Source organism: Loxodonta africana, chromosome 19 (assembly GCF_030014295.1).
Source record: "Loxodonta africana isolate mLoxAfr1 chromosome 19, mLoxAfr1.hap2, whole genome shotgun sequence".
NCBI lineage: Eukaryota > Metazoa > Chordata > Mammalia > Proboscidea > Elephantidae > Loxodonta > Loxodonta africana.
In genome coordinates this window covers 51,269,706-51,334,816 of record NC_087360.1, presented here as the reverse complement: position 1 = coordinate 51,334,816, position 65,111 = coordinate 51,269,706, and the positions used below count along the sequence as shown (strand labels likewise).

The window sequence follows — 65,111 nt, the reverse complement described above, 5'->3', positions numbered from 1 at the left end:
AACTTTTTCCCAGTGTGTAGGTAGTCTTTTTACTCTTTTGTTGAAGTCTTTGGATGAGCATAAAACCAAAAACAAACACAGTGCCATTGAGTCGATTCCGACTCATAGCAACCCTACAGCACAGAGTAGAACTGCCCCATAGAGTTTCCAAGGAGCGCCTGACGGACTTGAACTGCCGACCCTTTGGTTAGCAGCTGTAGCACTTAACCACTACGCCACCAGGGTTTCCTGGATGAGCATAGGTGTTTGATTTTTAAGGGCTCCCAGTTATCTAGTTTTTTCTTCTACATTCGTTATAATGTTTTGTATACTGTTTATGCCATGTATTAGGGCTCCTAACATTGTCCCTATTTTGTCTTCCATGAACTTTATCATTTCAGATTTATATTTAGGTCTTTGATCCATTTCGAGTTAGTTTTTGTGCATGGTGTGAGGTACGGGTCTTGTTTCATTTGTTTGCAGATGGATATCCAGTTATGCCAGCACCATTTGTTTAAAAGACTGTCTTTTCCCCATTTAACTGTTTTGGGGCCTTTGTCAAATATCAGCTGCTCATAAAAAATATGTGCATGGATTTATGTCTGGATTCTCAATTCTGTTCCATTGGTCCATGTATCTGTTGTTGTACCAGTACCAGGCTGTTTTGACTACTGTGGCAGTATAATAGGTTCTAAAATCAGGTAAAGTAAGGCCTCCCACTTTGTTCTTCTTTTTCAGTAATGCCTTATTTATCCGGGGCCTCGTTCCCTTCCATATGAAATTGGTGATTTGTTTCTCCATCTCATTAAAGAATGTCCTTGGGATTTGGATTGGAATTGCATTAAATGTATAGATCACTTTTGGTAGAATAGACATTTTTATAATGTTAAGTCTTCCCGTCCACGAGCAAGGTATGTTCTTCCACTTATGTGAGTCTCTTTTGGTTTCTTCCAGAAGTGCGCTGTAGTTTTCTTTGTATAAGTCTTTTACACCTCTAGTAAGGTTTATTTCTAACTATTTTATCTTCTTGGGGGCTACTGTAAATGGCATTGATTTGGTGATTTCCTCACCGATGTTCTTCTTGTTGGTGTAGAGGAATCCAACTGATTTTTGTATGTTTATCTTGTATCCCAATACTCTGCTGAACTCTTCTATTAGTTTCAGTAGTTTTCTGGAGGATTCCTTAGGGTTTTCTGTGTATAAGATCATGTCATCTGCAAAAGAAGATACTTGTACTTCTTCCTTCCCAATCTGATGCCCTTTATTTCTTTATCTAGCCTAATTGCTCTGGCTAGGACTTCCAACACAATGTTGAATAAGAGTGGTGATAAAGGGCATCCTTGTCTGGTTCCCAATCTCAGTGGGAATGTTTTCAGGCTCTTTCCATTTAGGGTGATGTTGGCTGTTGGCTTTGTATAAATGCCCTTTATTATGTTGAGAAATTTTCCTCCTATTCCTATTTTGCTGAAAGTTTTTATCATGAATGAGTGTTGAACTTTGTCAAATGCCTTTTCTGCATCAATTGATAAAATCATGTGATTCTTGTCTTTTGTTTTATTTATGTGGTGGATTACATTAATTGTTTTTCTAATGATGAACCATCCCTGCATACCTGGTATGAACCCCACTTGGTCATGGTGAATTATTTTATTTTGTTGAGGATTTTTGCATCTACATTTATGAGGGATGTAGGTCTATAATTTTCTTTTCTTATGGTGTCTTTACCTGGTTTCGGTATCAGGGATATGGTGGCTTCATAGAATGAGTTTGGTAGTATTCCGTCCTTTTCTATGCTCTGAAATACCTTTAGTAGTAGTGGTGTTAACTCTTCTCTGAAAGTTTGGTAGAACTCTGCAGTGAAGCTGTCCAGACCAGGGCTTTTTTTTTGTTGGGAGTTTTTTGATTACCTTTTCAATCTCTTCTTTTGTTATGGGTCTATTTAGTTGTTCTACCTCTGTTTGTGTTGGTTTAGGTAGGTAGTGTGTTTCTCGGAATTCGTCCATTTCTTCTAGGTTTTCAAATTTGTTTGAGTATAGTTTTTCATAGTAATCTGATATGATTCTTTTAATTTCAGTTGGGTCTGTTTTAATATTGCCCATCTCATTTCTTATTTGAGTTATTTGCTTCCTCTCCTGTTTTTCTTTTGTCAGTTTGGCCAGTGGTTTATCAATTTTGTTGATTTTTTCAAAAAACTAGCTTTTGGTCTTGTTAATTCTCTCAATTGTTTTTCTGTTTTCTATTTCATTTAGTTCAGCTCTAATTTTTATTATTGTCTTCCGGTGCCTTTGGGTTTCTTTTGTTGCTCTCTTTCTATTTGTTCAAGTTGTAGGGACAATTCTTGGATTTTGGTCCTTTCTTCTTTTTGGATGTGTGCATTTATTGACATAAATTGGCCTCTGAGCACCGCTTTTGCTGTGTCCCAAAGGTTCTGATAGGAAGTGTTTTCATTCTCATTGGATTATCTGAATTTCTTTATTCCATCCTTAATGTCTTCTATAATCCAGTCTTTTTTGAGCAGGGTATTCAGTTTCCAAGTTTTTGATTTCTTTTCCCTGCTTTTCCTGTTATTGATTTCCACTTTTATGACCTTATGGTCAGAGAAGACGCTTTGTAATATTTCAATGTTTTGGATTCTGCTAAGGCTTGCTGTATGACCTAATATGTGGTCTATTCTAGAGAATGTTCCATGTGCACTAGAAAAGAAAGTATAGTTGGTTGCTGTTGGGTGGAGTGTTCTGTATATGTCTACGATGTCAAGTTGGTTGATTGTGGCATTTAGATCTTCCTTGTCTTCATTGAGCTTCTTTCTGGGTGTCCTGTCCTTCACTGAAAGTGGTGTGATGAAGTCTCCTACCATTATTGTGGAGCTGTCTATCTCACTTTTCAATGCTGATAGAGTTTGTTTTATGTATCTTGCAGCCCTGTCATTGGGTGCATAAATATTTAATATGGTTATATCTTCTTGGTGTATTGTTCCTTTAATCATTATATAGTGTCCTTCCTTATCCTTTCTAATGGATTTAACTTTAAAGTCTATTTTGTCAGAAATTAATATTGCCACTCCTGCTCTTTTTTGATTGTTGTTTGCTTGACACATTTTTTTCCATCCTTTGAGTTTTAGTTTGTGTCTCTAAGTCTAAGGTGTGTCTCTTGTAGGCAGCATATAGATGGATCTTGTTTTTTAATCCATTCTGCCACTCTCTGCTCTTTATTGGTGGGTGCATTTAGTCCATTTACATTCAGGGTAATTACGGATAGGTATGAATTTAGTGCTATCATTTTGATGTCTTTTTTTGTGTGTTGACAGTTTCTTTTTCCCACTTGATTTTATGTGCTGAGTAGATTTTCTTTATATATTGTCCTTTCCTCATATTTGTTGTTGTTGATTTTATTTCTGCTGAGTCTGTATTTTTCCCTTGTATTTTGATGAGTAGGATAGTTTGTCTCCTTTGTGGTTACCTTATTATTTACCCCTATTTTTCTAAATTTAAAAATTTATTTCTTTGTATTGCCATATCTTCCTCTCCATATGGAAGATGTATGATTACATTTCTTAGTCCCTCTTTATTATTTTAATATTGTCTTCTTTTATATTATAACATCGCTGTTACCCTGTGTTGGGCTTTTTTTTTTTTTTTTTTTAATCTTGCTTTGTTTTTTCGGATTTCCCTGTCTGGGTTGACTTCTGTTTGCTCTGCCCAGTGTTCTAGTCTTGGGTTTATACCTGATATTATTGATTTTCTAACCAAAGAACTCCCTTTAGTATCTCTTGTAGTTTTGGTTTGGTTTTTACAAATTCCCTCATTTTGTGTTTATCTGCAAATGTCTTAATTTCACCTTCATATTTAAGAGACAGTTTTGATGGATATATGATTCTTGGCAGGCAATTTTTTTCCTTCAATTTTTAAAATATGTCATCCCATTGCCTTCTTGCCTGCATGGTTTCTGCCAAGTAGTCTGAGCTTATTCTTATTGGCTCTCCTTTGTAAGTGACTTATCTTTTATCCCTTCCTGCTCTTATAATTGTCTCTTTATCTTTGGTTTTGGCAAGCTTATGTCTTGGTGACTTTCTTTTAACATCTACCTTATTTGGAGTTCGATGAGCATCTTGGATAGATATCTTCTCATCTTTCACAGTATCAGGGAAGTTTTCTGCCAACAAATCTTCAACAATTTTCTCTGTATTTTCTGTTATCCCTCCTTGTTCTGGTACTCCAGTCACTCGTAGGTTATTTCTCTTGATAGAGTCCCACATGATTCTTAAGGTTTCTTCATTTTTTTAAATTTTTTATCTGATTTTTCTTCAAATATAGTAGTGCCAAGTGATTTATCTTTGAGTTCAGAAATTCTAGCTTCTACTTGCTCAATTCTGCTCCTCTGACTTTCTGTTGAGTTATCTAATTCTGTAATTTTATTGTTAATCTTCTGAATTTCTGATTGCTATCTGTGTATGGATTTTTGCAGCTTATTAAACTTTTCATTATGTTCTTGAATAATCTTTCTAATTTCTTCAGTTGCTTTATCTGTGTGTTCCTTGGCTTGTTCTGCGTATTGCCTCATTTCCTTCCTGATGTCTTGAAGGATTCTGTATATTAATCATTTGTATTCTGCATCTGGTAATTCCAGGAATGCACTTTCATCTAGAAGATCCCTGGATTCTTTTTTTTTTTTTTGAGAACCTGTTGAGGTGATCATGGTCTGATTCTTTATGTGACTTGATATTGACTGTTGTCTCCAAGCCATCTATAAGTTATTGTATTAGTTTATGCTTGCTTACTGTGTCGTAGCTGCTTGCTTTGTTTTGTTTTGGTATACCCCTATGGGTTGCTTGAGTGAGCTAGCTTGATTATTTTTGCCTTTGGAGCTCTGGTGTCCTGTCCCCAGCTGGCTAGAGCTGTTATCGGGTATATCAGTCTAGGAGTCCATTCAGTTTTCTTGTATGAATGCAGCTCAGGTTTCCAGGTAGCTGATATCAAGTGTGTGGTACAGGCTCTGTCCTACAGTCTCAGAGGGGCAGGGGTGATTGGCCTATATACCGGTATCTGATTGCAGCAGGGGGCCATGCTCTGAACAAGGCAGGGGGCTGAGAACTGACCCCTGAGTGTCTCTGAGGAAAACACATCTCTGTTCCCTAGAGCATGCTGGTGGGTGGGTTCTGCAGAGGGACCACGGGCACCCAGAGTTTTTGGTTGTAAGGACTGGGAGGTACCAGTTATCTTTGGACCCCTGTCGTGGGTGGCTCGGTGACCTGAGTGGAGCCACCAGTCCTTAGGTCCCTGATGTGGGCAGGTGAGGACCTTGTTTAATAGGCAAAGCAATGTCAAACGTCAAACACCCACCTCTCCACTGCACAGCTGAAATGGTTGGAATTTCCCAACAAGGGCCTATTCTCCCGAAATAGGCCCACACAGGTCCATGCAGAAGGGAAAGGTGCTCAAGGTCCACAGACAGTTTATGCCTGCTCAGGAGCTGCTTCTGTCCTGAGCTCCCCCAGTTAATGGAGCTAGCAAATTATTTTTTCCCCCCAATTGCAAATTTTTCCCTTCCCCAAGGCTGGGAGGACGGCTCCAGGTGCTCACCAGGGTCTATATCAGGCCTAGGGACTCAGCCGCTGAAGCTGGCTTGGAGGTGGTGGGGGGGACAGTAAAATATACACAAGTACTTAGCTTTTGCCGAGAGCACCATTCTCCTCAGGTTCCGGAGGTGTGAGTGGGCTGTGAGGCTGGCTGCTTCTCCGTGAGGAAACTGCGGCCAAATGATAGGACCAGCCCGCCGCAGCGGCTGCCGCCACCACCAGTCTGGGAATAGTGCCTGAGGGCTCCCTGAGATTCAGGTCCGGTAACTCCTCTCCACTTCTGAACGGCCTCTTCCTCTCCCTGCCCCTCAGTTAGTTGTCTAAGCTTGCCTTTAATGCTCAGGGCTCCTAGCTTGTCACAAATATACTTGTTTCACTTGTTCTTTCGTGTCTTTGTTGTAAAGAGGGCTCCACGGAAGCGTCTGTCTATTCCACCATCTTGGCTCCGCCTCCCCTTGATTTTTTTTTATTGTACTTTAGATGAAGGTTTATAGAACAAACCCGTTTTGCATTAAACAGTACACACATTGTTTTATGGGATTGGTTAACAACCCAATGACATGTCAACACTCTCGTTTCTCAACTTTGGGTTCTCTATTGCCAGCTTTCCTGTTCCCTCCTGCCTTCTAGTCCTTGTCCCAGAGCTGGTATGCCCGTTTAGTCTCGTTTTGTTTTATGGGCCTGTCCAATCTTTGGCTGAAGGGTGAACCTCAGAAGTAACTTCATTACTGAGCTGAAAGGGTGTCTGGGGGCTGTACTCTCAAAGTTTCTCCAGTCTCTGACAGGCCAGCAAGCCTGGTCTTTCTTTTTGAGTTAGAATTTTGTTCTACATTTTTCTCCAGCTCTGTCCGGGAACCTCTATTGTGATTCCTATCAGAGCAGTCAGTGGTGGTAGCCAGGCACCATCTAGTTGTACTGGACTCAGTCTGGTGGAGGCCACGGTAGTCATGGTCTATTAGTCCTTTGGACTAATCTTTCCCTTATATCTTTAGTTTTCGTCATTCTTCCTTGCTCCCGAAGGGGTGAAACCAATGGAGTATCCTAGATGGCTGCTCACAGGCTTTAAAGACCCCAGACACTACTCACCAAAGCAGAGTGTAGAACATTTTCTTTATAAACTATGTTATGCGAATTGAGCTAGATGTTCCCCAAGACTGTGGTCCCCACAAGTTGCTTGATTTTTAATAGCCAGCTGGCCAGCCAGCAGCTGGAGAGGACGGGAGGTTTAGAGATGCTATCAGTCAGAAGGAAGCCCCCCAGGCCCCACAGGTTTGGTCACCAAAATGGCAAGAACACACAAGTGGGGCTTCCTTGTCAGGACATGGCTGCCATGACCAACACTGTGACCTTAGGGGGATTGCTTCTCTGTCTGTCAGGGCCCTGCCCATTCCCTTACACAGATACATGCCCCCCCTCATACATAGGTTCACTCACTGTGCTCCTAGGGACTCAATGTTTGATCCCCCACTGCCTTTCGCACCGGTGAAACCTGCCTCTCAAATTAGGGAGCCCTAAAAGCTGTGGTGAACAATGCAATTGTCTCCCTGTTATGGGTTGAATTGTGTCCCCCCAAAAGATATGATGAAGTCCTAGCTCCTCGTACCTGTGACTGTGACCTTGGTTAGAAATAGGGTCTCAGGAGATGTCATTAGTTAGGTTAACACGAGGTCATACCAGAGTAGACCAGTTAACCAGCTGCTGTTGAGTCCACTCTGACTCATGGTGACCCCATATGTGTCAGAGTAAAAATGTGCTCCATAGGGTTTCCAAGGGCTGATTTTTTGGAAGTAGTTTGTCAGGTCTTTCTTCCAAGGTGCCTCTGGGTGGACTGGAAATTCCAACCTTTTAGTTAGCAGCTGAACGCAGTAAAATCCCTTCTGAGTGGTGTCTTATAAAAGGAAGGAACACACGTGGAGATAGGGTCACACAGGAGGAGATGTTACATGAAGGTGTATCTAAATGCCACAAAGCACCAAGAAATGCCTGGGCCTACCAGGAGCTAGAGGAGATAAGGAAGGATCTTTCCCTAGAGCGTTCAGGGAGAGGAGGGCCCTGCTCATGCCCTGAATTTGGACTTCTAGTCTCCAGAACTATAAGACAATAAATTTCTGTTCTGAAGCCACCCACTCTGTGGTATTTCATTACAGCAGCACTAGGAAAATAAGACCCTCCCCAACACATGCCCCTTCCCTCGGCCCCTGCCTTAATTTTCCTCTAGGTGGTCACAACCCCACGTAGCCCAAATGCTCTAGACTAACCTTCTAATTGTTCTGTGAGTGATCTGAGGATCACTGCCAGTTACCAAGGCTTTTGGGGGTCCACAGGGTCAAACCATTTTCATAATAAAACTGTAATTTGCCTTTCTGTCTTCATCTTCTGGAGCTGCTGGTCTGGCGGGAGAAGCCAGAGCTACTTCCTCCAGACTGACCTAATGGTGTCTCGGAGAGTTACGTGACCATCGGGCAACTTGGATTCTAGTCCCAGGCTTTCTCTTCACTGTACAAGGAGCTGCATCGGAGAGCACAGGCCCCTCCTAGCTATAAAAATGGCATTGTTCTAAGAACTCCAAATTCTCATAGAATCCACATGACTTGGAGCCATTGAGGCTGGATGAACCCCTGAAACTATTGCCCTGAGATAATCTTTAAGCTTTAAACCAAAAATAATCCCCTGAACTCTTCTTAAAACCAAACAATAGTTTAGCTTAACTAGTAAAGAATGGAAACCCTGGTGGAGTAGTGGTTAAGAGCTACAGCTGCTAACCAAAAGGTTGACAGTTCGAATCCACCAGGTGCTCCCTGGAAACCCTATGGGGCAGTTCTACTCTGTCTTATAGGGTCACTATGAGTTGCAATCGACTCGACGGCAATGGGTTTTAGTAAAGAATATCTGCCTTGAGCATTGTACTCTTTTAAGAACTGTCTATATGGAATCAAATTGACAACAGCAACTCAGAAGATTAAATAGGAACTTTATGGAGCAGTGAGTTTATATTAATGGGGGAGGAACAACTCAGAAAAGTGGTGTGAGAATGGTTGCACAACTTGCAGAATGTAATCAGTGTCACTGAATTGTACATGTAGAAATGGTTGAATTGATATATGTTCTGCTGCGTATATTCTCAACAATATAAAATAAATTATTTTAAAAATGGGGTTTTTCTATTTTCTCTGAATCTTGGTTTTCTTTTTTTATAGATGCAGAAGTAATTATACCTTCCCCACCTCTCTCACAGACCTGTTGAGAAGACCAAAGAAATTAAATGAGAAAACAGTCTAAAGAGGGAAATTGTTCCATAGTTACCAGGTATGGCTAGTAACAGAGGAGTAACCCAAGGAATATCAACACCTGGAACTGAGTTTAGCCAAAGAGGCCCATTTCCAGCTATAAGCCTCCCTTTGTTGCTCCACCATCCAGGAATCCTCAACCTAGTGCCGGGTTGGTCTTTGATCCTGGGTCCTCTCTCTGCTACATGCCTTCAGTGTTGAGAATTGGGATGATTTTTCTGGTAATACACATCCTAGTGGGAGTAAACTGGTATCTCATTTTGGTTTTAATTAACATTTCCTTAAAGATGTTGAACATCTTTTCTTGTGCTTATTGGCCAGTTGTATTCAATAAATGAAGCTGGAAAATTTAGTTATCAATACCAAAAAAAACAAAGTTGGATCTCTAGTTATCACCGTTCATAAAAATCAATTCCAGAGATACTAATTACAAAGTGTCAAAGTCAAAAATTTAAAAAGTACAGAAGACAATATAGGTGATTACCCTTCTGACCTTGGAGTGAGAAAGAATTCCTTAAACTGAACACTGGAAGCCTTAACTAAATAATAATAATAAAATTTACTGAATTAAAATTAGAACTACTGTCTATCAAAATACAATTTAAAGAAAGTGAAAACACAAGCTACAAACTGGGAGAAGATATTTGCAACAAATATACCCAAAAAGGTTTAATATTAATAACTTTATTTTTTGATCTATTAAACAAATATATGAAAACATATGGATCATATAAAGATTTTAAAAGTTTAATAATACACTAGCTACCCTGCAACTTGCTCATTTTACTTAGAAATAAATCGGGGACATCTTTCCAAGGCAATTACATTTAACTGTCATAGATTGAATTGTGTCCCCCGCAAAACATCTGTCAACTTGGCTATGCCATGATTCCCGGTATCGTGTGAGTGTCCACCATTTCCTCATCTGATGGGATTTTCCTATGTGTTGTAAATCCTATCACTATGGTATTAATGAGATGGATTAATGGCAGTTATGTTGATAAGATCTATAAGATTAAGTTGTGTCTTAAGCCAATCTCTCTTTTTGTTTTTATTAACTTTTATTGAGCTTCAAGTGAACATTTACAAATCAAGTCAGACTGTCACATATAAGTTTATATACATCTTACTCCGTACACCCACTTGCTCTCCCCCTAAAGAGTCAGCCCTTCCAGTCTCTCCTTTCGTGACATTTTTGCCAGCTTCCAACTCTCTCTATCCTCCCATCCCCCCTCCAGACAGGAGATGCCAACACAGTCTCAAGTGTCCGCCTGATATAATTAGCTCGCTCTTCATCAGCATCTCTCTCCTACCCACTATCCAGTCCCTTTCATGTCTGATGAGTTGTCTTCGGGGATGGTTCCTGTCCTGTGCCAACAGAAGGTTTGGGATTCCTCTAGTCTCAGTCAGACCATTAAGTATGGTCTTTTTATGAGAATTTGAGGTCTGCATCCCACTGATCTCCTGCTCCCTCGGGGGTTCTCTGTTGTGCTCCCTGTCAGGGCAGTCATCGGTTGTGGCTGGGCACCAACTAGTTTTTCTGGTCTCAGGATGATGTAGGTCTCTGGTTCATGTGGCCTTTTCTGTCTCTTGGGCTCTTAGTTGTCGTGTGACCTTGGTGTTCTTCATTCTCCTTTGCTCCAGGTGGGTTGAGACCAATTGATGCATCTTAGATGGCTGCTTGTTAGCATTTCAGACCCCAGACGCCACATTTCAAAGTGGGATGCAGAATGTTTTCATAATAGAATTATTTTGCCAATTGACTTAGAAGTCCCCTTAAAGCATGGTCCCCAAACCCCCGTCCTTGCTCCGCTAACCTTTGAAGCATTTATTTTATCCTGGAAACTTCTTTGCTTTCGGTCCAGTCCAATTGAGCTGACCTTCCTTGTATTGAGTGTTGTCCTTCCCTTCACCTAAAGCAGTTCTTATCTACTAATTCATCAGTAAAAAACCCTCTCCCTCCCTCCCTCCCTCCCCCTCGTAACCACAAAAGTATGTGTTCTTCTCAATTTATACTATTTCTCAAGATCTTATAATAGTGGTCTTATACAATATTTGTCCTTTTGCCTCTGACTAATTTCGCTCAGCATAATGCCTTCCAGGTTCCTCCATGTTATGAAATGTTTCAGAGATTCGTCACTGTTCTTTATCGATGCGTAGTATTCCATTGTGTGAATATACCACAATTTATTTAACCATTCATCCGTTGATGGACACCTTGGTTGCTTCCAGCTTTTTGCTATTGTAAACAGAGCTGCAATAAACACGGGTGTGCATATATCTGTTTGTGTGAAGGCTCTTGTTTCTCTAGGGTGTATTCCGAGGAGTGGGATTTCTGGGTTGTATGGTAGTTCTATTTCTAACTGTTTAAGATAACGCCAGATAGACTTCCAAAGTGGTTGTACCATTTTACATTCCCACCAGCAGTGTATAAGAGTTCCAATCTCTCCGCAGCCTCTCCAACATTTATTATTTTGTGTTTTTTGGATTAATGCCAGCCTTGTTGGAGTGAGATGGAATCTCATCGTGGTTTTAATTTGCATTTCTCTAATGGCTAATGATCGAGAGCATTTTCTCATGTATCTGTTAGCTGCCTGAATATCTTCTTTAGTGAAGTGTGTGTTCATATCCTTTGCCCACTTCTTGATTGGGTTGTTTGTCTTTTTGTGGTTGAGTTTTGACAGAATCATACAGATTTTAGAGATCAGGCGCTGGTCGGAGATGTCATAGCTGAAAATTCTTTCCCAGTCTGTAGGTGGTCTTTTCACTCTTTTGGTGAAGTCTTTAGATGAGCATAGGTGTTTGATTTTTAGGAGCTCCCAGTTATCTAGTTTCTCTTTGTCATTTTTGGTAATGTTTTGTATTCTGTTTATGCCTTGTATTAGGGATCCTAAGGTTGTCCCTATTTTTTCTTCCATGATCTTTATCGTTTTAGTCTTTATGTTTAGGTCTTTGATCCCCTTGGAGTTAGTTTTTGTGCTTGGTGTGAGGTATGGGTCCTGTTTCATTTTTTTGCAAATGGATATCCAGTTATGCCAGCACCATTTGTTAAAAAGACTATCTTTTCCCCAATTAACTACACTGGGCCTTTGTCAAATATCAGCTGCTCATATATGGGTGGATTTATACCTGGGTTCTCAATTCTGTTCCACTGGTCTATGTGCCTGTTGTTGTACCAATACCAGGCTGTTTTGACTACTGTAGCTGTATAATAGGTTCTGAAATCAGGTAGAGTGAGGCCTCCCACTTTCTTCTTCTTTTTCAGTAATGCTTTGCTTATCCGTGGCTTCTTTAAGCCAATCTCTTTTGAGATATAAAAGAAAGAAGAGAGCAGACAGACATGGGGACCTCATACCACCAAGAAAGCAGTGCCAGGAGCAGAGCGTGTCCTTTGGATCCGAAATTCCTGTGCAGAGAAACTTCTTGTCTAGGGGAAGATTGATGACAATGACCTTCTTCCAGAGCCAACAGAGAAAACGTTCCCCTGGAGCTGATGCCTGAATCTGGACTTCTAGCCTACTTTACTCTTTGTTAAGGCCATCCACTTGTGGTATTTCTGTTATAGCAGCTCTGGATAACTAAGACATTCACTTTTAAAAATAATTACGGAATATTTCTTATGATGGATGTTTTATAATTTATTCAACCATTCCACTCAGAGCATTTAGGTTATTCTCATTTTCTGCAGTCACTAGCAATTCTGTGTAATGAAGTGTTTGAGTGTTTGCCATGGAGACAGATTGCCTGGGTTTGAACCCCAGCTTCACCACTAACTAGCTATGTGCTTTACCAAGTTGCTTGACCTAAATTTCAATTCCTTATCTGATGTCTGAATAGTAATAATTCTTGCTTCGTGGAGTTGTTGTAGGGATTAAATGAGATCGTACATATGAAAAAGAGTTTAGAAGCATGCCTTTAGCACATTGCAAAAGCTCATAAGTGTCGGGTATAATAAACACATTTGTGTTTTTATTTCTATAGAATAGATTTCTAAGAGTGGGATTATCTAGCCAAAGGGTGTGATACTTAATAGATACTTTTTTTTTTATTAGATTGTTTGTCCCAAAGATTGTAACAGTTCATATTCCCACAAGCAAATGGTAAATATGAGAGTACCTACCTCTTTGCCACATCCTCACCAGAATAATATGGTACTAGTTTTTAATTTATGCTAATCTGATAAGTAATCAATAACTAATTAATTAATTAATTAATTAATACATTTATCTTAAATTTCGTGTCCTGTTAAGTGTATTTTCATTTTGGCATTTTGACCAGCTGCATACCAGATTAAATTATCATCATAGAACAATATTGAACCAAAACTCATCCTCACTCTGACTGCCGAATGACTACACCTATGGTGAAAAGTGAGCAAAAATGAACCTTTGGTGAAACACCAGTATCAATGTCTCACTATCTGGATTATGACAACAATATATATCATTATAATAAATAATAAATTCTATACATCATAATAAATAAGATCCCTGGGTATTGCAAATGGTTTGCCCTTGACCACTAACCTACCCAGCAAAGCCACAGAAGAAAGGCCCGGAGATCTGCTTCCGTAAGGATTACAGCCAAGAAGACCCCACAGAGCAGTTCTACCCTGCACACATGTGGTTGCCATGCGTCAGAAATGGCTCAACAGCAACATGTTTTTGATTTTTCATAATAAATGGTCCTATCTTCTTTTTTCTCCGCCATTTGCGCCGCCATATAAATTTTAGAACACCGTGGACCTGGGGATGCCCCTCCGAAGTCAGAAAGAAGCCGAGAAAATGCATGCTTTGGTATTGTACATTTTGGGTGGAATGCCTTGTGAGCTTATGACAGAGAATAAGCCTAAGAAACTTTCTCATAAAATAAGCAAGCAGTAATTTGGTTAACTTAAAAGCCAACTGCTGTCAAGTTGACTGTTACTCAAGGAGACCTGACTTGTGTCGGAGTAGAACTGTGCTCCACGGGGTTTTTGATGGCTGATTTTTCAGAAGAAGGTTGCCAGGACTTTTTCCCAAGGCACCTCTTCTGGATTTGAACCCTCAGACTTTCAGTTAGCAGTTGAGCGTGTTAGCTTTTTGCACTACCCAGGGACTCCTGATTATCTTAGCCTCTACGTAATCATGATTTCTGGAGAGATTGGAGATGTTTTTCTGGAATGGGGAAAGAAGACTATGGTAGGCTTACTCAGGTGTTTCACCAGCTGAAACAGGTGTGCTGGGAGTGAACAGTTACTGGTGGGGGTGGGGTGACCCAAGCAGCCCTGAGGCTTGACGCTACCAGAAGCTGGCTATGTCTTAATTGGAGAACAAGAGGAGACAGGGTAGCACCTGTCACTGAGGTGTTACAATGTGGCAGGCCTTGGAAGTGCAGAAGAGATGGTTTTTGATAGAAAACTGTCAAGTTCCAGGATTAAGGAGCCTCAGAGCTGCAAATGTCTGTTCAGCCATTCAATTATCACATACTGAGTAATGTGGATATTTGTTAAAACTTATATACCAAGTGTAACATAGAAGTGTCAGAAGCCACCTGACTTCAGGAGGGGGGATGAGAAGAACCATCAGCCCAAAGCTGATTCCTATGAGGTGGAGATCAGACAAACCTCCACTCTCCAACCTTTTCACTAATTCTGACACCAGCCATCCCCCGACGGCCCACTGCTTTTCTGCTGGGTTCAATAAATCATTGCAGTGGCCACACAAAACTCATAGACCATACTCATGATTATGTGGTCTTTTAGGGAAGTAACAGGTTACAACTCAAGATCAGGATCAACTTGAAAGTAACAGGAAAATCTCAGCAGACAGGATACAGTTTGTCGACCAGTATAGTTTCCAACCATGACAGCTCTCAGCTTTCTCTCGGTTGTGCCCACAGGCAGGCTTCACTTCTCAGCCTGACTTCTGCCACCAGCCCCCACTCAAGCAAGTGTACAGCTCTATTGCATCAGCCATTAAATGCCAGAGGTACCCCACTCCACCAGCAAGACTTCTGCCCAAAGGTGCTCGGCTCTATCTCTCCATGGGTTTGCGAGACCACTGGAGCCATCTGCTGTCTCTTGCCACTGCTGTCTCATGCTCTCTCTTGCCATCTCCAGTGTTAACAGCTCGCTCTCCTGGGTCTAGGAGGTTCTCAGTGCAGGGTTCCCAAATCCAAAGGACACGTTCTGTTCCAGGTTCTTCTTGATGGTAGTAAGATCGCCCTCAAAGTCTCCGAGGTCAGTCCTTTCATAATCCTATTCCTCCCATCAAGACCAAGAACTGACCAATCCCTTCAATAGGCCACAGGCACTTTTTTGCATAGTAAATTGTCTAGTCCTTGCAAGGGTTTTGTGGCTTATTTGCACAGTGACCTGTCCAATCCCTTTGCAAGATTGTGGCCTAGTAAATCATCCTGGCAGAACTACAAACCTAGGGCCAGAAACCAAGTTTCTGCTTCATACCTACATGAAGAGAAAATGGTTCTATATATGTATAAGGATAAGAGAGATTAATGCAGCAAACCATGAAACCATGTGCTGTACAAGGAAGTTTGTAAAAAAAAAAAAAAAAAAAATCACAATAAGCCATTATGCAGGAAGCTAAGGGCTTCAATCTTTTCCTGTGGGTAAAACCTAATTTTGGAGGAGGAAGGGCATTCTTCCTACTTTCTTATGCTTTGTCAGTTATAATGTGTGACAAATAACTTCTCCTGGTCATTTCTTGCTTTTAACTTTCTTCCTGGTTTCTTTTAGCAGAGAGATGGTCTTGATTTTCATTTAGTTGAATTTATCCATCTTTTCCTTTATGGCTTACTTTTCTTGTGTATTACTTAAAAAAAAATTGCCATACTTTAAGATCAGTAAAGATAGTTTCCAATATACTTGAAGAATTTGCATTTCACATGTAAGTGTTTGATTCATCTGGAATCAGTATTTTGGAGACTGAGGAAGGGGTTCAAATTTAGTATTTTCCCCATATGGATAATGACTTGTCCGAGCACCATATACTAATAGTCTACCTTTTCTCCACTCATCTGCGATTCCACCTCTGTTATCTATCAAGTTCATATATACAAACAAACAAACAAACCCATTGCTGTCGAGTTGATTCTGACTCATACCCAACCCTATAAGACAGAGTAGAACTCACCCGTAGTTTCCAAGGAGTGCCCGGTGGATTCAAACTGCTGACCTTTTGGTTAGCAGCCATAGCACTTAACCATTATGCCAGCAGTGTTTCCAGTTCATATATACATGGATCCATTTCTAGACTCCCTCTTATGTTCCATTAGTCTGTAATTTGTCTATCTCTTCACCAATACCACACTGTCTTAATTATTAGAACATTATAATAAGTAGTCCTTCCTTGTTTATTTTTTCAAGAGTGTTTTGGCTCTTCTTGACCATTTGCTCTTCCATGTAAATTTTAGAGCCAGCTTGTATGTTAAAAGCTCTTTCAGAATTCTGATCGAAATTGCATTGAATCTATAGATCATTTTGGGAGAATTGACATTTTATAATATTAAGCATTTCTACCTATAAATATGATGTATTTTTTCATTTTTTGATGTTACTTAATGTTTCTCAATAAAGCTTTATGATTTTCTCCATAAAGTTCTTTTGCTAGACTTATTTGTAGACACTTTATTTTTTGCTATTATAAATGATACTTCTAAAACTATATTTTTAACTCTTTTGCTTATGTATGGGAATGCAGTTGCCCTTTGGATGTTAAAATATCCAGCAACTTCACTAAACTCTCTTCTTGATTCTAATAAATTAAGAGACTCACAGGTTTTCTATGTAGACCAGCACACCATCTGTGAAAAACGAGGGTTTTATTTCTTCCTTTTCTATTCTTACAATTCTGTTTGTTTTCCTTTGCCTTGTGCACTGACCAGGTCATTTGGTAGCAGTGATCATAGTGGGGACCCATGATTTTACAGAGAAAGACTAACAGTCCACCTTGAAATCAGTAGGTTTATGGTAGATAACCTTTATCAGGGTAAGAAAGTTCCCTTCTATTCCTTGTTTGTTAATAGATGGTTATTACAGAGATATGTTGAATTTTACAAGCTGGGGGTGTTCCTTCTATTTTATGTTATCTTTAAAAGTTTACATAAAATTGGAATTATCTTTTCTTTAAATATTTGGTGGAGCTTGTACATAAAACTGCGTAGGCCTTTAATTCTTTTATCGGTGTAGAACTATTTGAGTTCTTTATTTCTTCCTGAATCAGTTTTGATTAGTTATGATTGTATAGGATTTTGTTCATTTAATCTAAGTTTTCAAAATTAGATTAAACATAGCATTAATATATTCATAATTTCCTCATCTTTTCAATAAATGCTGTATCTGTAGTTATATCTCTCTTTTTAGTCCTCAGATAGCTTATTTGCATCTTCTTTCTCTTTCTCGAACACTCTTGCCAAAGGTTTTTCTTTTCAAAGAACTAACTTTTGACTTTGTAGATCCTCTATTTCTGCGCTTCTTATTTCCTTCTTTCTACTTTGTGTGTGTATATCTTTACTCCTCTATTCTTTTCCTGCTTGGCTTAACATTTATCTTTTATGCTTTTTCTGCTATATACGTTTTATGGCTATAAGTATTCTAAGCACAATTTCATTCAGCAAGTTTTGTACCGAATGAATGAAATGTAGTATTTCATTAATACTACATTAATATTCTTTTTTTAAAAAGCTATCTTTTTGTTATTGATTTCTAACCTAATGATATTGTGGTCAGAAAATATGAAATGAATGACACATAGTACTTCATTAATGTTCAGTTCTAATTATTTTCTGATTTTCAGTGTGGTTTCTTTGATACATGAGTTACTTAGACGTGTTTTAGCATTTCCAAATAGCTGATATTTTTTAAGAAGTTATCTTTTTTTGTTATTGATTTCTAACCTAATGATACTGTGGTCAGAAAATACGAAACTAATTGCTCGAAATTTGTCAACCTCAAATTTTGCAGATGTTCTACATGTGTTTAAGTTAAAAAGCTGTGTTCTATTAATGTTCATTGTATTGAGCTTGCTTATTATGTTATTCAGGTATAATTGAGAAACTGGTTTTTGCTGCTTGATCTATCAGTCACTAGAGGAAGTGGGCTAAAATCTCCTGCTATGATAATGAATTTATCAGTTTCTCACATGGGTTTTCCTACATTCATCATGAGAACCATTTCTTTCTAGAAGAACACCTGGTATTCCAGTGTGTGCATGGGAAGTGAATCTCTCTCCGGCCTGCCCTAGCACCTCATGGCTATGGATCAGGGCCATTTGTGTGAGAGTGAGGGACAGGTCTGTCATGCCAAACGACCCTGGAACCTCGTGCCGTCTCCCCCTCCTCACTTCTCCAGGTCTTAAGCCAGGCTGCGCCCTGTTGAGCACGAAGCAAGAACAATACGCAGGGTAGGGGCCTTGAGAGGCAGACACAGAGGTGTTATCCAGGGGAACTAACTGGCTACATTATCACATCTCTTTAACTTCCTACTCACAGTTTGGCGAGAGGGCAGAGGAAAGCCTCACATTTGCTATCTCTATGATTTTGTACATTTCACCTAATGTCTCTGGACTTCCACCAATAAAATGACTACTTTTCACTTGCAGATTATGTCCCAAATGATATGCTGCCTCTTCAGAAGTTCAGTTTTTCAGACAGTAAGTGAGCAGGCCACTAGGTGGCAACATCCACTTCTGTAGCTGGACAGCAGGCTGACCTCCGCCCTGGGTCAGGGAATGCACCGGGGCCCTTGGGCTGGGCTCTGAGGGGAAACTATGCAGACAGCATGACTAGGGCTGGGCCCTGGACGTTATATCCAAGAAAAAATGGACTGAAACAACGGAGGTAAAGTTTTGGGTTGGAAAAGAATAAACATAACAACTCTCTATACTCATACAGTCCACAAAGGGCCCGTGTGAGATGTTTGGATTTGTCCTGTCACCACAGGAAGGACTTAAGCCAAATGCCATTTAGAAAGCTCACTCTGGTGGCAGATTGTTGTTGTGTGCTGTCCAGTTGATCCTGGCTCATAGCGACCCTATAGAACAGAGTAAGACTGCCCCATAGGCTTTCCAAGGCAGTAATCGTTATGGAAGCAGACTGCCACATCTTTCGTGGAGTGGATGGTAGGTTCGGACCGCTGACTTTTTGGTTAGCAACCGAGCACTTAACTACTGTGCTGCCAGGGCTCCTGTGGTGGTAGATTAGAAGGGGCTGAAACGGAGTGGCTGAAAGGCCAGCACAGGTGAAAATTAAAAAGGATGTTAGAGCAGAAGGGATAGACTTAAGAAATATTTAAATACTCGGTTGGTGACTGATTAGCTGGAGAATGAAGAGTGATAAAAGGGAAGTAATCTGGAACGACTTTCTGGTTTACCAGGTGGTATGTAGAGGGAGGAGGTGTGGGGGATGAGTTGTTCAAATTTGGACATGAGTTTCAGGGTCTTCTGGGACATCTGAGTGACATCTGATAAGAAACAGAAGTAAGGGCCTAGAACTCTGAAGAGGGGTCTGGAAGAAAACAAAAGGCAGAGGATGGTATTTTGGAAGCGGGATGTCCCTCCCTAACATTTGGCACAAATGGTCAAGCACTCGGCTACTGACAGAAAGATTGGTGATTCAAATCCACCCGGAGGCATCTCCAAAGGAAGCCTGGCAATCTACTGCTGAAAGGTCACAGCCATCGAAAACCCTATAGAGGGCTCTTCTACTCTGAAACACATTGGGTCACCATGAGCCAGAATCGACTGGATGGCAATTGGTTAGTATAGTGATCTAGAGGACCCAAAACCCACATCTAGAGTAGGGGTTGTTAAACTACTGCCTGTGGGCCAAATCTGACCTACCATCTGTTTCTCGTTTAAAAAAAAAAAAGGCATTTTATTGAAATGCAGCCATCCCCATTCATCTACCTTTGTCTATGGTTCATTCCTTGCTACAGCTGCAGAATTTGGTAGCTGTGGACAGAAACCATACGGCCTACAAAGCCTAACATATTTACTATCTGGCCTTTTAGAGAAAACACTTCCTGACTCCTGGTCTAGAGCAGAACTTCTCAGAATTTTATGGGCATTAACGGATGACCTGAAGGTCTTGTAAGATGAAGAATCTGATTCAGGACGTCTGGGTGGGCCCGGGGATTCTGCGCCTCTAACAAGCTTCTGTGATGATGATGCTCTGGTGCAAGGACCACATGTTGAGGAACAAGGCCCTAGAGCAGTGCTGTCCAATAGAATCGTAATGTGAGCCACACAGGTACCGTAGAATGTTCTGCTGTTCACCCCCAAAAAGTAAAAAGAAGCAGGCAACACTAATTTAATAATATATTTTATTTAACTCAGTATATCCACAATAGTATCAAGTTAACATACAATCAATATTTTAAAAAATGAGGTATCTTACATTATTGTATATTTGTTTTGTGTTAAGTCTTTGAAATCTGGTGTATATTTTACGCTTATAGCACATCTCAATTTGGACTGGTCACACTGTGAGTGCTAATAGTCACATATGGCCAGTGACCACCATACGGGGCAGTGCAGCTCTGAGTACAGACTCTGAAGCCAGGTTGCCCGATTCTACATCCCAGCCCCACCACTTGCTGGCTGTGTTGCCTTGGGCAAGTTCATAACCTTTCTGCGTCTGTTTCTTCCCTGTAAAATGGGGATGATAAAAATACCTTCTTGAGGATTGAATGAATTAATAAAGTGCTTAGAACAGTGCCCTGCACATAGAAAGCTATTAGTATGCCATTATTATTATTCTTCACAGCGAGCACATTCTTTTCCTCCAATAAAGCAAGGACTTTGAGTCATGTTTCCTGTCCCCACTCCCCAGGAACACATTACTAGGGTTATGCATACTCCTTGGTTCTGAGCACGTTGCCATTACTCCCCTCTGCAAGACTCCTCTCTTGGTCAGTCATTCCACAAGTGTTTATTAAGCATTTACTGTGTATCAGAGCCTGTGCCAGGCACTGGGGACACAACACTGCAACAAATGCACAAAAACCCCTGCTCCCAAGAGAGCCTGACAAGGAACATAATAGATACAGAGTATGCTAGAAGTTGGTGAGTGCTCAGGGGGGCTATCGAAGCCAGATGAGGGGCATGGAAAGTGTTGGTGTCAGTTTTAAATAGGTGGCCAGGGTAGGTCTCCATGGGAGAGCAAGTCATTAAGGAGGTGAAGGCCCTGAGGCCAGTGTGGCTGAAGCAGAGCAAACCCTTGAGGAGAAATTAGGAAATGTGACCAGAGAATCTTGGAGTGGGGGAAGGTATATTTCGCAGGACTTTATAGACCATTTTAAGGACTTTGGCTCTTCCTTTGACTGGAAATAGGGAGCCAACTGGAAGGTTTTTGCCAAACAAGTGTCATGATCTGAATTAGGTTTTCAAGGTTGCCATGTTGAAAATAGACTTGGAGTGGGAGAGCCGATGAAACATCTTGGCTGGGCTGGGGCTGAGGGGTGTACCAGGATGTGAGACCTTCAGTACTAAAACCAGAAAGACCCAGGCAAAAGAGTATGGTTGGTCATCCTAAAGGAAGGACATCTTTTGTCCTCCTTTCATAATCAATCTGTGTTCTTCCCATAACATCTCATTTAATGTCTTTGATAGACAAAATATGCATATCCTCATAAGACATACAACACTGTGTGCCTTATAGCTCTCTCATACTTGCTTTATTAAGCATTCAAGACCCACACATTTTGCTATATGCATCTCTAGTTGTTTCTTATGGCTGTTTTCTGTAGTACGCATCTGTCACCTTTTACTCATCCAAGGCCTTGCTTGCCTCCAACAACAGAGGAATTCAGATAACACTGCAGAGGGTCCTTCAATAAGTCCCATTATGGACATGTGAAGGAATTTCTCAGGGAAACACAGGCATGAGCGGGATCTCTGGGTCATATAACATATGCATACCTAACTTCAAAGAGCTGCCAGAGGAATGCTAAATGGTTTAGACATTACAGAAAACAGTGTGGTGGTTCCTCAAAAAAACTAAAAATAGAACCACTTGACCCAGCAATTCCACTGCTAGGAATATACCCCAGGGACTTGAAAGCAACAACACGAACAGACATATGTACACTGATGTTCATTGCAGCATTATTCACGATAGCCAAAAGGTAGAAACAACCGGAACGCCCATTGATGGATGAATGCATAAACAAAATCTAGCATATATGTACAATGAAATACTATTCAGCCAGAAAGAGAAATGATGCCTTGGTACATGCGACAGCATGGATGGAGCTTGGAGACATTATGTTGAATGAAATGAGTCCATCACAGAAGGACAAATATTGTATGACTTGTGTAAAAATACAAGAACAGGCCAACGTATAGAGATCAAAGTTTATTAGTGGTTACCAGGGGTGGGAGGTAGGGGGAAAAAGGAGAGCTATTGTTTATGGAGCACTGAGTTACAGTCATGGTGATGGTAAAATTGCATTGATTAAGTACAAGTGTTGTACAGCCAATTCATGTAATTGATGTCAATACGTTGTGTACCTATAAAAAGTTGAATTGGCAAATGTGTGGCATTTAGGACAAAAACAGCAACAAAAGAGCAGCTGCTGAGCCTGCTTATGCACAACCAAACACCTCATGGAATTTGGTTTCTTGGTTGGGGGGTTTAGGATCATGGTTTCATGGGACATCCCAGTTACTTGGCCTAATATCATTTTTTAGTGCTTCTGTTTTACCGCCTAGTTCATTGCATAGCTCCTAGGGTCTTATAAGCTTGCAAATGACAGATCCAAGGTATAACAATTGGTCTCTATTCCCCTGGAGCAACGGAAGAAGGAGAGTTAGGAATGGGAGGAGGAAGTGGAATGTGTGGCTAATTGCATCCATGCACAATGGCCTTCTTTGTCACGAGATCAGGAGAGCTAGATGATCCCTGGCTACCATTACTAAATGTTTTGATCAAAGATTCTATAGGAGAATCCAGATCAAAAAGGGGAAAATGCAGAGCCAACTTTCAAATTCTTATGGAATCCAGAATTTCTGGAGCTGTTGAGGCTGGATGAATCCCTGAAACTATTGCCCTGACATGATCTTTAAACCTTAAACCAAAAATATCTTCAAATCAAACAGTAGTTTAGCTTAATTTGTAAAGACTGTCTGCCTGGCGCATTGTGCTCTTTTAAGAACTATCTATATGGGATCAAACTAACAACAGCAACTTGAAAGATTAGATAGGAAACTTAGGGAACAGTGAGTTTAAGCTAATGGCAGAGGAACAATTTGGAAAACGAGGGTGACAATGTTTGTACAACTTGAAGAATTAATCGGTGTCACAGAATTTTACGTGTAGAAATTGTTGAATTGGTGTATGTTCTGCTGTGTATCTTCTCAACGACAACAAAAAATAAAATAATTTTTTTTAAAAAAGAGCCGCCAGATTGCTTTCCAGAGTACCTGTAGTATTTACACCACCAGCAATACATAAATTACTGTTCCCCTGCCACTGCCAACACTTTAAGATTTGGAACTCTGAGGGGCCAATTTGGAGCTCTGCTTAGAATAAGCTGAAAAAACAGAGGTTATTTTTTTTAAAGCTGAGCTTCGAAAAACATCAGTCTTACTTATCCTCTACTTATCACGGCCTAATTTGGGGGTTTCTTTTTCCATTTTTTTCCAAGCCTGAACAAATGAAGAAAAAAGGAAACCACTTGAGATAAACTTGGTTTGCCTAAGCTTTCCTAAATAAAGTTTTAAAATGCAGCATCGCCTTAACAAGCTTTATGGTGTAAGAGGAAAAGTGAACAGGAAACTAAGAGTGAGAAGCCTGGAATTCCATTTCACTCTTCATCTGACATTGCACATGACTTCAGTCAGATTTTTTAAAAATTGCACAAAACTCTACAATCTGGAAAGAACAAAGAAGATAGAGAATAAGAGATTTTTTAAAGATTTTTTTCACAGATCCTAGAAACCTGAAGAGATGATTTGACGAAGAAACCAGATTTGCACTAGATTTTGATTAAACTACAAATATTCACAGGACATTTGCTATGCGCTGCTAGGTGTCTTCCTTCTTGGGTTATAAATATACAGAAAGTCAACACAGGACCCATCATGGTCCATGCTGAAGGAGATTCAGTGATGGAGCAGACATACTGATGGATAACAGGGTATGAAAGGTTGAAGGAAATTAAAAATATATAATTTAAATATGATGGAGAATGGCCAGAAACTTCCAGAAAATGCCCTTGTGCTGCTATGTCCTGAATAAAGGACTTTACAAGGCTCAAGAGACTCTCTTTAGTGTTTCTGTGTCTCAGTCTTTTTGAATCTAAAATCCAGGTAACAGATAAAGTGTGTGCCAGGTGGAGAGGATGAAATCTCAAAAGGACAAAGTGCTGAGTCTGGTTCCTGGAATCCTGTGTAATCACAGGCGAGAAAAGATGATTAATCTTTCCATAACTATCCACTTCAAACTCATGAAGGAAAAAAAAGGGTAAAAGGTGGTATTAAACCTACCAGTTATAAACCTGAGAGGAACAGCAAATATAGCCAGCATGGGTTCTGTCTAGAAATAAACACAATGAGAGAGCAAGTCCTACACTCAGAATTGGAAAGGTGTTCTGTTATTTTTTGATGGCCTTTCCATAAGAAGACCAACTTTTCCCCTTGCTGTCAAGCAGGTGCCTCCCTGAAATCTTAGCCCCCAACAAAACAAGATGCCCAAGGGGTTTATTTCATGACGGGTTGAACAGGAGAAAAAAAAAATTTGCCTTTTCCTTCCATTTAGTTGAGTTTATGTATTTAAACAAGGAGCCTGTCTTTTGTGTCCAGGATCATTTTGTTCTGTAGGTATTTTTCTCAGGGCAGAAATCCCTCTTAAGACCTGGTTTTCTTGTTTGGGTGTCTCACACACAACAGACTTAGGCTGTTGACAGAAATGTTTAAGTGGCTGTGAAGTCTGGAGCCCAGATGTAATTCACCTGCCAAACCAGATCCAGGGTGAAGAGCAAAGAAGGAAAGCCAAAACTCCTCCTTCCCTGAGGTGGGCCTCAGTCAACCTTAATGGATATATTAATAGAAAGAGGCAGTGTTGTGTGAGGGAGAGGGGACGAACCTTGTTAAAAACACATCAACAGATAAACTGGCCTTTTGTCAAGAGACGGTGGGATCACAGGCTGAGGCCATCAGGCTCCCCTGACCTGGAGGAGCTGGGCAAGACACTTAAAGGTATTGCATTTCATTGTGACACTGATGCTCCAGGCAAACGGGCAGAATTTGCCAAGCGGTGCTATGAGATTAGAAGGACTCGCCTTTGTCTTCTGATGACCTTGCCATGAGAAGACAGTGTGACACTGATAGAAATGACATTCACATCTCCCTCCCGTACCTGTGTGACCGCCACAGACCCCTCTGTGCAAACTATTAGCATTTTAGAATGTTAAAAAAAGGATCCACATTGTGCATTCCAAATTCACAGGATAAACTGAAACATCTAAAAAAAAAAAACCAAAAAACAAAAAGAGCAGAACCACCACATTCAAGGTCTGTTAACATGATTAAAAAAAAAAAAAAAAAGCTAGTAAAAATAGGCACTTATGGACACAGTGACATCTTATAGACATCTCACATGTTTTAATGTATTTATTCTTAGTTACAAAGATCTATATTTATTGCACTGTCTCAAAAATTATTTAAGCAATTTCTGTTTTAGCATTATTATTCTATTCTTCTTGCTGCCAGTGGCTTGAACACTGCACCTTTGTGCTAACCTCTCTCTCTCTGCACTCCCATTTTGTTTTGCCTTTCCCTCAGCCTTTTTCATACTTATTGCTTAGGACTTAATTTTGCTGTTAGAACTGCTGAGCCCCTTCCCTTTCCACCTGTCTCTCTCATCTATTTTCAGGTTATAGCTCAGGCTTGCCTTCCTCCTCCGAGAAAACCTCTGTTTACATATTCTCAAATGTTTGAAAACAAATCTACATTCTAATTTTTTCTAAATTTTATTAATTTTGTTGTTGAGAATATACACAGCAAAACATACACCAATTGAACATCTTCTACATGTACAGTTTAGTGCCATTGATTATATTCTTTGAGTTGTGCAACCATTCTCACCCTCTTTTTCTGAGTTGCTCCTTCCCCATTAAGATAAACTCACTGCCTCCTAAGGTTCCTATCTAATCTTTCAATTCGTTATTGTCAATTTGATCCCAAAGAGATAGTTCTTAAAAGAGCATAACGCTTAATGCAGACTTTTTTTTTTTTTTACTAGTTAAGCTAAATTATTGTTTGGTTTTAAGAAGACTTCAAGGGATATTTTTGGTTTAAGGTTTAAAGATGATCTAAGAGAAATTTTTTTTTTTTTTAAGAGAAATAGTTTCAGGGGTTCGTCCACCCTCCGTGGCTCCAGAAAGTCTGGAGTCCATGAGAATTTGAAATCCTGTTCTGCATTTTCCCCCTTTTGATCAGGATTCTTCCATAGTTTCTTTGATCAAAATGTTCAGTAATGGTAGCGGGGCATTGTCCAGTTCTTCTGGCCTCATGGCAAAGGAGGCAGTTGTTCATGGAGGCAATTAACCACACATTCCATAGCCTCTTTCTATTCCTGACTCTCCTTCCTCTGTTGCTCCAGGTGAATAGAAACCAGTTGTTGTGCCTTGGATGGCCACTTGCAAGCTTTTAAGACCCAGGTACTACAGAACAAACTAGGAGTTAGAACAGAAGCTCTAAACACATTATTAGACCAATAACATGAAACCATGACCGTTAACCTCCAAACGAAGAAAGCAAATCCCATGAGGTGTTTGGTTGTACATAAGCCTCAGGAGCTACTGCTTTTTTTTTTTTGTCGTTTTGTTGTACTTATATCTATCATCCAACTTTTGTCAATTCAACTTTTTACAGGTGTACAACTTATTGACAGCAATTATAATAATCAGCTGTGCAACCCTACCCTTAACCAATGTGATTTTTCCATCGTGGTTAACCACCTTTTTCTCCTCTCTCCTGCCCCTGGTAACCACTAAAATACTTTGGTCTCCGTACATTTGCCTTTTCTTATATAAGTGAAGTCATACAATAATTGTCCTTTTGTGATAGGCTTATTTCACTCAGCATGTCTTCGAGCTCCACCCATACTGTAGCCTGTATCAAGACTCCATTTCTCCAACTAGCTGAGTAGTATTCCATTGTATGTATGTACTATATTTTGTTTATCCATTCATCTATTGATGGGCATTTAGGTTGTTTCCACCTTTTAATTATTGTGAATAGTGCTGCAATGAACAATACCAGTCTCTGAGTCTCTGCTTTCAAGTCTTTTGGGTCTACACCTGGGAGTAGAATTTCTGGGTCACATGGTAGCTCTGGAGCCCTGGTGGTGCAGTGGTTAAGAGCTCGGCTGCTAACCGAAAGGCCAGAAATCCTATGGGGCAGTTCTCCTCTGTCCTTTAGAGTCACTATGAGTCAGAATCGACTCAATGGCAACAGGGTTTGGTTTCTATGCTAGTTCTATTTTTAGTTTTTTGAGGAACTGCCATGGCTGTACCATTTTGCATTCCCACCAGCAATGGATAAGTGTTCCAATTTCCTCACATCCTCACCAACATTTGTTATTTTGTTTTGTAATCTTAACCATTCTAGTGGGAGTGAAATAGTATCTCATTGTGGTTTTGATTTGCATCTTTCTGATGGCTAATGACATTGAGCATCTTTTCACATGTTTGGTGGCCATTTCAATGTCCTCTTTGATCAAATGTCTATTCAAGTCCTTTGCCCATTTTATGATTCGGTTGCCTTTTTGTTGTGGAAGTTTTACATATATTTTGGTTATTACATTCTTATCGAATATATTGCTTCCAAAGATATTCTCCTGGTTGGTAGCTTGTCTTTTCACTTTTGCTGAAATCTTTTGGTGAACACAAGTTTTGGATTTTTATGAGGTCCCATTTATTTGTCTTTTGCTGTTTGCATTTTGGTCATAACATTAGATAATCCATTGTTAAAAGTTAGGCCTGACAGTGTTGACCCTGCATTTTGTTCTAAGAATTTTATGGTTTTAGTTTGCACATTTAGATCTTTAAACCATTTTGAATCTGTCTTTGTGTATGATGTGAGGCATGGCTCCTGTTTCATTTTTCTACATGTGGAAATCCAATTTTCCCAGCACCATTTATTGAAGAGATTCTTCTTTCCCCATGGAATGGACTTAGCACCCTTGTCAAAATGCATTGACCATAGGTGTGTGGGTTTATTTCTGTACTCTCAATTCTATTCCATTGGACTATGTGTCTATTGTTACGCTAGTACTGGGCTGTTTTGATTACTGTAGCTGTATAAACCAAATCAAACCCACTGCCATCAAGTCGATTTCAACCCACAATGACCCCATAGGGTTTCCAAGGCTGTAAATCTCTACGGAAGCAGACTGCCACATCTTTCTCCCGTGGTGAGCTGTCATTGCTTTAATCATTGTGCCTCCAGGGTTCCTTGTAGCTGTATAGTATGCTGTAAAATCAGAAAATGTGAGTTCTCCTAATTTGTTCTTCTTTTTCAACATTGCTTTAGCTATTGGAGGCCTCTTGCCATTCCATATAAAGTTGAGGATTGGTTTTTCTATTTCTGTAAAGAAGGCTATTGAAATTTTGATTGGGATTGCATTAAATCTACAGATTGATTTGGGTAGTGCTGACATCTTAACAATATTAAGTCTTCCAATCCATGAACATGAAACATCTTTTCATTTATTTAAGCCTTCTTTAATCTCTTTCAGCAGTGTTTTCTAGTTTTCATTGTGTAAGTCATTCACTTCTCTGGTTAGATTCATCCCTAGGTATTTTATTCTCTTAGATGCTATTGTAAATGAAATCGTTTCCCTAATTTCCCTTTCATACTTCTCATTGTTAGTGTATAAGAACCCAACCGATTTTTGTGTGTTGACCTTGTACCCTGCAACTTTACTAAATTCCTCTATTAGCTCTAGAAGTTTTCCTGTGGACTCTTTGGGTCTACATTCTAATCTGAGCTGCTCTTTATTAGTGACATCAACAATGAGGTTCACCATTCTCTGGAAACAAACCAAAAGCTTTAAGCTGAGATCTACTTGCAAAACGTAGTATTAAGTCAGCGTTCGCTTTTACTATCTACGAGAGTAAATACATAACAGCTGGTTAGTTTTATTTCTTTTTCTTGTCTGTGATCCCCAAACCAAACCCACTGCCGTAAAGTTGATTTCCACTCATAGTGACCCTATAGGACAGGGTATAACTGCTTCATAGGGTTTCCAAGGTTATAAATCTTTACAAAAGAAGACTGCCACATCTCTCTCCCATGGAGTGGCTGGTGGTTTCAAACTGCTGACCTCTTGGTTAGCAGCCAAGTGCTTAACGACTGCGCCAACATACATAGAGTTAATGTCAGTTGCCGTTAAGTCAATACTGACTCATGGTGACCCAATAGGTACTTTAAAATGTTAACCTTAAAAACAGTTGTCTTATTATGGCATTTATTATTGGTGACTAGCTTAGCATTGTTGTTGTTAGGTGCCACTGAGTCAGTTCCGACTCACAGTGACCCTATAGGACAGAGGAGAACTGCTCCACAGGGTTTCTAAGGAACAGCTGGTGGATTTGAACTGCCAACCTTTTGGTTAGCAGTTGAGCTCTTAATCACTACACCACTAGGGCTCCAGCTTAGTATTATTACACCTTGGTAAATATTTCTCCTTGTGGAATATCTGGTGACTGTGCTGCAGGGGGAGCCCTGGTGGCACAGCAGTTAAGAGTTTGGCTGCTAAGTAAAAGGTCAGCAGTTCAAATCCACCAGCTGCTCCTTGGAAGCCCCATGGGATAGGTCTACTCTGTTCTATAGGGTCACTATGAATTGGAATTGACTCGCCAGCAAAAATTTTTTTTTTTGGTGCTGCAGGAAGCACAGGCTCCTCCCTCCACCACCCATATAGCGTGCATCGTTATACGCAGGTCAAATATAACAAATGCAAACAGAGCATGGAGTCAGACTCCGACAATTTATTTTACTGAATTTAGATTCAAGTTCAACTAACCACTGTAACAGGTAATAAGATTCAAACATCTGAGAAAAATGCATTTAAATCACAAGACAGCAAGCTCACATAGAGTTTCTGGGTGATCGGATAAACTTTCTCTTTACTGATTCTCAACACCCATCATGTGCAAGCGTGGCAACATGAGGTTGCCAAAATACAGAAAGTTATGTGACACCATGACAATCCTCCAATATGTCCATCCTTACTTTGACTGAAAAACATTGCTTTAAAAAAAAAAAAAAAAACACAGTTAAATATGTCCCTTAGTTTTTATAATTGCTAATGGTAAAATGTAATTTTAGTAACAGACCAACAAAGATCTCTCCTGGGTTGGTCACATCATTCATTATTGAAAGGGAAAGTCAGTATCAGAAAAAAAAAACACTGAAATAAATAATATAGGTAATTTTGCTGCATTGCACATTACTGCATACAATTCTAAAGCTGGTTTTTTTTTTTTTTTTAAAAAGCTTGGAAAACACATTTGCCTTTTTTAGTTTCTTGTTAAGTGATGCATGCTTCTTGTAACAAAAACTATTCTATGTAGGCCTGAGTTTAAAACGTAAATAGTCCTTAAGCCAAAGCTTGTCAACCCTCGTGCACAGGTGTGGCCAATGGGTGGAGAATGGTGATCGCTGAAGCCCTTGGGATGGCCCCACAGAACCCCCACGTTCCCAGCCTCCAGCTGTGGGCAGCCACTCCAGATTGCACTTAGGTTGGGAAGCACTGCCTAAAACCAGCAGTTTAGAGGTGAAAATGTGCAAAAATCACTGATACAAGTCCAAGTGTTTGTACTTTTACTGTCTGATGTCCCTAAATGGGTTGTAAAATCTTTGAGAATGTGCTCTGAAGGTTTAAAAAAGACAAACACACAAGATGGCTAAGAAACACGTAAGCATTTACTACAGGAGGGTTTCTAGCAAGATTTCACTTATAATACTCTTACTGTTACGGTTTTTAGCAAGTTCCAGGTCCGATTTCTTTTGCTTTCTACTACAAGTATACAGAGTTTACTGCCTTCCTGGCCAGTCCTGAATTACTATTCATCCTTTTCCTGAATTAAGCTCCTCCCATGCTTGCCCTCTGATCCTATTCTTGTAACATTTGGAGAACTAGCCTGTTCTCCCTTCTTTGGTAAAGGATAGAGAGTAACTGCGTGAGACCATCTCTGGAGCACAATCTATTGTGGCTACAGACACTTCCAACACAACATAATGATCCCTCCTAAATAACACTTTTTTTTGGACTATGTTTCCTGGCTTGTTAGAAAACTGATCTTGGAAATTAGAAGAAAAGATAGAAAGTGAAATTCTGGTGTATAAACAAATATTTAAGATTGAAGTTTGGTCACTTCTCCTGCCTATCTTTTAGTATCCACAGATGGTAGTTGCCTATACATACAGATATACTGCCTATATCCTTTCTTGAACTGTTTGTTCTCACAGGGGTCAGCAAACTTTCTGTAAAGCGCCAGACAGTAAATATTTTATGCTTTATAGGCTGGGGTATGGGTGGGAGGCCACGTACAATTTCTGTTGTATATTTTTTTTTCTTACAAACCTTTAAAAATGATTCTTAATTCATGGGTCTCACAAAAAGTCCAGAGGCCAGAACTGGCCTGTAGGAGATAGTTTGCCAGTTTGCCCTGATCCAAGGAATTCTTTGTCAGGGGAACATGGGTGCCTAACAATACCAAGTATAGGGTTGTCTGGGCCTTAGGCTCCTAGCTTGCGGATCTGTTTTGATGGACAGTTTCCTGCAGCAAGGCTCCTCAGGTCAGGCTTAAAGTAGAACTCCTGTATGTTTGTTGCTGCTCTGTCCCCTGAAAGCTAAAGAGTTGGGCCAAAATTTGCATCCTTTATTTAGAAACCGGCTAGGAAGCTTTAATTAAGGCCTATTTAAATCTGTGACTATGCTGGCTTATCCTTGCCTAGATTTTAAAAGCAAAATAACACACCCTGGATATTTAACATTTTTCATTTTACAGATTAGGGACTTGTTAGTACATAGTGGTTGATGGTAGAAAAACTAAAGTGTAAACATACTTCCTCTTCATCACTAATGCCTCCCAGCCTACGGGGACAAACCCTATCTAAGAATTCCAGGAGAAGCACGCCAGTTCACTCCATTTCTGAGGTATCTATGGCACAGCTTATTTGTTAACTGGATCTTGATAAGGGGGAGTGTTTACTAAGGACCAAGGATTTCAACAGCTGGAGACCAGCATTTCAGAGGCTGCTCTCTAAATTCACGGAGACATGTATCCCCCCCATGTCTCTGGAACAAGACACTCTATACATTAAGTGCTGTAACACCGTACAGCTCCTCCAACCTTCTAGACATCTGAGATGCAAACATTCTACAAATGTTTTTTTCACTGCTACAATATTCATTTTGAAGAACAGAGTAAGAGAATTTGCATTTCTTTCATAAATTTGCACTCTTTTACATTAAGATAAACTCCAACTTTTTTTTTTTTCTGAGTTAAATAAGGGTTTCAGGATTTGAATTCTTTAATCAGCGATTTTTTAAGAAGCAGCTGATGGTTCTCAACATACACATATACTAACAACTATACGAATTTAACTATTCTGGAATTAAAACATGGTGCGCATACACACACACACACATATGTACACACACACACACAAAAAGAACCAAACCCGTTGCCATCAATTCAATTTCAACTCACAGTGACAGAGCAGAACTACTCCATACAGTTTCCAAGGAGCGCCCAGTGGATTCGAACTGCCGACCTTACATTTAGCAGCCATAGCACTTAACCACTATGCCACCAGGGTTTCCGATGTACAAAAAGAAAACCTAAAAACTATGTATGAGAATTCCCAAAGCTTCTAAACTAAACAAACAGGCAGAAAACAACCGTTACCACAGACGCCGATCCAGTTGTCCTTAGGTTTTTGTTTAAAATGCCATATTTGTTTTCTTCAAAACAAGAGTTTATTTCATATTAAACTCAGACCCTTAGTTTGGATTTACAGTGGCACTGCCAACACCTCAGCCACAGCAGTAACAGAGTTTTAGGGGATCTACGAAGTAAATCAGCTGGGACTACTTTTAATTAAGGGAGAAAATATCAACTTGAAGTTGGAAGAAACTGAGCACAATTAAACAAGGAACTATGTACCACTAAGAAATACTGGAGTACCTCTAAGTGGGCCCAAGATCTAGGTTTAGGAACATCGAAACCAGTGAAACTTTATGAATTTTCCGAGTCTTTCAAAAATAAAGAGTTCTCATGCCACTAGGGTCGCTATGAGTCGGAGTCGACTCAACGGCAGTGGGTTTGGTTTGGTTTGGTTTGGTTTTAATGCCACTAAAAGACGGGATACAGAAAGGAATTACCTGTGGTCACAAAAACATAACGGTAATGGTGATTCTTCTAAATAAAATGAAAACAGTCAATTGAGAAGGGCCTGTTTTCAAAAGAAAGAGTGCTGCCTGACCTCAATTTTTCACGTGCACACACAAAGCTCTCGTAAGTATTTCACAATGGACAGACCTCTTCATTACTCATTTTAAAAATGGTTCTCTCCTGGTACCTGGATTTCTCTATTTTTACTATAAAAGGTTTTGTATTTTTACAACTGCAAGGACGACATACAGCAACAGACGTGAACAACAAACAAAATTAAATATTACCCTCTTTAGGTCAGAGCTTTCAAAATAGAGAGAGAAGAAAAAAAGGATTATAATCGCAGTCCTTATGTTTTTGGTTCTGTGAAAATATCACTATTCAGTTCTATCTTCACTGACAGATGCTGTCTTTTCCATTTCTCTCGCAACATAAAAGTGCATTTGATTAAAAGTTAACATACCTTAGAGAAAAACCAAAAATCTTGGTAAATATTGGCAGATGTCCTCTGTAGCAAAAATCAAGTGAATTCCCTTTTCCCTACTTAACTTAAAGCTGTATCCAAAATGGCTAAATGCAGTATTTCTAGGAAGCAGGGCTTGAAAACAATGGATTTTGTTTTAAGGAACCAAAAGGGAAAGGAAAAACAAAACTGAATGAGAATAAAGAGGAGAAACCCTGAGGCAAAAATGGCTTTTCCTTTAGAGTCTTCCTGGAGCTCTCTAACTCCCAGGCTCATAGGGTCCCAGCAATCTTCTGAGAAGGAAGGCCTTCCTCCATCCAGAGGGTGGCAGCCGAACCATTCCGCAGTGTCCACCGGTGAATGCGCCGAAGGCGCAGCAGGTACAGGAGGATGGACAGCAGGACCACCAAGAAGCAGCCAGAGAACAGGTAGTGATTGTAGACAAAGGAGAAGCCCCGCCAGTGAGCGTGACTGGCCCGGAAAATCTCCTGCTGGATATCTCTGTCCACGTGGAAACAAAAATCAACAAAAACAAACAAAACAGGTGAGAGATAACAGAACTACCAGACAGGAAATACGAGATAAGAAGTAGCACACAGGATATGAGTGAGAGGACCTGGCTTAGGACCCAGCTCTGTAGACAAGAACTGTAACCTCGGTCTCTGAGACTCGGTTTCCTTAGCTCTAAAATGTAGGACAATATGGCTTAATGTGGGGTAGTTATAAGTACTACACAAGATAACGTGGAAGTGTATTCAAAAGTCTGTACAGTTATTGCCATTATAATTTGGGTAATAAATATCTGAGAAATTTTAGGAGAACCGTGTTTTCAGTAATACATGGAAGCCAGTATGGAACCAAACCACGTGACTTAGATCTGTAATACCCACTACTGACAATTTTTGCAGTTAACCCAGTCAAAGTATTCCTGGGAGATGCTCAATTAAATGAAAAAAGAAAAAGAAACTAATACCTCATTTATCAGTTAACCAAGGGTTCCTAACGTGGGTCAATGGATGGCCAGTGCGTGAACTTTAAAGGGGAAGATGTTACGCCTCTTTATTTTCAGCAATCTCTTACTGAAACTTAGTATTTCCTTCAAGCATGAACGTGGACAACGAAGTGCTGTGGTATTAGCAGGACCTGTGGTTTTGTCACTAGTGAAAATCGCGAATACTTTATATCACATTACAGTGCTCTACATGTCTGAATATCACCGACACTCACTGCTACACTGAAATGATAGAAATTACCAGTTCTACTGTGGGATCTTGATACTTACTGTGTTAATAAAAAAGCACATGTATTACTACATCAGAAACTTTTTTTTGTTATATTTTGATACATATCTTCTAATACAGTGGTTTCCTCTGTAATCTATGTATTTATACCAAGCATTTATAAGTACTTTGAGAAAGGGTCCAAGGGCATAAAGGTTAAGAACCCCTGAATTAGCCCTTCTCCAGGGGCGAGGGAACAGATAGTTGAGAATAATCCAACAGAGGGCAGCAGCACTGTCTACTATAGGAGGGGCAGAAAGGAAGGAAACACTGGAGGGGAGGTGGGAAACACCAAAGTCAAACTTCACAGGATTTACAGTCTTACCCATGGGCAGATCTAACAACACTACCCCAAATATCCACAGACTACAGGAGGCTCACCCCTGTCTAATACCGCGGCCATGATGCATCCTAACTGCTGAAAACCATCTATTTTGGATTTACATTGCCCAATTCACAGCCATACCTTAGGGGTAAAAAGCGAGTCCTATAAAGGATTGCTCCTAGGGTCCATTGAACCTCCTTGTCATAAACTTGCAAGGCGGTCTTTAGATTTTTATAATTGACAGGAAACGAAAAGCCCCTATGAAACACCTCAAACATCCAGGCAGATTTGAAGCACTGATACCTACAAATACAAAACACAACATAAATCAGACTGGTTACTTGTCAAAATGATACTATACACAAAGACATCTTTCACTCTGCAACCAGCAATGAGGTAAAGCTTTATTAGGCAGCTCTCAGATGAGAAAAACCAACTGGATGTGTTTCAAGTTGATTTAATTGGTTTATGTCTCTTGTCCTACAACATGAAACAGTTTACCTGTCAAATCAATTAGTTCATAACTGGTCTCTGTATTATTTAACACAATGCCACGACAGTTCCCCCACCTCAGGCATTCCATCATTTATTCACTGAATAAATATTGAGCAAGTGCCAATCTCTCTGGACCTCAGTTTTCTTATTTATAAAATGAGAACATACGAATTGATTATCTGTAAGGCTCCTTTCAACTCTAATAGTCTATGATTCTACATATTTATTAGAGGCTCACTTTTTGCAAAGTACTATGCAAAGCAAGTAATTAGATATAATAAATAATATGATATAATCACTGTTCTTAAGGGACTTACAATGAAAGGGGATTTTTAAAAATCAACAAATAATAAAACATTCCTAACAATGCAGAAGAGAAACTAGATAACTGGAAGCTCCTAAAAACCAAACACTCATGCTCATTCAAAGACTTCACAAAAGAGTAAAAAGATTCCCTGCAGACTGGGAAAAAGTTTTTACCTATGACATTTCTGATTAGTGTCTGATCTCTAAAATCTACATGATACTGCAAAAACTCAACTACAAAAAGCCAAATAATCCAATTAAAAAATGGGCCAAGGATATGAACAGGCACTTCACTAAAGAAGACATTCAGGTAGCTAACAGATACATGAGGAAATGCTCATGATCATTAGCCATTAGAGAAATGCAAATCAAAACTACAGTGAGATTCCATCTCACCCCAAAAAGGCTGGTATTAATCCAAAAACACAAAATAATAAATGTTAGAGAGGTTGTGGAGATACTGGAACGGTTATACACTGCTGGTGGGAAATGTTAAGATAGTACAACCACTTTGGAAATCGATTTGGCGCTTCCTTAAAAAGCTAGAAATAGAACTACCATAAAACCAAAAAAAACCAAACCAGTGTCATCGAGTTGAATCCGACTCATAGCGACCCTACAGAACAGAGTAGAACTGCCCCATAGAGTTTCCAAGGAGCACCTGGCGGATTCAAACTGCCATACAATCCTGCAATCCCACTCTTTGGCATATATCCTAGAGAAATAAGAGCCTTTATACATACAGATATATGCACACTCATGTTCACTTCAGCACTGTTTACAATAGCAAAAAGATAGAAGCAACCAAGGTGCCCATCAGCAGATGAGTAGACAAATAAATTACCATATATTCACACAATGGAATACTACGCATGAATAAAGAACAACGATGAATCCGTGCAACATTTCGTAACATGGAGGAATCTGGAAGGCATTCTGCTGAGTGAAATTAGTCAGCTGCAAAAGGACAAATATTGCATGGGACCACTATTATAAGAACTGGAAAAATAGTTTAAACAGAGAAGAACATATTCTTTGATGGTTACGAGTGCGGGGAGGGAGTGAGAAGGGTTTTCACTAATTAGATAGTAGATAAGAACTATTTTAGGTGAATGGAAAGACAATACACAGAAGAGGTCAGCACAACTGGACTAAACCAAAAGAAAAGAAGTTTCCTGAATAAACTGAGTGCTTCAAAGGCCAGTGTAGCAGGGTGGGGGTTTGGGGGCCATGGCTTCAGGGGACATCTAAGTCAATTGGCATAATAAAATCTATTAAGAAAATATTCTGCATCCCACTTTGGAGAGTGGCGTCCGGGGTCTTAAACGCTAGGAAGCGGCCACCTAAGATGCATCAATTGGTCTCAACCCACCTGGAGCAGAGAAGAATGAAGAGCACCAAAGACACAAGGTAATTACGAGCCCAAGAGACAGAAATGGCCACCTAAACTAGAGACTATATCAGCCTGAAACCGGAAGAACTAGATGGTGCCAGGCTACAACTGATGGCTGCCCTGACAGAGAGCACAACGGAGAGCCCCTGGGGGAGCAGGAAAGCAGTGCGATGCAGACCCCAAATTCCTGTAAAAAGACTAGACTTAAAGGTCCGTTTGAGATTAGAAGGACCCCAGAAGTCATGGTCCCCAGACCTTCTGTTCGCCCAAGACAGGAACCATTCCCAAAGCCAACTCTTCAGACAGGGATTGGACTGAACTATGGGACAGAAAATGATACTAGTGAAGAGTGAACTCCTTGGATCAAGTAGACACATGAGACTCTGTGGGCAGCTCCTGTCTGGAGAAGAGATGAGGGGGTCAGAAGCTGGCCAAACGGACATGAAAATAGAGAGTGGAGGGAAGGAGTGTGCTGTCTCATAAGAGGCAGAGCAACTAGGAGTATATAACCCATTGCCGTGGAGTCAACTCCAACTCGTAGCGACCCTATAGGACAGAGTAGAACTCCCCCATAGAGTTTCCAAGGAGTGCCTGGCAGATCTGAACTGCGGACGTTTAGGTTAGCAGTCGTAGCACTTAACCACTATGCCACCAGGGTTTCCTGGAGTATACAGCAAGGTGTATATAAATTTTTATAGGAGAGACTGACTTGGTTTATAAATTTTCACTTCACAATAAAAAATTAAAAAATCAACAAATAACTATAAAACAAAGCAAAATATGATAAATGCCACTAGAGAGGCATAATTAGTGCTGGGGAGACTCCAAGAGAAAGGACGGAGTCTGGTTGGGTGGACAGAGGAAAACTTGAAAGTGACAGTGAAGTCTGTGGAGGACTATAACAAGCAAGGATATGAATAAGGGAATTTCAGGTGGAAGAAACAGCAAAGTCAAGCAAGAAAATACAGAATATGTTTGGGGACAAGTATTTGCCCAGTAAGAAAGGAGACAAGGGGAGATGAAAAGGAAGAGAGACTGATGAAGATAAAAAGGTTGATTGGGCCAAGGTGTGGCAAGCTAATGGGTCAATACTGAAGTAAAGGCTTCTGAGAAACACTCTGACTTAACTACCCACTACTTACTTTAGCCTATGGAGGTCAGCATGAGAGGCATAGAGTCCCCGGTCAAAGCGTTCCCGCAAGATGGACCACTTTGTCGCGCAATAATCCTGAAATTTTATACAAGATAAAATATTAGTAAAGGTGTATTAAAACTTTTTTTTCATTTTAAAAAAGGTTTGCAAAATTCCTATTGGTAATAAGCATATCCTTCCAATTAGGAAACACATACAAGCTTAACTTACATATGTGTACAATGAATGCAAGTCATATAAACACTCAGTATTTACTGATTAGCAAATACAATGTTTGTTCTTTGTCTTAAAATTCTGCCAAACCTATAGTTAAAAAGAATTTCACTGCCAACAACCAACATCTTCAAAGCTGTTTAGTTTCTCTCTGAATGACTGCATGTTACAGGCATATGATTTTGGAAAAATGAAACAATATTTTAACTAGTTCAAACTGAGTACCTATGTCTGTGCCAGACACAGTATGAGGTACTGGGAATACAAAGATGATTACTAAGGCCTTTGTCTTGAAGTGAAAGAGGTACCACCTTTTCCTGAAGTTATTTATTTGTAATATTAACAGCTAACATTTACTGAGCACTATGCGTCTGAATCTGTGTTAAATGCTTTTTCTGCATTTAACATTTAAAGCAAGGGAGGACCAGGTTACTATTATAACCTTTATTTAATGGAGGAAGGAATGGAAGCTCAGAAAGATGAGCGAGCTTGTCTGGGGTATGCAATAGGGACACAAGGGGACAGCACTTAGCTTGCGGTGAGAGGGTAAGAACAGGCATTTCAGGCAGAGGAAGCATCATGAACAAAGAACAGATGAGAGAACACATAGAAAACGAGGGAAACTAATAGCTGTTTGATATGGTTAGGGTATAAAGCACTAGGTGGGGAGCTGAGGCTACAGAGGTAGGTATGACATGAGAAGGCATTTGGAATTGACCCTAGAAGCAACAGAAGATGCGAAAGATTTTAAACAGGAGAGCAAGGTAATTGTACCTGTGTTTCAGACTGAACACACTGGGAGCAGTGTGGAGGATGAATAATAAGACAGCAGCCAGATTTAAGAAGACCAGTTAGGAGGCTCCTGTAATAGTGCACGTGGGGAGCAGAAGGGCTGGACTAGGACAGTGATAGCAGGATAGTAAGTAGGGATGGGTTGGAGAAATATTTATGAGACAAACTATCATGCTTGATAACTGTTTAAATGGGGGGCATATGGAGGAATGAATGTGTGAAAGGGAGAAATCCGTTAACTCCTAGGTTTTGGAGAGGAGGACTGGATGGTTGGTGATGCCATTAACTGAGAGAGTATGACAGAAACAGAATGGGGGAGAAAACAGTGCATTTGATTTGAGTCATGAAATCTAGCAGGCAACTGGGCAGAGGTCAAGGTTGGAGTCTCTTCTTGAGAGGCAGCAGCAAACCGTAAGCATAGATGAGGCCGTCCAGGAACCTGAAGGCCAAAAGGCCAACGGTGGAAGTCTGGGATCACCAAGTTTAAAGGACATGAAGAGAGGACACCCTCAAAAGAAACTGAGAAAAAACTGTCAGAAAGGCAGAGGGGAACAGGAGAATAGGGGTATCCTGGCAGCTAAGGGAGTAGGAAGGCTGAAGGAGTATTTTCAGATACAGCAGAAAAGAATAGTAAAAGTGCAGCTGGAGGTCACTGATAACCAAGGTAGTTAATGGAGTGGTGGGCAGAAATCAGCTTACAGTGGATTTCTGACTTCTGCTCTATTTCCCTCCCCCAACTAAGGGAACAGGATTCCCAACATGTACTATAACCTTCCAACTCCATCTTTCCCTTCTCTTGACACAGGTTTCCAAACGTGACAGGAGGATCTAACCTGTCAGTGTCTACGCCAGTTTCCCAAAAGCATGCAAGAGAAAGAAGATGGGTTTCTTTGAAGGTTACCTTGGCAGCTTTAGTAAATTTAGCAGCACTGTAGTCTCCCCCCATGCGTAACACATCCTCGGTGCAATAGTAGAATTCAGAAAAGCCATAGAATTCACTGTTCTGGAAGTGAATTGGGGGCTGGTAGATCCCATTGAGGGAAGTCTGTGTCTCATTTGTTTTATTCATGAAAGGCTGGATAGTCTCTCGACACAGGTCGAAGTCTCCTGTTCCCCGTAGGTACATGGTCTGTCCGCTTTGTTGGATTTCATCCTTAATGTCTAGGGGTAAGCAGGGATCCAGGTATGGGGTATCAGGAGTCAGACCAGTCTGTTTACCCAGGAGCCTACAGGACAAAGAGAAACTTTATCATGAGACCTACAGAAAACTCTATTTTGGAGAGGTGATTGTAGGTTAGTGTTTCTCAAAATATGTTCTGGAGAACACCAGTCCTGTGAGATGTTACTGGGATCAATTAGGAAATTACATACTCAATCCTCTCTTGGAGATACAAGACACATATTAGCATATAGCAGACACTTTGGCAGAGTCTAGTGAAACAGCTTGTCAGACTAGCCGATGCTTTCCACTCCCCCTATAGTATATACTGATGCTCAAGGCCTGCTGAGGTTCACGGCTAGGAAGCTCTTCTCCAGCCACGTTCGCTGACTTTGAATGCCTACCAACTATGTTGTTCCCAAGCCCATTTTTGCCACTAGTGCTTGTTATTTTTAATTATACATAAATGAATGAAATATGACTGTGAAAAGAAGGTAATTGGTCCCATGAAAACTAGGTTGGATGCTTTAGAAAGATATGAAAAAGGCAAGTCGCTAGAAAACTGTTGTTAAATTAGGTGTAGGCAAGACAAAAAAAACATTTTTAGAAAAAAATTGGTATTAAATTACTTCATATATCTCAGTATTCTTTAAATTCTTAAAAGAAACTCAAACTGATGAGTTGGTGCAGTGCATGCAAGAGAAATGACAGAAAAGTCAGTGGATGTGTTCTAAGAAAAAAACCTTAGCTCACTGCAAAAGATCAGAAGGAGAATACTTAAGATTTAAGTCTATTTTTATGATTCTGTTCTTAATCAATCAACTATTGATCCCAATTGCAGCAGATAACAAGAGTTTCTATTGAACAACAGGCTCTGAGAAGTCCTGTAGAAAAGAAATCTTAACTTTAACTGAGCCATCCCCAAGTGGAATCGACTAGGCTTACGACTTCTCTACTAAATTTCTGGGAATTAACATCTGTGGTCCTACTATGTGTTCTCCCATTTATACAATGGAAACAGACAACAGCTTACAAGAACTAAAGTTACGCTAGTGTTTGATACCACGAAATAACATGGGGCCAGTAGGCGTCATTAGGAGAGTGCCTGAATTCAACTTCAGTCACAGACAGTGGATCCAATTTTTACTTTCCATTTAATTGACAAGCTGTGTATTCTTAAGATGAAGTAAACTCAAAGTGCAGTTGAATATAACAAATTAAGGTTTTGGGCATTAAAAATTTTAATTAAAAAAAAAATCAATCACTACTACTCATGGCAAAGAGATAAGCTTGAATTTCAAGGCTTAATTCATCACACATGAAAAAAGTGATGAGTAACATAATTATTATAAAAGTCTAAGTCTAGTCAAATGTATACTTCATGCTACTATTTTTAGTACCCCTGCACCTAAATTAAGAAACACCACTGAACTGTCCATTATGCAAAACTTCTTGATATTAAAACCATTAGTAAAAATCAGAATTCCACAAGGAGTCCCAATAATTCTGTAAAAATCTGATACAAGCGTCATTTATAAAATATTTCTATTTTAAGGCTATCATAAAAAATAATTACACCCAAAATGTGCTATATACCACATATAAACTTTTGGAACAGACATAGGAAAAGGTTTTTATTGCTTTTCCTATGCACACATGGGAATTTCTGGTCAATGTGGTACTGAATAGCTGTGACTTGGTTTAAAGCGCGGGCCTTCACAGGTTTAAGATAAAATTGATCAAGAAAGTATGCTATCACTTATTTCTATAAATTAGGATGTTTTCTTCCTCAAAATTGTTGCATCAAAACAAAATACAGAAACTACAGGGTTTACTTTAACTTTACCCAAAGTAATTTGGTCTTTGTCCTCGGGTCCTGAGAGATAACTCTAAATCCTTGGAATTTCCTGAGTAACTGAGATGGCTTTCTTATCTATAGGCCTCCAGACCATACCTTAGAGTTTATGCTAATGAGGTGACTCAGGTGGGTGCTGGCCAGGCCAGAAAGACCACTGTGTGGTATCAGTGTAATGAGGCCACAGCAAAGGGCTCTGGACACCAAAGCTCCATGGGCTTCTTGGCTGGTGAAAGACATGCACGTGGGAGGGTAGTGTGTGCCTTTCTGGGACACGGAAGCTTGCTGGAAACTCTCCCAGACTGCTTCCTTTTTATCCCTTTATTTGTATTCTTTTTGATGTAAAGAAAACTATAATCATAAATACAGTACTTTCCATTGAGTTCTGTGAGTTGTTCTAGGGAATAACTGAACCCAAGAATAGAGGAAACTAATAAGTCAGAAGTGAGGGAGGCTGGGAATCCCTCAGCTTCTGGCTGGTATCCTGAGAGGGTAGAGGGAACGCTGAACTTTTAGCCAGCAGGTCAGAAGTGAGGGTGCTGTGGGATCTCCTAAGCTTCTGGCTGGCATCTTGGGCTGACTTAGCTGTCTGGAGGACTGTGCCTTTTAACATGTGAGGTCCAACGTAGCGCCTGGTAGTTAGGGTCAGCGGAAGAAGCGCTGCATGTGGAGAAGTGGCAGAGAAGCGAAAAGTGGGGGTTTGATAACATAGAAACTAATAGGATATCTTACCTAACCCCAGATTTCAGACTTTTGTATTCACTCAACAGCCCTTCTGTTCTATGGACTCATTTCAAATAAATAATTGCTATGTACTTAAACTTACGAAATAAATTTAAACTGATAAAGTGTTGCTTTTATTTGTCTTAGACATTTTCTACACCATGACTTTACACAAACTCATTTTAAAAAGCCACGCTGCTAAAAATGAGTAAAAACCACTAGCTTTGACTTCTAAGATTATTTCCTTCTCCTGAATAACTTTCTCTTCTTCTTAGTAAATAACTGCATAGGCTAATTTTCCATAAAGTATCGAGAACACTATGTATTTCAGTTACATCACCAACCAGAGCACACATTTACCTCATGCCTACAGGACATCTGCCAGTGTCTGAGGTGCTGAGTTTCCCAAAGACCTGGCAATCATGAATAGTATTACCCAAACTCAAAACTATTTAATATTCTGATAGTGAAATTTCGAATTCATTGGGTGCACTGAGAGCTAAGAGGTCAGAGAGAGAGACAGCCGCCTCTGGAAACAATCCTGGGTTGAAGGCAGGATCCTCGTGTCCCTTAACTCTTCCTCCCAGCTCAGCTTGTAGAGTGTAGTCGAAAGCTAACAGTGTTAACATACTTCTGTTGATTGGGTTCTCTGGATGTTTTTCACGAGGAGAGACCTAGGTTTGAAAGTAACTGCTGAGTAGTGGAAGGTCTTTACCTATTCTTTTGAGCTGTGTTGGCAAATATTCTGTCTTCATATCTCTGTCGAGCAGCATTGCCACCAAATCCAAGAAATGTGGCCACATAGACCCTGTATACATGCTCAGTTTGGTGAACATCACAACCCAAGTTAAATTCAGCTAGTAAGTTTTTAGCTATTTCCTCCTGCAGGCATAAGAACAACAAACTTTAGTATTTGAAGCAATACAAAAACAATCCCTCCTGATGAATATGCCCCTTTAAAAAGAAGGATCTAAAAAGACTCTCATTTGAGAGAGGCAGAAATTTCTGCCTCTGTATTTGCCAAAATCTTTTCAAGTATCCTTCACAATTCCACAAGACAATCCTGACTTGAGAAATCTCAGATGTGCTGCACATTAGTAATATTGTTATGAGTCTTCAAAAAAGCTCATACCCTCTGACCTACTAAATCTATGTATGAAATCTTATTCTTTGGAAATGATCCTAAACGTAGAATAGTCTCTGTACACAAAATGTCGATTGCAATTCTGTAACAGAAAAAAACTGGATGACATCTGGATACACATCAAGATAGGGTTTAGTTAATTAGGATATATCAATAGTTTGTCATGTAAGAAAGCTAGATTATAATGGAATATGCTTATGCACTGTTAAATAAAGAACACAAAATTGTGTAAACAGTATGATTATAACAACCATATTTAAGAAACTGTAAGTAGGGGGAAAAAAGAGTGAAAAGAAATATATTAAGATGCTAACAATGGTTGTACTTGGATCATGAGTTCACGGAAAATCGTTACTCTTGATTTTTCGGTATTTTCCCAAACTTTATATGTATGTTTCACTTTATAATGAGAAAAAGATAAACACGGTTTTAAAAAAAGAGTGCAATAGTTTCTAGAGGCATGTTTGAATGGAAAGTAGGAGAGACAACTTGTAACACTTGAATTTACAAAGCTTTTTTCCAAGGGGCTCAAAACATTTACAGACCACCCTAATAGTATAATATTAACTGACATTTATTGACCATATACTAGGTGTCTGGCAGTGCACTGTATACAATATGTACATTATCTCATTTAATCTTTATAATACCCTATTACACTGTAGGTACTCTTATTCACTTTACAGATCAGGAAACCAGCTCAGAGAAGTTGCATAAAGGAATGGGATGGTGATGTAACTCAGGCTTGTACAGCTCCGTGGCCTCACTTTTAACCACCATGATAGCTGCATCCCTAGCTTCTAGGGGAGAATTTAGGAACCCAGGCTTTGGTATTAATTTATAGCTGAATAATGATGACATGTGGTAATTCAGTAATAGATCTGAAAACCCAAATCCAGGTTTTTATTCTAGTGTTCTCTATACAAGGCCATCCAGAATACTGAGAAACTTAAAGGCAGTGACCAAGAGCACTGAAAGGAATGGAGAAAAGATAGCATAAAACATTAAGTTCAGAAGTGTGGGAGTATTGGGCATAAACCTCAATCTTCCCGGAAAAGTTAAAAGCTGACTGAACCATTAAAAAAAAAAAAGTATTTTCCCAATTATACCTAAGAAATCTAATGTTATTAAGTTTTACAATAACTGTTGAGAAAAGAAGTGACTGAAGAGAAGATAAAAAAAAAAGTTCAAGCATATGACTGACACAGATACCAAAGAAAAACTGGAAGCTCAGAAAACCAACCAGCTGATTTCACTGAACAAACACAAATTGCTTAGCTGAGGTTTGCCTTGGTTTCCTCCTGTCTCCTGTCTCCGGGCTTGAGAAGGTGGCACCTCAGCAAGCACAGTAAAGATGTTGTCAGACTCAGAAAACAAAAAAAATGGATGCAGACATGTTAAATGAAAACCAAAGCAAAACAGAAGAAAATCTGTACAGATAATAACCTGCTGTGAGGAGGCAAAGCTTACAGTTTTGGGGACTTCGTACGCTATCTGAGTGGACACGCCTCCCATGTCGAGGATGCCCGCAGTTCTTTTGCGGATAATGGCTTCGCTGCTTTCACTACCAGGGATGTTAACTTCCACAACTGCCTCATCATCTGGAGAAAACAAGAAACATTCACTGCAACAGAACAAATTCAGAGAACTGGGGCCTTCTGAAGAGTCATCTTGTTTCATGGTAGAGTTCAGGAATATTTAGGCAAACTCGGCCTACTCCTCTCAGCTAAAATCCTGTTTAATTGCATTCAATAACAGTTCTCTTGCTCTACTTCTACCCACTTAGCAGTGTCGCAAAATTTACCTCCTATTTCACCCTCTGGATTAAACAGGAAAACTATGATTTCCAGTTAAACACATTAGTTGGAAACATACTTACCATCTTCAATATGCTCAAATCGTCCAAGGACAAAATTAATGCCAATCCAAGCATACACACCTATAGACATTTCACAGGGTGAAAATAAGAAAATTAACAATTAAAATATCTTCTATAGCTCTTATGAATGCAGTCTGTGTACACATCATGTTTATTTTACTACCTGACATCATCTGAAATAACACATTTTCATGGATATATTTAAGGAGCCCTGGTGACACAGTCGCCGAGTCGGAATCAACTCGACGGCAGTGGGTTTGGGTTTGGTTTGGTGACACAGTGGTTAAGCGCTTAGCTGCTAACCAAAAGGTTGGCAGTTCAAAGCCACCAGCCACTCCATGGGAGAAAGATGTGGCAATCTGCTTCCTTAGCCTTGGAAAGACTACGGGGCAGTTTTACTCCCTCCTATAGGGTCGCTGGGAAACCCTGGTGGTCTAGTGGTTAAGTGCTATGGCTGCTAATCAAAGGGTCTGCAGTTTGAATCCACCAGGCGCTCCTTGGAAACTCTGTGGGGCAGTTCTACTCTGTCCTACAGGGTCACTAGGAGTCGGAATCGACTCGACAGCACTGGGGTTCCATAGGGTCACTGTGAGCAGAAAATCAACTCAATGGCAATAGGTTTGGTTTTTTGGCTTGGTGGTACAGTGGTTAAAGCCTTTGGCTGCTAACTAAAAGGTTGCTGGTTTGAACCCACCAGTCACTCAGTGAGAAAAAGATGTGGCAGTCTGTGCTTCTGTAGAGATTACAGCCTTGGAAACCTTAGGGGGCAGTTCTACCCTGTCCTATGGGGTCGCTATGAGTCAGAATCAACTTGACGGCAACAAGTTTGGGTTTGGCCTTGATGTATTTATTTTTTCCTAATGGTTTTCCAAAAACTTTCAACTTTAATATTTATAGTTTTATATCCATTTACGTTTGTTGAAAATACAATTCCCCAGGAGCTGGTTTTCCTTTGAAGTTTATGGGTTGTTTCAAACCAGAGCTTTAGCTTTTTGTGAAATTAAACCTACCAACTGCAAAGTTCTAAAAACTCAAATCCTCTTTGACTCTTTCCTCTCTTTTATTCCTACATCCACTCAGTTGCCAAGTCTGACTGATTTTACTTTTACAACATTTCCTAAACCACAATCTCTACCCATTTTCATTGCCATTTTGATTTAAGCAGTTAGAGAGAGAGAGGCAGTAACAGTCCATCTAATCAATCTCCCTGTTCCTACTCTTCCACTCCAACCCATTCAATACTTTGCTATCGAACTGATGGATAGAGCCAAGTTCTAACTCCTTAGCTTACTGTTTACAGACAAGTGAGGTACACAGCTGCTATGTGAGGTACTGAGTCTTAGGTGCCATAAGGAAGATATGGAAAAAGTATCATGGCAGCTCAAAAGAGGAGGAAGTTTTTTTTTCCAGCTAGGGACACTGTGGAGAAAGCAGCATGCTGAATCAAAGTCAGGAAGAATTCCCCCCCTTAGCAGTAAATCAGCAGAAGGGTCCAATATATCAATAATTATCTTAACTCCAGAAAGCTGTATAACTTAGCAAAGAACACATATCTTTTCCATCAAAATGAGTCCAAAATATGCACCCTATATTTAATGAAGACAATTTTTTAAATAAATTGTGGTAAAAATATACACAACAAAACATACATCAATCCAGTTTCTACATATGTGATTCAGTGACACTGATCATATTCTTCAAGTTGTGCAACCATTCTTGCTATCTTTTTTCAAATTATTCCACCACCATTAACAGAAATTCAGTGAGCCCTGAGCAAAAACTCCTGCTTTCCCCACAGATTATTTTTTAAATGGCTCAATGTTAGGTTAACAAAGACCACTTGTAAGAAACTAATTTAGACATTTAAAAATGATAATATTTCAAGACTATGGTTTCCCAAATTTTAAGATATTAAGAGTAATGTAATAGAGTTGTACACTGGGGAAAATAGGAAGAGCTTAAATTTCTAATTTTAAGTTGATGTTGAAGTTGAAGACCAATGTACCAACCTTCTTGCTTCCCTGAAATTACTTCTGCATGGGAGTCAGAAAACAGAAAGTCAAAGTGCACAGGGATATCAGTCAGAAGGTCTTCCAGAATGGCCTTCTGTTGACTGTAAAGCAATCCAGAAATTTACTATCAAAACATTACATCCTGAATTTTTGTTTTTTTAAAAAAAAAGGGAAAACAATAACTATAGCTCTGGTATATCCTATGCGAAATAGTTAATTTTAAAACCAAAGCAATTCATTGAAAAAACTGTGCATTTGGGGAAAGAATTTTCAAAATGAACAAATTGTATGAATATATGACTCCTGGTATGGAGTCCCTAGGTAGCACAAGCGATTACACGCTCAACTACTAGCTGAAATGTTGATAGTTCAAACCCACCCAGAAGCACCTCAGAAGACAGGCCTGGCAATCTGCTTCTGAGGGGTCACAGCCTTGAAAGCCCTATGGATCAGTTCCATTCTGCACACATGGGGTCGCCATGAGTCAGAACCAACTTGACAGCAACTGGTTAGGATGTGAAACTCCAAGTATTCTTTTAATGAAAGCTTTTAAAATAATTTTTAAAACTTTTTTTTTTTTAAGGAGAACTTTATAGTTTACTATTTGTAATCATAAATAAATACACTGAAAGATATTTGGTGGGTTCTGGCAAAAGGAAATATTTCTGGCACTAATCCTGATTTGAATTGCTGATGTTTTCTTTCTCAAACAAGAAGAAGATGAGCATGGGCCCACCCTCAGGTGGGGGATCACCTCTCAGGAAGGATTCTCATCCCAGCCGTGCAGAGAATGTAGAGTGGGGTCTCTTTGTGTTTTGCCCGTGGCACGTGCTCTGCAGCAAAGTTCAGGAGTGGAGAAATGTAATCGCTGACTTTCTCTGGAAAGGTAGCAAATTCTGAAATGCCTAGAGAAACAGGACACTTTGGTTAACAAGTAGGTAGTTTAGCCGACAAGTTATATTTCTTCAGTGTGGCTCATTTGAGAGAAATACGAACTCTGCATCATGCTCCCTTAGTTCTTCCCTATCCCTCTGGCAACTCTTTCCAAAGCTTCTCTACCTTAAGTGTTGATAGTGTTAAGTGTTCAGTCCTATGCTCTCTTCTCAATCATCAAAAAACGACTGAGCACCTAACATGTGCCAGGCACTTGGGATCAACTGCAAATAAGATCATTCTTGTCCTCACGAAACATGTCCCCAGTGACCTTAGGCTGCCACTCTCATGGCTGCCATCACCATCTACGTTGCTGACCTCCAAATCACCAGCAATCCACGTCTCTTCCCTAACCTCTGTCCACTTGACATCTCCATGCAGTTGTTCTCACAGGCACCTGAAACTTAACACATTCAAATCTGATCTCAACTTCCACTATAAACCTGCTCTTACTGTTGTTACCTACCTCAATGACCACCGTTACTGGCCACCCAGTGCTCCAAGCCAGTACCCTAGATAAAATCCCTCTCCCTCACTCCAACACACATTCTGAGCTTCACAGATTGCCTCTCCTTGCTTTCTTACACTTTGTTTTACTTCTCCTCACCTCTTCCAGACACCACCACTCTGCCAGCCTGCTACCTTCCTACCCTCCAGCCTTGGCCATGCCCCCACAGCTCCCTACCTAAATTGTATCTTTTCCTAGTTTAAAATCCTTTTGTGGCTCCTCAGTGTCCTCCAAATAAAGCTCAATTCTTCAGAATAGCATACCCACCCCACCTTATATCTTCCTAGGCTTCTTCCATCCAGCTTTCTGCTATACTGAACTAACATTTCTATAATGCATCATACTCTGGCCCTAGGGCCTTTGCACCTCCTCTGGGAATGGTCTGTTCTTTGTCTACCTCCCCACTTCCCACTGCTCTTCACCTGGCTAACTCTTACTCATCCTCTGGGCTACTGCCTCCACGGAAGTCTTCCCTAACAAAAACCTGAAGATTAGTCAAGTACTTCTCCTAAGCACTCCTGTTACATTCCATCCTTACCTCTAATTCTAGGTGTAGCACTCATTTCACCATATCTAAACTGCCTACTTACTTGCCTGTCTCATTACAACTGGAAGTTTCATGAGGGCACAACCTGTGTCTTGTTCAAATTTATATCCCCAGCACCTAGCATAGTATATGGCAAATAGCAGGTGCTCAATAAATATTTGTTAGAATGAGTATATAAGTGAATGAATATTTCCAGAAGTTAAAAATTTTCTTATTTCATAGATTAATAAATTACAACCCAGAAGGATTATTTGAATCGGCAGAAAATGGACACATCCTAATTCAATGGATATCAAGCCCAACGCTAGACTGACCCTAGTCAATAAGGAAATTACTGAAACCTTGCTATAATGCTATGCATGGGAGTTCACGCTTCAGGACAGGGAGCGCTATAAAAAGGTATTTGAATTTCCATTTCCAACATTCCGGAGTATCACACTATGTTCAGCTTAATTTTAGTAAGAATCTGCTATCCACACTGCAATGATGTTGTAGCGGTCCTTTTGGGTTAAACGGACATTTCCAAGGGATGAAAGTTTTCATCTTATTCCGTGAGGGCAGTTTAACCACTGATGGAGCCTGGTATGTGCAGCGAGATGAAATGCAAGGGTTCAGCATTTTCTGAGTGCTTTCTAGTTCTACTTTTTAGTTTTTTGGTGAATTTTCTTATTTGACTAATATTACTTTAATCTTAAAAATGTTTCCAGATTAAAAATGCATAAAAATCTAAGGGGGTAGGAAATAGAAAACTGGTTTTCTAATGCTCAGTAAAAATTAAAAATATTTATTCACTAAGACTTAGAAGAAAACCCTGGTGGCGTAGTGGCTAAGTGCTACGGCTGCTAAACAAAGGGTCAGCAGTTCGAATTTGCCAGGCGCTCCTTGGAAACTCTATGGGGCAATTCTACTCTGTCTATAGGGTTGCTAGGAGTCGGAATCGACTTGACAGCAACAGGTTTGGTTTTGTTTAAGACTGAGAAAGAAAAACTGACCATAATTCATGGAAGTGTACTCTGATGTTAGAATAACACTTGTATATAGACTCAGATTAGGTTCTCTCTTTTTAACCTGAAGAATGAGCTCAAGATTTTAAATTTCCTGAGTAATATGCTGGTGCCACAGCTGCCTAAACACCCAAAAAAAAAAATTAAGTTGTTGAGGGTTATCTGAAGAAGGAAGTGGGGTCTGAATTATTCAATGAAAAATGGACAGAACTCAAGTGGTGGCATTGATTAGGAATCTTTTTATGAGGATGGGTATTTTAATGTGTTAAAACTGAATATTCTTTTTACTTACATTTTGGAAATGGGGAATAATAAGCTATGATTATTATTGATCAATATCCTCTAGTATTTTAGAAAATAAATACCTTGAATTTTTTGGAATATATATATATATATATGTCACAGAGATTAAAAGGACAGATCCCAGTAACCAATCAGATATTTATCATTCACATACCAGGTTTTATTTTCATAACCACTGGCTTTCGGCTTTTATCCCTCATTTGTCTAATATCCAGCAGATCATGAGGATTGCCATTATGCCTTGGCCAGCAATAGACAAATATTCGAGACCCACTGCTGCCGCAGTCCACCACGATACCGTAGTTCACGTTGGGGTTATTGGTATCTGTAGCTTCGATGTCAGTAACTCGTGCCAAGTACCTTGTTTAGAAAAACAAACACATTTATTTAGACACAGAATATCATCCTACACCTAATACAGACGATACAATAAACAAACGCCACCCCAGTGGTTCTAAGCTGTGTGACAACAGCACCACTGTAACATTTTTACAATTGCCAAATGATTGAAGAATTAAAAGAAAATAAGTGATGGTGATAAAGACCATTTAAATCAGATATACACTCAATATTCTTTTAAAGAAGTTCAAACAAGTTCTGAGACACAAAACTTCATATTTCCAAACTATCAACATTAACTCTAAAATCAGCTTAAAAGATACTACAGGAGAAATTCCTTTTTAAATAATTATTGGAGGGCCTTTTATGATGTGGATTTGACAGTTAGCAGCTAACAAGTTTCAAGCAGTTTATTTTTCATGCCATTCTGTACTTAGTACTGAACTTAGTTCCTATAGTCACATGCTCCTCAAATTCCAACCTGACCCAAAAGGCTTGAAGCCACGAAATGAAGGGATGTAGAAAACAAATTTTTTTTTTTACCTCTTACCTTTGAAACTTCTTGTCTCTGGATAGCCGCCCATACTTATTTCGGATTATGACAACAGAAAAGTATAAAACTGAAACAGTAGCAGCCAGGATGCTGATGACAATAATCTGGCGTAAATTGGTATTCAGGATTCGAAGACACCCCATTGGAGAGATACTAAAATGCCAGGAAGCAGGTAAAAGGCAGGAGATGCCGAACCTGAAATTAGAAACACAGAATTTAAAGGTATCTGCTCCAAAGAGGCCGCTTACCTGAAATGACTCTATAGTAAGGTATTCGGCTTCAACTATCCCGACTTCCCTGCCTGCAGACATCTGTATACCAGTATCTTCCATATTGCTATTTTGCTACAGAGCCCATTAATATAAAATTATATGAACATTAAGCCCTTATGGTTTACAGCACTTGGGTGTCTTCCTCTTTTTGGAGAATATTATGTAGATTTTTATTTGTACCCTGTTTTGTTTAAAAAGGGTCAGAGAAAGCTTACAAGGATAAGTTCAATAAGGTAACTATATACACCAATAACAAAACCAGGTTTAAGGATGTTGAAACCAAAGGGAAACTTATTACAGAAATGCATACTGTGAGGCAGGCCTGCAAATCTGCCTGAGCAGCCTAGTGGCTAAAACATTAAATTAAAAGCTTATCAATAGCTCAGGAGGAACAAGATTTTCTTAACACTGAATTCCAAGACAAATTTCTCCCAGATAACCGAGAAATGGGAAAAAATACTATCTTTAACAACATTCCCACAACGAAGTCAATAAATAAGCTCTGTATGCCTAGTGTTTTTAGGAATATTCCTATTAGGCATTTTTGCAAATAAACGGGAACTTTTCAGTTTATATGAGGGATGAAAGGCTCTTTCTGAAACTTATCAATAGGCTTTAAAAAAACCTCAATGCCTTTGGGATGTATTTTATTGTATTACAGTTCATTTCTACACTCTTCCCCTTAAAGAGGGCTATGTGGACCAAAATATCTCACTGAAGGGGAAGGTATCCTGCTAACCCAATGAAATTTGCCACTTGCAGCTTCTACTCTCCATTTGTGTTCTTGAGTCAATCCATAGCATTCATCATCCCCCTCCCCACACCGCAGAGGCTTACAGACAGTTATCATGTGCTTAATACAACCACCTCTCAGATTCCAGCATCCACGCCCCTTACTGCAAACTACATTAATCCCAGAATAATTCACCTTGCACCATCACTTTCTTTCTATGACAGGTACCCCACCGGGCCTTGCAAGAATAAAGGTGTCAAACAGAAGTGTAGCGCAACTTCTAAAACTGTTCACTTGGGGCTCAGATTTTTTTTTTCCTCTCAAGATCTGTTTCTGTGACTGTTCACCTGAGACTTAGATTCTTCCCTCCTCAAGACCTGTTCCTGTGGCGCCAGAATCTGAGGTTTCACACAGTGCCAGTGATTAGGTACCACCACTCACCTCCCCATACTGACAGATCAGAATCAGGCTGTGTTCTCGGAGTCAGTCCTTCTCGCACACAGTTACAGAAGCAACGGAGTCCTCGCAGAGTTAGAGCCGTCCTGTTCCAGAAGTGAGAAAAATCACAAAGATGACACAATTGAAGAAAACTGTTCTTTATCAGCCGCTTGCTGAAATCCAATGACACATAATCTAGTATCTAATTCTCGCACTGAAACTGTTGCTGCTAGAGATACAGGCCTAAATCAAGAGCTCTTAGCCACTGGGCTGCCAGGGCTCAGACAGTACTGTCTACCTGAAAGGTCATCAAATAGATCTTAAGCACTTTATGGTACTGAATGTTATGGAAGATTTGTGTGGGGGCAGGAGACAGGGAGACAGATGAACTGAAGGAGAATTTGAAATACCCATTTACTTGATAAATAATATCTACTAGATCTCCCTTTTACGTACAAGGAACCATGTAAGATACTATGTTCCCACTTCAGTTTCTGAACCATGCAAGATACTATGTTCCCACTTAGATCTCCTTGCTTTGATCATTATCAGCACTCCTCTAGCACCCAGACCTCAAATCACAGAGAAGATAGCCAGATCCAAAGGACTTTTTTTTAGTCTTTATCATTCTTGATCTGTTGGCACTACTGTATCCATTCTTGGCCTCTCAAGATACTGTCTTGTCTACTCTGTTTCTTAGCTCTTAAACAACTCTCAGGATCCTTCAAGTTTCTTCCTTCTCTGCCCATCCCAGCTACACTTCCATTCCTAAAGGTTCCGTCCGCTGTAACTCTATTCTCTTCTAACTTACTCTTTCTGTTCAATCATATTATATTGTTTCAAATGCCAAATAACTCAATTTTTTTTCTCTACCCCAGGCTTCTTTTCTGAGCTATAGATATATTACCTTCAACTGCCCACTAGATCTTTTTATCTGAATGTCATACCAAAAAAAACAAAACAAAACCGATTGCTGTCAAGTCACTTTTGACTCACAGCAACCCTTTAGGACAGAGCAGAACTTCCCCATAGGGTTTCCAAGGAGCGGCTGGTGGATTCCAACAGCTGACCTTTTGGTTAGCAGCCGAGCTCTCAACCACTGAGCCACTAGGGCTCCTACACCCAGTCAGGACCTTGAAAAAAAATTCTAAATGTGAACTCTTCAGCTGTAATCTTCACTCCCTTTTCTCTCAACCTGCTCCTCCTCCTATAGTCCCAATCTCAATTCCACCAAGCTGCTCAAACCAGAAACCAAGGAATCAGTGCCTGAGTCCCACCTTTCTTTCCACCTTCCAGATTCAATTTCTTACCAATTCCTTTAATTTCTTTGTCCACAGTTTATCTAAAATCTGCCTCCTCTTTACTGCCTCTGCTTGGGGTCAGGGTCTTACATCCTATCTCTTGCCTAGTTTCACAGAATAGCAGCCTAACTAGTATCCTACCTGCAGTCTCAACCCAGTGACTCGGCACAGATTCTTCCCTGAAGTTGATACACTCGCCACCCCCCGAACCCCCCAGGTCCATGATAACGTCGCTCTTGTACTAAAAACCCTCCGATGGCTCCCAGCTCACTTAAGATAAAGCCAAAGTCTTTACTAAGACCTACAAAGTCCTACAGGATCTGGCCACCTGTTAACCACTCTAAAGTCATCTTTCATTACACTTCCCCTATTCCTCCACTCCAGCCACACTGGCTTTCTCACTGTCTTCAAACATGCCAGGTGTTCTCCGAACCTGCTTGGAAATCAACTGTACAGTGTACTGTCTCACTTCCTTCGGGCCTTTTACTCATGTTACTTTCTTAGTGAGGCCTTCCCTGGCCACCCGATCTATAACTGCAAGCTCTCCTTTCCCTCATCTCTCATCCTTGCTTTATTTTTTTTCTCCTTAGCATTTACTTATTTATTACATACTTACATGATGTGACAGGCCCTGTTCCAAATATTTATTCCTCATAACAGCCTAGAGGGTGGGTGCCATTATCATAACATTTTGCAGATGAGGCAGAGAAGTTAAATAACTTACCAAGGTCAAATAGCTAATAAATGACAGAGCTGGGATTAAAAATTTCTATTGTGATTCCCTTCTCTTCTAACTTTCCCCACTCTTCCTGGTCAATCCCATTCAAGTTTCAGAGTTCTGGGACCCAAAAAGGTAAAGAACCTCTACACTAGAGTGATCCTTCCAAAACAAACAGGAATCATGACATCCCCATTCCCTAACTTCTCTCTCTCATTTAGGAAAAGTCCTAGCTCCTTAGGATGGTACAGGAGACCCTTCATGATCTAGTCCTGCACTGTTCAATATGATGGCCACTTGCCATTTGTGGCCATTTAAACTAATTAAAGTTATTTATTAAAACTAAATAAAATAAAAAAATCTGTTCCTCAGTTGCACTAGCCACATTTCCAGTGTTCATCAGCCACATACAGCCTCTGTATTAGCACAAATATAGACGACTGACATTGCTCCAGAAAGTTCTGTAGTCTCATCCCCTGACAGATTGCTATATGTGCTCTGTGTTTCAACCACACTAAAAACAAGATGCAGATCACTGAAACGCCCTGCAGTGCTCTGCATCTGTGGGATGAACCTCTCCCTTGAGTCCATGTGTTGGCACGCCTGCATATTCTCAGGACACCAGTCAATCAAGCTTTCTCTGCGAGGGCAAAGTGAAATAGGTCCTTTGGTGGAAAACACAGGATGCGATAAAAGAAACATTTGCAAACTGTCCAATCACAAACAAAACCACAGACAAATAAACCAATGAGACTCTGGACAAGCTAGATCTCTGAATAAGAAAAGAAAGGTCTCTTTATGAGAGAAAGAGTCCAAAGTGAAGGACGCTGGGTGACACTAACACTCAGTTGTGGGAAAAAGTTACAGGAAAACATACTTGATTCATTCTGTTTTAAGATGAATGCATTTATGATCTACATTTTCTTCAATATTTATTTAAATTTTTAAAATTTCATTTGTCAAGATCAAGTCCTAATCAAACTGCTTCCCACCTCTCACTATTCATTTACAATACTCTGGTCCTCATTTTAAGTGGTCTTTTTCTGATCACACTTTTCCTACACTACCTCTGCAATTTCCCTCAAGTTCTAATCCCATATCCTGTGCTTCCTGGAGCCCTGCCACTGCAAACTCAATTAAGTGTGCAGTTACATTTTTTTTTCTAACTTTTACTATGGGGAAATATATATAACAAAACATTTGCCATTTCAACATGTACAATTCAGTGACATTAATTACATTCACCATGTTGTACAACCATCACCCTCATCCGTTTCCAATTTTTTTCATCACTCTTCACAGAAACTCAGTATCCTTTTAAGCAATACCTCCCCATTTCCCCCTCCCATCTACCCCTGTAACCACTAATAAACTTTGGTCTCTGCACTTGCCTATTTTAAATATTTCATATAAGCAGCATCATACAATATTTGTCCTTCTGTGTCTGACTTGCTTCACTCAGCATAATGTTTTCAAGGCTCATTTGTGTTGTACCATGTATCAGAACTTCATTTCTCCTTATGGCTGAATATCTCATTGTATGTATTTACCACATTTTGTTTATCCATTCATCTGTGATGAACATTTGGGATTACAATCTTTTGTCACAAACTAATACCGCTTTCCAAATTTTCCACTTATGAGAATGTTATCATCATTAACTGCGTTCACCGTATCCTCAACTTTGATTCCCACTTCTCCTTGTGTCAACTCATCATTTGCCAAATCCTGTTCATTTTTCCTCAAATATTCTGCATATCTAAAGTGACTGCAGCAGACATCACTACCTTCTGCCTTCAATGTGAACTGATTCCTCTTTGTAAAACACTGCTTTCAAAATATAACCAGTTCAAGAATCTTCTGGAAGCCTATGGATGAACACCAACTTCCCTGCATGGCACCTAAATCCTCCCATCAACTGGTCCCACTTTATTTCACCAACATGTTCTCCACCGTCAGATAACATCCACTCTGCTCCGGTGAGGCGTGCCTTTTTCTTCTTCCCCACACAACACAAGCTGTTCCTATTCTTGCTTCTGGTCTTTACTAATGCCACTTCCTCCTAACTGGCACGTCCTGCTCTCAGTATTACACTTCTTTCAAGGCACAGGTCTTCGTCACACTCCGAATTTGCTTTGTTAGCAGTCTATTCTAAATAAACATAGTACATAAATACGGAGAGAATATAAATTTTTAGATCAACTTTTATTTTTGCTTCTTCTTTCCAGACTATACACTGAAGGACTAAGTATTCCCTATTAGGGCTAGAAGATTTTAAGCCATAAATTCAACATGCAACATAAGCGGTGGTAAATCAATGTTAGGTAAACACAGAAATGATACCTTTATAAAAATTAGTATTCCATTTTATAATTCTGCTAATGTGTCAAACAGAATTAGCAAACCTAATACAAAGACAATATCAAACATAAGATAACCCAAAGAATATTATTCTTTCAGGTCTCCCTAAGGCTAGGCAATTTGGTGTTTTCATTACACAAAGCAGAACACGATAAAGACTGCAATGTGAAATTAAAGTGGGGATCTGAGTCTCTGGTTAAGAATCCTTTAATAATTTCTAGTTTACCTTCTAGCATGGAAGTTCCTGGACTGTAAAGCGTTTCTTTTCCTTCTTAGTGATAAATGTCATTCTCTACAAATGTTCTGTCCCAGTGTTCATTCAACTGGGTCCCCAGTAGGTTCTGGAACATATTCTTGAGAATGCGAGAAGTGTCCCTTTAAAAGGTGCCCATACATTAGTCAAGTTTGAGGAACACTAACTGCTCTGCACCATCACTTTATCGCGCAATTAGCTCTATTTTCCCAAGGAGAAATCTAAGGTACGAAATTCAGCAAACGCAGAGCAAAGCAAAAATGACGCTGGACGTGTACATGTTGCAAGAAGCCCAACTGGATCCTCGGTGAAACACGCCCTGTCCCTTGCAGGTCCCTCCCCAGCGTGTGCCGGGTCCGCCTGCTGCGCGCGAGGCGTAAGGGCGGCGTGGTCACAGAGGGGGCGCCACAGCCCGACTGCCGAGGCTTCCCTGCCAGGCGCGGGGAGAGCACCTGCCACGCAGGGTCGCCGTCGCCGGCCGCGGGGCACCCGGATGTGTCCGCGCCGCAGGGGCAGCTGCTGCCGGCCGTCGGGGGACGGTCCGCAGGGCCGGGCTGGCAGCGGCCGGGAACCGCCGCGGGGAAAGCCGCCGGCAGCCGCGGGGAGGGCTCTGGGCGAGCTCTCGGGCGCCGGGGCACAGGGACTCGTCCCGCGGCCCGCTCGCCGCCCTCTGGGTCCCCTCGCTCCGACTTCCCCACCAGGCCGGCCGCTCCGGCATCCCGCCCTCCCTTCAGCCGCGTCGGGGAGGCCGATCTCACCTGCTCGGCTGCGCCCGACACGGCGGCCGGGGCTCCGGGGAGCGGGGGACGGCGAGCGGGGAGCATCACGGCTGCTGCGGCGAAGCGGCGGCGGCGGCAACGCTGACCGGCTCTCTAGAGGCTCCTCCCTACCCCGGAGCCGCAGCCCCGCCCGGCCCCCGGCTGTCGCGTCACCGTCGGCGCCCGGAACGCGCACGCAGCCGGCGGGAGGGCGCACGCCGAGGGGCGGGGCCGGGCCGGGGGCGGGGCCAGGGCCAGGATGATTGGCCTCCCAAGAGTCAGGCTCTTCCGTCCAATCAGAGCCCTGGTGGCTTCGTGGTTAAGAGCTGGGCTGCTAACTCAAACATCGGCAGTTCGAATCCGCCAGCCTCTCCTTGGAAACCCCTAGGGGCAATTCTACTGTGTCCTGTGGGGCCGCTATGAGTCAGAATGGACTGGACGGCAATGGATTTGGATGCGGACGTAACTCTAGGCTGGGAATGTGAAAGTGGTGTCACGAAAGGGCATCGTCCTGTGGCGCAGTTACCCCCGTTATAGCCCATCTAGCTGTAGGCCAGCCTTGGTAACTGCACGCAATCTGCTTACGACATCCCAGTTTATCTTTTTGTGTCTGTGTGTGCTTCTAACAATTACAGGAAACAACCCTTGAAAACTTAGCAAGAACTGGGCATTTTTGCTCAGCTCTTGAAATGTTTACACCTTTGCCAGTAGCTATCTCTATTTTGGAGCCCTGGTGACGCGGTTAAGAGCTACTAAAGGTCTGCAGTTGGAATCCACCAGCCTCCCCTTGGGGATGCCCCCGGATGAGGCAGTTCCATCCTGTCCTATAGGTTGCTATGAGCGTGAGTCAACCAGAGGGGCAACCAGTTTGGTTTTTTTTTTTGGTTTTATCCCTGTTTTACAGATGGGGCAACTAAGGCTCAAACTCATTCAGTGACTTTCCTAAAGTCCACATAATTAGTCAGATGTAGCCAGGATTTCTTCCTTGCCAAAATTTGCATACATTAGAGCCTTTTATAAGGAGCCCTGGTAGCGCAGTGGTTAAAGTGCTCGACTGCTAACCCAAAGGTCGGATTGGAACCCACCAGTGGCTCCACGGGAGACAGATGTGGCAATCTGCTTCCTTAAAGATTACATCCTTGGAAACCCTATGGTGCAGTTCTGCTCTGTCCTATAGGGTCGCTAGGAGTCTGAATGGACTGGATGGCAGTGGGTTTGGTTTCTAGAGCCTATTCTCAGGAAGGCCCTTACCCCCAAGACACACAGTGAGTGTGAGAATAAATAGTAAGTTGAAGGGCACAGTTCCTAAGATTAATCCCGATGACCTGTACTTAGCTCAAGGCCCCTCCCCCTAGTAGTAAACTGCCTTGAAGTCACAGAGCCTTAGCATGTTAGAGCTGGAAGAGACCTTGGGAATCATGGATTCCTTCCTTTTTTCCCTCTTTCATACAGATAAATATACTCAACCCAGAGATATGAAGTCGTCAGCCAGCTAGCCACTTCAAAACCTTTTTAAAAATGAGAGTCCGGGAACCTCCTACTCCATCCCTTTCTTACGTAAAACAAGTTTGGACAGAACTACTAGTTATAAATTTTAAGGCAGAATCCTTCTTGGTCAAGCACTAGCTTGGGTTACCTCCTTCTCATGGTAATGTTTCATCCCTGGATTCAGATAGTGTTCATGGAAGAAGGCTAGCCATGACCAGGGAGACTTGTGTTTTAGAAGTAGATACTGACATTTTAATGTTGCCTACCTTAGAATCATAAAGCCACAGAATGTTAAAGCCAAAAAGGCTGTAGAAATTATCTAGTCTTAGCCACCTCCTTTTACGTTAAGGAATGCGGAACACAGAAAAATCAAGTGGCTTGCCCAAGATCCCCTGGAGATAAGGGGGAAAGGGGAAGTAGAAGGAATCTTTTTGACTCATACTTCAGTGCTCTGTTTTGGCAATCTGTTGCTATAAAATGTTACCAGTTTGTATAATTTACACATTAGAAAACCCTGTGACATATACTGTGGCCACCCTTGGAGGTATTGAAATAGGTGGCCACAAACATGCTATGATTTTAGGGCCAGGTTCCCTCAAAATTACCTGAGGTTACAAATCCTTCCATTTGAGATACTGGCTTGGATTATGACAGTCTCTCTTCAGGACGCCTATACTAAAATGCCAGATTAGCACATATTATACCATCACTATTTCCTGGTAATTCATATATAACAATTATCTGATAAGAGCTAGGAAAGAAAAATGTAGGAAGGTATGAAAACAGGTAGCATGGAACTGACTTCATCTGGGGAGTCGGGAGGTTTCTTCGAGGAAGTGATGCTTGAGGTCATACCTGCAGGGTGAATAGGAATTAAGTAGGAGAAGGATGAAGTCTGGGCCTATAGGAAGGAGTAGCATTTCAGGCAGCGGAAACAGCAAATGTAGAGTCTCAGAAAAGGAAGGAGCACAGCTGTCAGAATGCTCTATCAGCCTACTGTCACTCATAACAAGATGTTATGGATTAAATTGTATCCCGCCAAAATATGTGTTGGAATCTTAACCTCTACACCTATGGATGTAATCCTGTTTAGACATGGAGTTTTCTTAGTTATGTTAACTAGATCATACCCAAGTAGGGTAGGTTCTAAATCTAATCACTCCTGAATTATAAAAAGAACAGATAGATACAAAGATACACGCATGCGCGCACACACACACGCATGCATGCACACATATGAGGGGGCTTATGTTCCTTAAGCCAAGGAACCAAAGAACCAAAAAACTCCTAGAACTACCTGTAAGGAAGAAATTGACACAGCTAAGGCCCTGACTTGGACTCTTAACTTCCAGAACTGTAAGAAAACGAATTTGTTTTTTAATGACACTCATCTGTAGTATTTCTAATATAGCAGCACTAGGAAACTAAGACTCAAGGGAAACAAAAAATCAAGTTATCAAGAGGTATCACTGAGCACTTACTTTATGCCAAACTCAGGCCTAAGAGCATTACAAAACATTTTAAACAGAATGATAATGAAAATTCAGCACCTCAAAACATTCCTTATGAACAGGAATGTAAAAATCCTTAACAAAATACTGACACATCAAATACAGCAATACCTAAAAAGAATCAGATAGCATGACCAAATGAGACAAATCCTAACAATACTGATCAGGAAAAAAGAAAGAAAATACAAATAATTAAGAATTTGTATCAAGAATACAAAGACAAGTATAAAGAGTATAAGAGAGACATCCTTATAGATCCTACAGACATTAAAAGAACAATAAAAAATTATGAACATCTTTATGCTGATAATTTTAATAATCTAGATGAAATGAAAAAATTATTTGAAAAACACAACTTCCAAAAAGGACACAGGGAAAAATGCAACATGTAAATAGCCTTATGTCTTTTAAGGTCCCCAAAGAAAATTCCAGGCCCAGATAGTTTTACCAGTACATCTTAACAACCATTTAAGAAAGAAATAATACCAATCTTACACAAACTCTTTCAGACAAATAGAAAAGGGGGGGGAAGCACTTCCTAACTCATTCAATCCAAACCTGTTGCCATTGCCATCGAGCCGATTCCGACTCATAGTGACCCTATAGGACAGAGTAGAACTGCCCCATAGAGTTTCCAAAGAGCTCCAGGTAGATTCAAACTGCTGACCCTTTGGTTAGCAGCTGTAGCACTTAACAACTACACCACCATGGTTTCCATAAGACCAGCATAATCCTAATACCAAGACATTACAAGGAAAGAAAATTGCAAACCAATATTCCTTATGAACATAGATGTAAAAATCCTTAACACAGTATTAGCATATTAAATACAGCAATATCTGAGATAACATGACCAAATGAGATTTTTTGGAGGACCCAAGCTTAGTCTAACATTTGAAATTAATCAATGTCATTCACTACATAAACAGTAAAAAGGAGAAAATTCATATGATATCTCAAAAGATGTAGAAAAAGTATTTGACAAAATTCAACACCCACTCATTCATGATTAAAAAACAAAACAAAACCACTCGTCAACTCTAAAAAAAAGGATGTTCCTCAGTTTGATAGAACAACTACAAAAGAATTACAGCTAACAGCATAATAAATTATGATGTATGGAATGTTTCCCTCCTAATATTGGGAAAAGTCAGGGATGTCTCCTCCCATTGCTTGTATTCCACATGATAATGGAGGCCCTAGCTAGTGCCATAGGACAAGGAAAAAAAAAAAAAATACAAGGCATAAATATTGGAGAGGAAGAAGTAAAACTTTTTATTTGAGACAACTTGATTTTTTTACATGGAAAATACTAAGGAACCTACAAAAATATCTATTAGAGTTAATAAGTGTATTTAGCAAGGTTGCAAAACCGAAGCACCTCATCACATGGCTGGTATTAAAAAGTTTGAAATGGAATATTGACAAGGATGGGACACCTGGGGTCGTAGAAGCCATCTTACCACCATGAGGCAACAACCATATGGACAAAAAGCCAACAATAATATGGTGAAATGAAAGGATAGAGTTGCTCATGTCCTTCATGTCATCATTAAACCATTGAACTACTGGCAATCTCTGTGTCTACCTCCTGAATTCTTGCTATGAGAGAAAAATGAGCCCTTTATTTGTTTGAATTGCTTTTGGCTAGGTATGCCATTACCTCCTGTTAGATCTTAAAAATATTTGCTGCTTGGTTGATTGATTCTAGAATGGAAGGGACTTCAAGAGGTCATATTTCCCAGCCAACTTTGTTTTGTTGGTTTAGATTTCATTCCCATTTTACAGATGAGACAGCTGAGGTTTTAGAGGCAAAGTTGCTTGCTCAAGGTCATAATGCATGTAAAAACTGGACAATACATAAGACCGAAGAAGAATTGATGCCTTTAAATTATGGTGTTGGTGAGGAATATTGAATATACTATGGACTGCCAGAAGAACAAACAAAGCTGTCTTGGAAGAAGTACAGCCAGAATGCTCCTTAGAAGCTAGGATGGTGAGACTTTGTCTCATGTACTTTGGATGTGTTATCAGGAGGGACTAGTCCCTGGAGAAGGACATCTTGCTTGGTAAAATGGGGGCTCAAAGAAAGAGAAGACCCTCAATGAAATGGATTGACACAGTGTCTACAAAATGGGCTCAAACATAGCAAAAATTGTGAGGATGGTGTAGGACTGGGCAATGTTTCATTCTGTTGTACATAGAGTCACTGTGAGTCAGAAATAACTGGACAGCACCTAACAACAACAAGGTCGTAAAACTGGAAGGGAGAGAGGATAATAATGTGAACAGTACAAAACTGGGAGGCAGGAAACCTGAATTCTGATCTCTGATATGCTATCAACTGACTGCGTAAACTTAGAAAATGTAGTTAACCATTTGGGGCCTTGTCACCCACATATAGTAAAATAAAATAAAATAAATGGGGGGGGGGAGTGTAACTAGATTAACCTCTAAGGTCCTTTCCAGGTCTACAATCCATTTCTGCCTGCCCGCCCGCCCGCCTGCCTGCCTGCCTCCTTCCTTCCTTTCTCTTTCTCTCTCTTTGTTTCTTAAATTGTGCTTTAGGCGAAAGTTTACAGGGAAAACTAGTTTCTTATTAAACAATTAATATGTATTTTGTTTTGTGACATTGGTTGCCAATTACAC

The 65,111-nt window shown here is 40.3% G+C and overlaps 1 protein-coding gene across 4 annotated transcripts; it reads right to left on the bottom strand.

Moving 5' to 3' along the window:
* Positions 1-29,816: 29,816 nt before the first annotated feature.
* ENTPD4 (ectonucleoside triphosphate diphosphohydrolase 4) lies at positions 29,817-59,584 on the bottom strand. 4 transcript variants are annotated; one of them, XM_010592370.3, is made up of 13 exons: positions 59,464-59,584; positions 54,076-54,176; positions 52,627-52,824; positions 51,892-52,097; positions 49,197-49,347; positions 48,440-48,543; positions 46,431-46,490; positions 45,998-46,152; positions 44,123-44,289; positions 40,572-40,896; positions 38,655-38,740; positions 35,460-35,621; positions 29,817-34,214 (listed from the first exon to the last, which is right to left on the bottom strand). In XM_010592370.3, the coding sequence occupies exons 2-13, from the start codon at positions 54,081-54,083 to the stop codon at positions 33,986-33,988; spliced, it is 1,851 nt and encodes a 616-aa protein (XP_010590672.1). In that variant the 5' UTR covers positions 54,084-54,176; positions 59,464-59,584; the 3' UTR covers positions 29,817-33,985. The 4 variants fall into 4 exon arrangements, with proteins under 4 accessions (XP_010590672.1, XP_010590673.1, XP_023406782.1 ...); XM_010592371.3 differs by having other exon boundaries at positions 46,022-46,152; XM_023551014.2 differs by lacking the exon at positions 59,464-59,584 and adding an exon at positions 58,679-59,068.
* Between the last annotated feature and the right edge of the window lie 5,527 nt (positions 59,585-65,111).

Coding starts and splice junctions, on each gene's coding strand:
- ENTPD4 (XM_010592370.3), bottom strand. Junction 46,153..46,430: donor ATTTGAGCATATTGAAGATG/GTAAGTATGTTT, acceptor TGTTTTCTCCAG/ATGATGAGGCAGTTGTGGAA. Junction 34,215..35,459: donor ACTCGCTTTTTACCCCTAAG/GTATGGCTGTGA, acceptor CCACGTGGACAG/AGATATCCAGCAGGAGATTT.